The 72,089-nt window shown below is 36.4% G+C and overlaps 3 protein-coding genes across 3 annotated transcripts; 1 reads left to right on the plus strand and 2 right to left on the minus strand.

Moving 5' to 3' along the window:
* The first annotated feature begins 28,455 nt into the window (after positions 1-28,455).
* Positions 28,456-34,124, plus strand: LOC113347357. The gene is made up of 8 exons (XM_026590997.1): positions 28,456-28,907; positions 29,025-29,165; positions 29,261-29,488; positions 30,080-30,287; positions 31,746-31,882; positions 33,033-33,113; positions 33,398-33,464; positions 33,577-34,124. Exons 1-8 carry the CDS (start codon positions 28,609-28,611, stop codon positions 33,874-33,876), a joined length of 1,461 nt encoding a protein of 486 aa, XP_026446782.1. The 5' UTR covers positions 28,456-28,608; the 3' UTR covers positions 33,877-34,124.
* A 12,523-nt stretch (positions 34,125-46,647) lies between these two features.
* On the minus strand, positions 46,648-50,964 carry LOC113347358 (ubiquitin carboxyl-terminal hydrolase 4). The gene is made up of 6 exons (XM_026590998.1): positions 50,512-50,964; positions 49,989-50,105; positions 48,927-49,025; positions 48,060-48,254; positions 47,666-47,847; positions 46,648-47,509 (listed from the first exon to the last, which is right to left on the minus strand). The coding sequence occupies exons 1-6, from the start codon at positions 50,626-50,628 to the stop codon at positions 47,083-47,085; spliced, it is 1,137 nt and encodes a 378-aa protein (XP_026446783.1). The 5' UTR covers positions 50,629-50,964; the 3' UTR covers positions 46,648-47,082.
* A 17,082-nt stretch (positions 50,965-68,046) lies between these two features.
* Positions 68,047-68,946, minus strand: LOC113350844. The gene is made up of 2 exons (XM_026594952.1): positions 68,770-68,946; positions 68,047-68,712 (listed from the first exon to the last, which is right to left on the minus strand). Exons 1-2 carry the CDS (start codon positions 68,944-68,946, stop codon positions 68,047-68,049), a joined length of 843 nt encoding a protein of 280 aa, XP_026450737.1.
* Positions 68,947-72,089: the final 3,143 nt, after the last annotated feature.

The following is a 72,089-nucleotide window of genomic DNA, read 5'->3' on the forward strand; positions in this document are numbered from 1 at the left end:
AAACATGCAGTAACATGATTTTACGCTTTTGGCCCTTGTTGAAAATCCACCATCAAAAGCAGTGTGATGCAAGAAAGCAGTATTTGCTTGTGTTTTACATTGTATATATCCCAAGACCACCGTCCTTAATAGGTAAGGTATTAAGTGCCTACGGACCTGAAACCAACACCATCGCCGGTTATTAAGTTCCTACGGGCTTGCATCAAGTGGCTGTCGAAGATGGAAGTAGCCCGTTGCAATACAGACGGTTTGGTGGTGTGCATTATGTAGTATAATTTGGATATACCTGCGTAGTTACGAAGTAAGAGGAACTCGCTTTGTGGACCCTTATGTTTCTTTACAGATGACATTAAAATAATGATTTTATTAACCATTGAAAGAACCATATCACTGCAGAATTGTGAATCCAGGCTAACAGGACCACCGAGTAACTTTACTCTCTTTACATTCCATCCATATGTAGGGGAGGGGGTGGGGACACATCCACTCTAAAACTCCAAACATCTTCAGTCGGCCAAAAGATCTGTGTTTTGCTGAGTTAAGATGTAAGCCCCTACAAGAACCATCAGATTGAATAATCTTTAAAGCTTTGGATACTTCAAGAGTATCTCAAATTGATGGTGCCATCGTGCAGGTACCAAGCGTGTAAATCCAACACACACTAAGATGCAATCTTCTTAATAAGTGGATGAATGGTTAAGGCAAAAAGGAGGGGTCTCTCGATCTGTTAGCTCCCCAAACACTCGATAAAACCTCTCTGACTCCAATCAATCAATTTATACACAACAAGCTTAACGATAACTCCAAAATATCTTCGAAATAAATTTCAATATTTTCTCGGGAGTATTCTTCTTCTTTTCTCTTTCATCCTTCTGCTCGTGGTTCCACACTCACAGAATGTTGCTTACTCATCTCGGACAGAGTCAAACTCTTTGCAGGGAATAAATTTTCACGTAACTTTCCCAAAATAATCCCACAAAATCCCGAGAATGGTTCATTGCCCTGATTTTTTTATTTGGAAGGAAATCTTTCCTTTTTTCTCGGTTATAAATCAATTAGCATGCCTGTTTTACCTTAACATGATACTTCCAAACCAAATCCACGAGAATCTCTCAAGAAATCTCGACCAAATCAAGGTAGAAAATCTTGCATACAACCAAATATTTTCCCGCCAATTTTTGTTTCAAGCCGAAGAAGATGGGTGTCCCCCTAACAGAAATTGGTGTCACTTTAGCAACTGGGGTGCCTTTAGTAATTTAGGGGGCGCCGTTTGTAATTTTTTGGGGTGTCTTTATAACTTTTCCGAGGGTGTCTTTAACAACTTCTTGGGTGCCTTTATCACTTTGTCTCGGGATGGGGGTGTACAAACATCATTTTTCGAGATAATATCTGCGCAAAAGTTTATTTCTCCAAAAACACTTACACACATAAAACACCATAATAAGTACAAAAATGAGTACTAACAAAATAGAAAATTGAGATCAAATCAGACACAAAAATGTGTCTACCAACGTTCTCAAAATCAATATATTCGTATCCAAATAATCAACCGGAATTTTCGCAAGTAATTAAACTTGTTATCTATCATTCAAGATACGAATTCTACAAAAACAACTCTCGAAATAAATCACAATCAATCGGACGTATCTACTTAGATTTCTGTTAGAGCACTGATCGGTCGAACACGCAAGCGTTGCTATCTCAAGCTTGTTGTCAATTTTAGTTGCTAAAACTATAAGTCTTGATTTCTAGTCTACTTATAGCTAAGTCTCGGATTAGGATAGAAAGTGTAGTTGGCCATTAGACTTCACGGCATTCATCGATTGAAGACGAAGACCTACTAAGGGGAGTTTGTGGAACTTAATCAAAAAAAGGTATGTGGAGACTTGAACTCATCTATCACTCAAAAGTTTATCTACTCTATCTCCTATTTGAGACAAAAGTCGTATAGCTATATAGACTTCGATTATACACATTTGATATTTCGAGCTGAGTTTAACTCGCTTACATATTTCTCGAAATATGCGTTGGTAAGATTTCGCTTTAACCAAGTTCATCTTATACTCTTGACGAAAGTCAAAAGATAATTATATGAAAATCTCCTGGTAGCATCTTACATGATTTGTGTGATATGGTCATTTTATGTAGACTCGGAATGTTTCATATTGATTAGTTCAATAACTTGAAAATCACTTTGATGCTAATAGTTAGTGAAAACAACTACTGTCATCCTCTAAGAAAGTTTCAATGATTGAAATCGAGTTTAGAATAAATGGATTTAAGCATAGTATGCATACTTGCATATATGTAATCCATGTCCGGGAACCATGGTATGCATACCCGTATGCGTACTTGTTAGTTTAAAGAAAGTCTGGGAAACTGGTATGCAAACCGGTACGTGTACTGGCGTAAGGTTCAGGTCCGGGTATTTCTTCTGAGTTTGGATGGTATGTGTACCAGTTCGCGTACTGGCAAAACCAAAACTTGGTCCGGCTACTTAGGTACGCATACTTAAGTGGATGATGTTCTAAAATCGATTTGTTCATGAACTAATACATTTATATAATAAAGAATGCAATCTTTTGCAAACTGTGGCTATAATGTTCATGACTTGATTCGAGTGAATCAAAATCGACTTTGCTTCAATTGTGTCTTGTATATTTTTATGAGAACACAAACAATTGAACAAGTCTAGAACTAGTTTCATTTGAGTCATTTGAACTAGTTATGGTTAAGATGAATAAGGTTGATATGAAAGTGTTCATATGGCTAACTTCGGTTAACTATTATTGAGACAACAAGGTGTACACGTTTAGGTACGGTTACTCATATTTAAATGAAGGTACATTTCATTTGTGTTTAACAAGCTAAGTTCAATCTAACAGTTGAAAGATATTAGCTTGAGTCTAATTAGGTTTTCATCTAACGGTGAATATTGAATGCTTTGTTACCAAGGTAACATTGATTTCAAACCCTGATTTGAAGACTATATAAAGGAGAACTCTAGCAACTGGGAAACCTAATCCCCACACCTCATGTGTGATACTAGTTGCGACTAGAGTCGATTCTCCTTTAACCTCAGGTTTTTTACGAAACCCTGTAGGTTAACAACTTAAAGACTTCATTGGGATTGTGAAGCCAGACCCAACTATTTTCTCTGTAGTTGCGTTATCTGATATTGCATATTCTATCGTGATTGAGTACTATATTCTTTAAGATTGGCTCGAGTTTATTCTACGATAGGCAAGATAAAAAGTGATCACAAACATCTTCGTCTCATCGTTTGTGATTCCACAATATTTTTTTTCGCTACCATACGATTAAGATTATTGTGAGGTGATTGATATTTCTAGGATGTTCTTCGGGAATATAAGTCTGGTATATCAATTGGTTCCTGTTCACCTTGATTTATCAAAATACGGAACATAACCCATAGGTTTATCTGTGGGAGATAGATTTATCTATACAATAGACTTTTCTTTGTGATAGAGATTTGTTTATGAAGTCTCCGACTTTGGGTCGTAGCAACTCTTAGTTGTGGATGAGATAAGCTAAGGGAATCCAGTGTGTAGAGTCCTGCTGGGATTCATAGACGTAAGGAGCGCAACTGTACCTTGATCAGTGTGCGATTGATTAGCGCTCATCTACATTCCAGTCCGAAGTTAACTTGGAGTAGGCTAGTGTCTGTAGCGGCTGTTAGAGCATAGCTCGGTTGAACCCACCAAGCGTTGGTATGTCAAGTTTGGTTATCATATTTTAGTGAACCAAAACTCATCTAGTGAGTCGCTTGATTATTTACTAGAGTCAACTTCGTATAGGTTATCTAGAAAGTTATTAGGATATGAGACATACAAGTATTACTCGAAGACTTGAAGAATGTGAAGAAGTAAAGAGCTACAACAACGACATCATCCTTCTTGTTGGGGTTAGTAATATTTTGACTTGAACTGTTTTATTCCTGATGTATATTTCAAGTCGTGCTATATTGAAAACATAACTGCGAAGCTCTGAATGATGATACTCTAGTTAGACGTAGTATTAAAGAATTATAATACGGAGTATAACGCCTATCTTTTGAACGTCGTATATAAGACATCGACATAATCATATGAATGCTATTGTGATTATGTATGATATGGGTGAAGATTTCGTCATAGGAAACAATGTTTTACATTCGTTTAAAGGAAGTACATTCATAAACTTGTTTAATCGAAAGGGAAATCGCTAGGCTTATTGGTATTGTTATTCATTGCAAATCTTTGGATTACCAATATGTGTGTTTAGTGTAACCGCTCATAACTTGTTTATTTTCTTGGTAAAACTAATCACAAAGCCTGACTTATGTATCGGTATGACTTTTATTAGTGAAACCAATCTTAAGTAATCACCTAAGATGATATGATCGATATTTGTAATTGGTGTGATCAATTCTAGTCATTGGGAAACCGATCCTAGTACTTGGGGTGACCGACCACAAGAGAGTGTGTAATCGATCCTTGTAGTAGGTCAACAAGTATTAGTTAATTGGTGTAACCGTTCCTATAACTTGTGTAACCGATCACAAGTAATACCATGAGAATGTGGTAACCGATCCTGGTACTTAGTTAAAAAAGTTTTGGAAACGAATGTGACCAATCCTAGTAGCCACATTGAGGTAGAACCGAAACTTGTTTTGGTAGAACCGTTAAACCCATGATTGTTGATATGATATTTGATCAATCACATAGTTCTTGGAAATCAGATGAACCAACTCTAAACTTGTTTGGAAGTGTGGCAAATCGGTTCCAAGATTGTAAATATGAAAGACGATTTACAGAGTTAAGATGCCGACATACTTTGAACACGTCCAATAATTCTTATCTATTATTGTTCAAAGATATTCCTTAATAACTAAAGGAGAATCCCAAAGCGAAATAAATTGAGAATCTTTTAATTAAGGTTTTTAGTTTTATATGCTTTTAATTTCCAGCAATTAATTACATATCTTTAGAAAATAAAAATTGGTAATGTGCATTTACTAATTGGAGATTTTCTACTGAGATTTCGGTCAATATTTGGACAGAGCATTTCCAGGAATTATGAAAACCGATTTGGGCATTTATTGCATATCTTTGAGAATATTCGGTTTTGGAAATTCCTTGGTGTCCAGACTTCCTTGGTCTATAAATATTGAAGTTTGCATTTCAAGCAAACTAATCCTCAGAGCCAGCAAAACTACCTTGTTATGTTGTTACTAGTGGAGTCGTCTACTCAGAGAGGAAAATACCCTAATTAGGCGAAATCTCTTACGACCGCTCGTTTAAAAGACTTCTTTGGGATTGGGAAGCTCTACGAGTAACGTTGGTGGGAAACTAAATAATTTCTTTTTATTATTAGTTTTTGATTGATTTGATTGACTAACGGTTGTTGACTTTGATTGCACCTAGTTTGTTTATGCTTGAGAATCATCTCTTCTAATATAAGATTCACTCAAACTAGATCGAAGTGTCAACGGGGATCTTTAAAACTGTTTGTAGATCTAAAGATGTTTTGTGGTAATCCATCGTTAACAGACTCCATTCCGTGTGTGATTGATCACAAGAGATTCAAGTTGTTTGTGTGCAGGTGTTTATTGAATATCTAAGAAGATTTGAAGACAAAGAAGATTTCTTATTTGAGTTCATAAACTTTGGTGTGCAGAATACTTGATCGGCTGGGGATCCAACTATAATCGGTTTATCTTTTGATAGACTGGATTGATTAGTTCTGTAGATCGGCATCAATATATTTATTTGTGATTTATAATATTGATTGCATAGTCTAAACAATTACTTTAGTAGTTGTTGAAAGATTGATCTAAGAACCAGACAAAGGAGTTTATTGGGATAAACGGAAGAGCCTTTTGTCAAACTCATATCAATTGTTTGAAAAGAGTTGTTACCGAACAAATTTGTTGTTCCTTTACTGTTTGGAATACGAACCAAAAGAATTGTTCCAAGTGTGTAACTTATTGCAAGTTGTAGGCGCAGGAATACTAAGGGGACTAGGTGAACTATAGGTTTAGTTGATTGGTCTCCACTATACGAAGTTGGTTTAGATTTTGTATAACGGCTTAATTATGAGAGTATTCAATTATGGACAAGGTCCCGGGGTTTTTCTGCATTTGCGGTTTCCTCGTTAACAAAATCTTGATGTGTGTTTTACTTTTCTATTTCCGAAATTATAATTGTTTTATTATAATTAGAAGTAAAATACACAAACGTTAATTCCTAATTACTTGATAGCAATCCTATAGTGTTTGGTTAAGTCCTAACCTAATATCAAGTAATCATACTTCGTTGTTGTATTGTCTCGATCTTGAATCCATAGTCAATCACACAAGTTATCTTGTTGTCGTATTCTCTGGATTTCGTATCCATAGACGATCACACGAAGTGTGAATCGATTAGATGTATCGTCTCGACTCAGTCCATAGACAATCACTTTCGGAGAAAGGACTTATAGGTGGAAAATTTTTAGATTGAGGTATATTTGGGAACCCTCGTCTTTTCAGCGGCTTAATACAGTGTGGTGTTCAAATCTGGACTAGGTCCCAGGGTTTTTCTGCATTTGCGATTTCCTCGTTAACATGATTTCTGGTGTCTCTGTAATTTTTTTCCGCATTATATTTTGTTATATAATAAATATCACAGGTTGTGCGTTAAGTTCAATCGGTTCTTGAATCCGTCCTTTGGGTTGTTGATTGAATTTACTGACACTTGGATATTGGTTTGTGATACCATCCAAGTTATTTATCTTATTCAATCGGGCTCACAAATTCTTATTTGTTTGATTGCGGATTGAATTGAGAAATCGAGATACAACTCTTGGATATTTTTCCATTGATTGAGTCTGAATGTCTAGTTGATTCTCTTGGAATTATATTGGGGTTTTTCCATACAGATTGCTAAGCAAAATATTGGGTGTGGTTGTTAGACCCCCGTTATTTCAATTGGTATCAGAGTAGGCAAACACATTTAAGACCTCATAATTCTATGTTTATAGCGATCTGACTATATGGACAGTAGTGCTATCTCAATAAATGCACCACGAGATCCAGGGATTTCAGAATTCTCTTCCATGATTGTTTTAGTAAAATATGTAGAAAAATTCTATTTAAACCTCCACCAGGTTTAAAATCCCTAGAAGTGTTTTCAGGGATTGAGAAAAGGCTTGGGAGCTTGTCTCTTCTTGTTAAGTTATATCTCCAGAAAGAGCAAGAATCTCTTGATAAGCTAAATCAAGTTATGATGAATAATATTCATGTTGAGGTTGATATTGGGAAAAAGTGGGGGTACAAAAACCTCACCCAATATTTCGTTTAGCAATATGTATGGACTAACTCCAATATACTTTTAAGAGAATCAACTAGACTCAATCTTAAACAAGTGTATCAAAGAGTTATATCTCTCTTTCTCGATTCAATACTTACTCAAGCAAATAGAAATCTGCGAGTCTAATTGAATACAAGGGAAATCACTTGAACGGTACCAAAGACCAATGTTCAAGTATCAATCAATGTAAATCAACAACCAAAAGTTGGATATTCTAATTGATTGATTCAAACGCACAACCTGTGATATTTTAATTATATAACAAAATATAATGCGGAATAGAAATAACACAGACACCAGAATTTTGTTAATGAGGAAACCGCAAATGCAGAAAAACCCCGGGACCTAGTCCAGATTGAACACACTGTATTAAGCCGCTACAGACACTAGCCTACTACAAACTAACTTCGGTCTGAACTTTAGTTGAACCCCAATCAATATCACACTGATCCAAGGTACAGTTATGCTCCTTACGTCTCTGATCCCAACAGGATACTACGCACTTGATTCCCTTAACTGATCTCACCCACAACTAAGAGCTGCTAGGAACCAAAGTCAAAGACTTTAATAAACAGATTGGTATCACACAGAAAAGTATATGGTAATAGATAAATCTGTCTCCCACAGAAATACCTACGGGTTTTGTTACGTCTTTTGATAAATCAAGGTGAACAGGAACCAATTGATAAACTAGAATTATATTCCAAAAGAACGGCTCAGTATTATCAATCACCTCACAATAATCTTAATCGACGCGGCAAAAAAAAATATTGTGGAATCACAAACGATATGACGAAGATGTTTGTGATTACTTTTATATCTTGCCTGTCGGAGATATCAATCTCAATCCAATCGTTACAATTGTACTCAACACGAAAGAATCAGCAAGATCAGATCGCACAACTACAAGAAAGTAATATCGATCTGGCTTCACAATCCCAATGAAGTCTTCAAGTCGTTAACCTATGGGGCCTCGAAGAAACCTAAGGTTAAAGGAGAATCGACTCTAGCTAATACAACTAGTATCACACAGGAGGTGTGGGGATTAGGTTTCCCAGTTGCTAGAGTTCTCCGTTATATAGTCTTTCAAATCAGGGTTTGCAATCAATGTTAGCTTAGTAACAAAGCATTAAATATTCAGCGTTAGATGAAAACCTGATTAGATTCAAGTTAATATCTTTCAACAGTTAGATCGAAAACTTAGCTTGTTACACACAAATGAAATGCACGATTTTAGGTTTATGTAACCATACCCAAACATGTATATTTGTTGGTTCAACAGTAGTTAACCAAATGGTTAGCCATATGTACACTTTCATATCAACCATATTCTTCTTCACCATAACTAGTTCAAATGACTCAAATGAACTAGTTATAGAGTTGTTCAATTGCTTAGACCTTATAGAAGTATACAAGACACAATCGAAGCAAAAACGATTTGATTCACTCGAATCGATTCATGAACTTTATAGCCACGGTTTGCAAACTTGCATTCCTTAGTTTATATAAGTATAAGTTCACGAATAATCGTTTTTAGAAATTACCAACTTAAGTTTGCGGACTGAGTTCGCGGACTTAAGTACCCCGAATAAGTTTGTAAACAATTCACAAACTCCAACAGATTTTCTCTGGACGAGAACCTCCGACAGTTCGCGGACTGGGTTGGCAGACTTTGTTCCGGTTTTCCTGATCAACAAAGTACGCATACTTGGTTCAAGGAATAAGGATTTATACATATATGTGTTACCACACAATGCTTATATCCAACAATGGTTATATAATCTAAACTCTTATTTCAATCATTGAAACATTCTTAGAGGACGTTATATAGTTGTTATTCACAAGCCATTTTTCGTCAAAGCCATTTTCAAGTGATTGAAACTTAACATGACTTTCTTCACTAGGTAAAGATGAACTTGGCCAAAGCGAAATCTTACCAACACATATTTCAAGAAATCGATAGGCGAGATAAACTCGCCTCGAAATAGCAAATGTGTATAATCAAAGTCTATATAGCAAAACGACTTTTGTCTCAAGATAGGAGATAGAGTAGATAGAGACTTTTGAGTTATAGATAAGTTCAAGTCTCCACATACCTTTTAGTCGATGAAGTTCCACCAGTTCCTTGAGTAGTTCTTCGTCTTGTATGATGATCGCCATGGAGTTCTTGAGCTCAACTACACTTTTTATCCTAGTCCGAGACTTAGCTATAGTAGACTAGAAATCAAGACTTATAGTTTTGATCACTAACATTGACAAACATGCTTGAGATAGCAACGCATGCGAGTTCAACCGAGCAGTGCTCTAACAATCTCCCCCTTTGTCAATTTTAATGAAAAAACTATTAATACATATGGAGTACAAAAATATATAAATAAACTTTTGTAGCTCCTATTCCACATGCCTAATCTTCAACATTACTCGAAATCTTCGTCACTTCCAAGTACTCCAATGATTCCAAAGGTTGTAAGTTTAGTATCATCGTTGTTGAAAATCCGTAGCTATAAAAATGAGAAAACAAGAATTCTCAATCATTGTTATACAATGTCATATAATTATTATACAACATCAAAGTTCAATTGTATCACAACTTCAACAACAGTACTATGGTGATATGTATCACCCCCCCTTAGTCGATACTCCATCTCACACGGAAACCACTCCCCCTTACATAATGATCCGAAAACCATATGTATTTGTAGTGTGAACTACATATTAATTCTCCCCCTTTTTGTCAATAAAATTGGCAAAGGTACGAAAACGGGATCCTAATGAAATTTCCAAAGAGACATTTCATGACCAAAAGCAAGCACATATCAACTTATTTAGATGCAATCATAAAGCCGAGGCTAAATGCTTTCATCAAGGAGTTTATAAAGATACAAGATAACTCCTATAATATTCCACAGCCGCACTCCCGACAAAGATTTGGCAATTAAGCACAAGTTCAATTAAGAACTCTCCCCCATAATATGTTATTCCCGAAAGAACAACAAGAGCGACCTTCATTTCAAGAGAAACGAAGGATTTCTTTGGACATAACAAATCACATACGAAAATGAATTTGAATCCAAATAATACTCAATTAAATTAACCACAAGAAAACCCATGATTAATCTAATCGGAAGTGCTCAACCAAATTAATCACAAAAAAATGATCAATTTAATTGGTCATGCTCGACATAAGCGAACTTACGGAGCAACAACTAAGTTAGTCATAAGAAATAATAAACTCAGTCAATTGTGCTCAACATAAGAAACCTTATGGAACAATACGATATATGCATAAAGATTGTGGATCGGAGATCAATCAAATACTGCGGAATAGACAAGGATTCATTCTATTTTCCATCACCATTTGCACAATGACATACAATAGACATAATCCTCGCAAGCAAAAGTTCATCCAATATTCCATCAATAATGACATAATAGGCTTCAAACTTTTGTAATGTCAAAAGTTCATTCATTCTTTTATCAATACATGCATATCGACATACGAAAAAGTTAACTTTTGACAAGGTATGGGACAATCATAGTTCACGAACGCAAACACACATATCCCATAACAAATTGCAATATATAAAACCATAAAGATTAATACTGCAAAAATTATTTTCCAAACAATTTTAGAATTTAAACAAATAAACCTAAAAACATGAAGATGAAAACGTTGGACATAGCTATGTGTAATCACAATAATGGATATTCCAAACTCTAGTTATTCTTCTAAACAAAACAAGAAAATAAAATTCTCATCCGAAGATTTACTAGATGTTAAGACCTTTGAAGAATTCTTTATCGTCCCCGAACTCCTTGTCGTCCCCGAACTCCTTGTCGTCAACATCCATTGGGACATAAGGTTCATGAAGATAGGAGTTAATATCAATAAACCTTCTTGACTGATGTCGAACCAGAGCCTTCTGAATCTCATGAGACTTAAATACAAAAGCCTTTATTTGTTGAGTCTCCTTTTGCGTCTCCTTCAACACTTCAAGAGCATCAGAAAACTTCTGAGAATTTGAAGGAACAACTCTTGGCTTCCTCACATCCCTTCTTTTTATTTTAAATGTCGGAGATAACTGAGATTTCTATTTTTCCTTCATGATTGATGGCTTGACAATCATATTAACATCTTTTCCATCAGAAGACATGATGCTTGGAGTATCCATGAACGTATGGGTTTGTGAGAGGAAATCACAATCTCAACAAGTAGTCTTAAAATAAAAGAAGTTTCAGGGAAGGAAAAAGAAATGTAAGGTTACGCAACCTTTTTAACATGTTCGTGCACGCACAACTCTGAACCCTAGAGAGAATAGAATTGCCGAGAATAACCCTCCTTTTATTGATAGACACATAATTACTAAAACTAAGAAAAGAAGAGAAAAAACTTTTCCTAAAGCCTGAGAGGTGCACAACCTTGTCTCTTTTGATCAGGCACATGAGACAAGATTTTACAAATCAACACAATCAAGTTGTGTTGCGGTGAACAACAATTTATCCACCATGTTCCTCTTGAGAGGAATCCACGGACCTATGTCTATCAAAACGATTTGACCATACTTTCTTCTCTAATGGTCTTGTTTTGTCCCTGGAAACTAACTTCTTAGATGGAGATTAAATCTTATATACCTCAGAGGTCTTCTGAGCGAGTTTAAGCTTGCTTGCTAATCGATTTCTTCTTCGTTGAAGTTTGTTGACATGCCTCAATCTGTGTTTGTACTTGTAACACTTTGATAGTTCATGACCCTTGAGTGAACAATATGAGCACGTCAATCTTGGATATAATTCAGGCATCTGAGATGTTCAAGCTGATAGACACATAGTAGAACCTGAAACATTATACACAGAGTTCCCAATAGAAAAGTCAATTTCATCTTCCAGATTGGTTGAGATTTCTTCTTGAAGAATACCAAGATCGATATATGTATTTCTACAATTATCAAAATCAATATTTTCACAAAGAAGTGCAACGCTTGATTTCTCGCCTTCATTAGAATCATAGCTGTCAGACATTTCATCAAGAATTGCAGCGAGACCTTTGTTCCCAGTGTATTTATTTTGATTTGGACACTCATTTGCAAAATGACCAAAACCTTTACACTTTAAGCACGGAGGCATATCCTCGTCATCAGTTTCATCAATATCCCTATTTTTAGGAGGAACACGATTATGTGGTTTATCTGACGACTTGGATTTATCTCTGGAAAACTGTTTACTTCTCTTCAAAAGAAGATCCCTAAACTATCTTGTGATCAACGAGACTGACTTGTCAAGATCTTCATCTGATAAATCAGCCTCAGAAAGATCATCTTCAGAGATATAAACACTTTTATTTTTATCAAGTAATTTAGTGTTCTTCTGTGCTTTGAAAGCAACATCCTTGTTAGACTTGGACGTACGCTCATGATCAAAGATCTTTAGCTTCCCAACCAGAGTATTTCTGGAAAGCGTTGCGAGATTATTTTCTTCAACGATGGCATGCTTCTTAGATGGAAGTGATCTGAGAATTTTCATCACAATGTCCTTTTCAGGAATAGTCTTACCCAATGCAAAAGATGCATTTTCAATTTCATACACTTTGTGATTGAACTCATCAAACGTTTTTTCGTCTTCCATACGAAGGTTTTCCCAATCAGAACTAAGGTTTTGAAGCCTTGCTTCTTTCTCATTGGTATTTCCTTCAAATACGGTTTCTAAGATATTCCAGGCTTCTTTAGACTTAGTTGCACATATTCACATGATGTTGAAGATCTTGGGTAATGGCATGAATGATAGCATTTAAGCCGTCAGAATTATGTTTTGCAGCAAGAATTTCTTCTGGACTATATCTACCTATATCCTTCGATATAGATACATCGCCTTCTGTATTAACCGGAGGATCATATCCATTAACAACACATACCCATGTTTGAAAATCACGAGCTTGAAGAAAAGCACGCACAACAATTTTCCACCATAAGTAGTTTGAGCCATCGAAGACTGGTAGTACGTTTATGGAGATAGAATTCCTGCCCATATAGTCAGAACGCTACAAACCCAGACTTGTAAGGTCGTTAAACGTGTTTGCCTGCTCTGATACCAATTGACAAAATGGGGGTACAACAACCTCACCCAATATTTCGCTTAGCAATCTGTATGGACTAACTCCAATATACTTTCAAGAGAATCAACTAGACTCAATCTTAAACAAGTATATCAAAGAGTTATATCTTTCTTTCTCGATTCAATACTTACTCAAGCAAATAGAAATCTGCGAGTCTAATTGAATACAAGAGAAATCACTTGAACGGTACCAAAGACCAATTTTCAAGTATCAAACAATGTAAATCAACAACCAAAGGTTGGATATTCTAATTGATTGATTCAAACGCACAACCTGTGATATTTCAATTATATAACAAAATATAATACGGAAAATAAATAACACAGACACCAGAAGTTTTGTTAACGAGGAAACCACAAATGCATAAAAACCCCGGGACTTAGTCCAGATTGAACACATACTGTATTAGGCCGCTACAGACACTAGCTTACTACAAACTAACTTCGGTCTGGATTGTAGGTGAACCCTAATCAATATAATACTGATTCAAGGTACAGTTGCGCTCCTTACGTCTCTGATCCCAGCAGGATGCTACACACTTGATTCCCTTAGCTGATCTCACCCAAAACCAAGAGTTGCTACGACCCAAAGTCGAAGACTTGAATAAACAAATCAGTATCACACAGAAAAGTCTACGATGATAGATAAATCTGTCTCCCACAGATAAACCTACAAGTTTTGTTCTGTCTTTTGATAAAATCAAGGTGAACATGAACCAATCGATAACCCAGACTTATATTCCCTGAAGAATAGCTCAGTATTATCAATAACCTCACAATAATCCTAATCGACGCGGCGAAAGAAGATATTGTGGAATCACAAACGATGAGATGGAGATGTTTGTGATTACTTTTATATCTTGCCTATCGGAGATATCAATCTCAATCCAATCGTTACAATTGTACTCAACACGATAGAATCAGCAAGATCAGATCACACAACTACAAGAAAGTAGTATCGGTCTGGCTTCACAATCCAATGAAGGCTTCAAGTCGTTAACCTACAAGGTCTCGAAGAAACCTAAGGTTAAAGGAGAATCGACTCAAGCTAATACAACTAGTATCACACATGAGGTGTGGGGATTAGGTTTCCCAGTTGCTAGAGTTCTCCCTTATATAGTGTTTCAAATCAGGGTTTGCAATCAGTGTTAGCATAGTAACAAAGCATTCAATATTCACCGTTAGATGAAAACCTGATTAAATTCAAGCTAATATCTTTCAAATGTTAGATCGAAAACTTAGCTTGTTACACACAAATGAAATGCATGATTTTAGGTTTGTGTACCCGTACCCAAACATGTACATTTGTTGGTTCAACAGTAGTTAACCAAATGGTTAGCCATATGATCACTTTCATATCAACCATATTATTCTTCACCATAACTAGTTCAAATGACTCAAATGAACTAGTTAGAGAGTTGTTTAATTTCTTAGATTTTATAGAAGTATACAAGACACAACCGAAGCAAAAACGATTCAAGAACTTTATAGCCACAGTTTGCAAACTTGCATTCCTTAGTTTATATAAGTATAAGCTCACAAATAATCGTTTTTAGAAATAACCAACTTAAGTTCGCGGACTTAAGTACCAGGAATAAGTTTGTAAATTATTCACAAACTCCAACAGATTTTCTCGGGACGAGAACCTCCGACAGTTTGCGGACTGGGTTCGCGGACTCTATTCCGGTTTTCCTGATCAACAAAGTACGCATAATTTGGTTCAAGGAATAAGGACTTATACATATATGTATTACCACACAATGCTTATATCCAACAATGGTTATATAATCTAAACTCTCATTTCAATCATTGAAACATTCTTAGAGGATGTTATATAGTTGTTATTCACAAACCATTTTTCGTCAAAGACATTTTCAAGTGATTGAAACTTAACATGACTTTTTTCACTAGGTAAAGATGAAATTGGCCAAAGCAAAAGCTTACCAACACATATTTCGAGAAATAGATAGGCGAGATAAACTCGGCTCGAAATAGCAAATGTGTATAATCAAAGTATATATAGCAAAACGACTTTTGTCTCAAGATATGAGATAGAGTAGATAGACTTTTGAGTGATAGATAAGTTCAAGTCTCCAGATACCTTTTAGTCGATGAAGTTCCACCAGTTCCTTGAGTAGTTCTTCGTATTGTATGATGATCACCATGGAGTTCTTGAGCTCAACTACACTTTTTATCCTAGCCCGAGACTTAGCTATAGTAGACTAGAAATCAAGACTTATAGTTCTGATCACTAACATTGACAAACATGCTTGAGATAGCAACGCATGCGAGTTCGACCGAGCAGTGCTTTAACATATTGATATTCTTATCAGTAAGGGTATCCCTTATGTCTCCCGTGTCTCAGACAAGTTGGATATAATACAAAAAGTATCTAAATCTCATCTATCAGTCAGGTCCATCTCTGAACTTGACTTTGTTCATCAGTCAATCCCTGATACATCTTCTCAAGATAATGATACTGCACTCGATTGTGAAAAAGTCAGGATATCTCTTTTTATCAAAAGAGTTTCCCTGTGCAATACTGAACATTATCTGCAAAGACTGTGTGTTACAAGTTGGAAACAAAGAAATCAAGAACGCAAACTATTCTGTGATCTTTTTAAATTCTTTAAAAAACTTGTAAAGACGGTTCCTTGGGTTTATCTCAATACTGGAGGTTGTAAGAGTTGTTGGAAAGAAACTCTCTCTTGGTGCCATGGTGTGTAAAGTGTTGTTCTTGTGACTCGCTGGATATAATATTGTTGAGCTCTGCTCAAATCCTTCTTTTTACTTATTCAACAACAGTTCACAAAAAAAAAAAAAAAAAACGAGCCCTTAGTTCACACGTGCAGTTCACGTACCCTGAACTCATGTGAATGGATCTTGTTCCAGTTCGAACATATCCGGTTCGGGTTCCACCATTTTCCACTTAAAAAGAGAAAGTTCTCTCTTCGTTTACTTCACCTCTCTTCCTCAGTTCGAGTACGCTAGAGAAACCCAAAAGTTCATGTACTAATTCTTCTCCTCTCTCTCGTTTCGTAACCAATTCTTGATTGGTTTGCTCCATTAAAATCAGAAGAACATTTCGCACGTTGGGTCGAGAACCTTTTTTCGTTTTCACCATCAGTTTGGAATTCCACCATTAACGTCAGTTCGTGTACCAAGTAAGTTTTTCAACTCTTGCTTGTGTATTAGTTTCCCACTATGAGTTCTAAGAAGAGGCCTAGTCGTGGAGAAAGTTCGGGTTCTCAAAATCGTGAAGATACCTTTTATGACTCAAGCCTAAGAATTAGGTTCGTTGACACTAAGGCTCGTGACTATTATGTATAATATAGTAAAAAGAATCCTATTATGGAAAGGATTTATAGTCCCTCTGAACTTAGGGTAGATGGTCTTTCTAGGTTCTTTGAAAATCATGCATGTGGAATTATTCACCGTCCTATGGGAATAACCTATTTAGAAATGATAGCCCAGTTTTATGCAAACCTGCATGAGCCTGATACTGTAAACTGCACCTTCAAAACCATTGTTGAAGGAAGAGTTCTTATTGTGAATCGACAAGTCATTGCCGAACTGCTGGACTTGTCTCGCGATGGTGATTTTCTATTACCACCCCCTGAGCATTTGAGACCTTCTCCGAATGTGCTCTCAAAATTCCTTCTTGCAAAGAATTTCACCTGGTATGAAGGCAAGATTGATGTTCATGATGTTGCATTGTTCCTCAAAGTTGCTGAAAAGTTACTGGTGGCCAACTTGATGCCCATCATAATTGACAGAAAATTATTGACCAAACCTCTTGCAGAACTGGTTTATTACGTTGTTGAATGGAGGAAGATTGACTTCTGTGGCCTTATTATCCGTCAGATGATAAGTGTCAGACAGATTTCGAGGAAGACTCATGTCTTTCCTTGTCCCATCTCAAGGATTTTCGGTCAATTTGGTATTGTTGTTGTTGGAACCAATCCTGGAGGACCAAAGGTCTTGACCATGAAAAGCATTGGAAGAATGTCCAGAGCTCCTGCAACATCCAGCTCTGAACTCATCCGTCTCCAGCAAGAAGTTGAGGTTTTAAAAGAGCAGGTGATTATGTCGAGACAGCCTATCCTGAACTGGGTGAGAAGTTTTATGAAATTTCTAGGGATTATTATGAGATGAGTGATTAGTCGTTGAACTTGCAATACTGTTACTTGAATGGTCCGTTGAACTTCTTATGTTGATTTTGAAAACTATTATTGTAATGGTTGTAATAACTTTTATGGTATTTTAGCCTTAAATGATCTTATCTTTCAATTAAATTTCTAAATGTGCTAAATCCATAAGAAGTACAAATAAATATGTCAAAAGTTAAGTCTTTCATATGTCATAAACAACCTAAGAATTGCTTCAACTTAAATGAATACTTGCGATACCAATCTGCCTCTAACAGATAAGCCTATTTGATTTTCGTTTAGATCAAAGATTGAGGTGAGAAACTCTGTTTGAAATAGACAAAGCTAGCAAAACTCACAAATATGGAACTTATGAATCCCGAAGAGAAACCTAGATTCTTAACCACCTCTCAAGAACAATCTTCAAAAGATCAATTAAGATCATTTTTCAGATATCTATCTTGAGGTATCACAAAGTCTGAGACGAAGAGAACTTTGTGATTATTATCTATCTTGCCTGAAAGAGATTACAAAAACCTCGAAAACAGAAAAGCAAGATTAGGATACATGAACTATCGAGGTAAAGATAGTCGGACTTGGCTTCTTGAATACCCAAAGCGAAGTATTTCAGTCAAAGACCTAATTATGTTTCTCAGAGGAACCCTAAGTCTATAGAGGGCGACTCTAGAATCAACTAGGACACAAAGTGTCAGGGATTGAATTTCCCAGTTGAAAGAGAATCTCTATTCATAGATTTTCAAGGACCAGGGTTGCTTAGAATTTAAGCTAAGATAACTGGAGAATCAAGCAAAAACTTTTAGGTATTGAAAATACAATAGAAGAATATACACTAGGAACCAGTTATGGAACCGTGTTTAATGATTGTTCGGTTTGGAAAGTATGCCAAATAAATAAACCAGTTTAATGTTTATTTAAACACATACACACACATAAGTGTTTGAGTGATCAGTGAAGTCTTATAAGTGTTTGAGAGAGTTCTAGTGACGTTAAACATATTTAAAAAAATAAGTCTTTGAGTATATACTACAATCTTAAACTGGGACCGTTGGTAACTGTTCGTGAACCGTTAGGCTTGTTCACGAGTCAGGGTGCTAGGTTTTGTGAACCGGCTTCGTCAACCCTACAAGACTATCGAACTCAGTTGACCACGGTTCGTGAACCGGGTTCATCAACTTCTAGCCTATAGTACCAACTTTCAAAATTCAGTTCATAATGGTTCGTGAACTATCCCCAACTGAACTTGCGCTTTGCGAATTGGTTCGCCAACCCTCTAGTATTTCTGAAACTCAGATATCTATGGTTTGCGAACAGGCTCGCCAACCTACCCTGAACAGAAATATCAAATACTTCAATATTTCTCTCTTATGATGTTTAATACATTTCCGCATGATTAAATCACACAATAAAAAATTTAGAACTAATATTGCGAATTAGGATCGTTGAACATCTTTGCTTAAAATAATATTTTGAGACTTTTAACAAGACAAACTTGACTTGAAACTTCTTCTTTGTAGATCTACTAGAAGTCATACGACATCATCTCAAAAAAATAGAATGGTAAGATGGTGAATAAAATAGAATGATCCAGTCTTCACATACCTGCTACAGAAGCTCTCCAAATGTGTCAGTCGATCTTCAGTCTTCAAGGGTGATCTCTATACTCAACTACCAAATTCTAACATAGTCCGAGACTTGACTTAGTAGACTAGAAATTACGATATAGTTTTGGTCATCTAACAATTGACAACAAGCTTTAGATAGCAAAACTTGTGGGTTCAACCGAGCATTGCTCTAACAACATCAATTGTATAAAGCTTCATGTGCTCGTTTTCTTTATCACCATGAGTAAGTTAGCATTTTGTTTTTCCCTTTGAGAATTAATTGACTTATACTAAAAACCATCTGGTTACACGGACTAGCTCATTGTAGGTTGCCCTAGACATGGATATGTGCGCCCAAGCACCAATATCAAGAAAAAAAATACTATAAAGAGTAAATGTAAAAGACTTGAGAAAGGGTTGGACAAGCATATTTTTCCTTGTTAAAACCTTGCCAAGAAAACCCATAATGCTAAAACCTTGGTGGGCGAAAAAGATTACAATACTGGAAATTACACTAAAAGACGGGATGAAAACACAATCAGAAATTTCCGACTTCGAGTTCAAGGCACTAAATGATTCTTTTGGAAAACTATTTCGACCCTTCCAACATATGGTGATCTTGGTTATGTTATATTTTCTCGTGTTGGTTCAAGTGATCGGTTAGCTAGTGGCTTTACATCTGTTGGTTACCTTGAAATGTCTGCTGAAACTTAGTTTGGTTTTGAGCTAGTTGGGAGTAACTTTTCCAATAAAGAAAATATGGTGAAATGGGCATTTTATGCCATTTAAACCATCTAAATCATGTGGATCAGTTGACCCATAACTGGGACATATCCTTCTGGGAGCTCTGTTGGTAGGGTTTCGAATTGGCAACTACAAGAGGTACGTGAATAATGCCTTCAGGATACAATAGCAGCTCCAATAACAACGTAATTGGATTCAAGATATCCAATCGAAAACACACGATAAAAAAGTTTCTGATAATGCTTGGAAGAAAGAAAACAAATTTTTTGATGTAATTGAATGAAAGAACATTTTCACTACTTACACGAGGATCCATGTCTGTTAGAGATCCCATTTCATATCCAACAAACACCTCCAAGAAGCATCAATGATGACTTATGCATGGGAGGAGAACAATTGTTCAAAATTAAAGCTAAACTTGATTAGGTTTTTATGTAAAAACAGAAATATTTCTACCAAATGTTGTCCCACACTCTGCTAGGGGACACCGCTCCCTAAACCCCGTGACCTAAGCTATCATGTGGATTACAATTGGGGTGGGACGGTATCCCCGTTTTGTGGCGGAAAACATATTCGAAAATGTCCGACATACAACATGTAGGTCCCGAAAATTACCACCTTGACATAATTAACCATGTTAGATCTCAATTGCGTCGTGTGATGCATTTGAAAGCAAAAAAATAAAATAGAATAATTTATTCTTAACAATTTGGAGTGATTGTGGGAGGATGCACCTAGAGTTGCAAATGCATGGACATTACAATGATGTTATAAGACTGGGTCTTATGGTGCTTCCTAGACCCTTCCCAAGCCAAAAAACTGTGGCCTAATCCCCCACTTCCCACTCACGTTCTTTATATAATGGAAATTCCTACGGGAAGAAATTTTAAAGGGACAATAGTTATCCGTTTTGAAAAGGAAAAAAATGGTAATGATTGTCGGTTTTTAAATTAAAAACCTTGTAACTTAGGGGGGTCTATAGAAAAATAATTTGGGTTTAAAAATCATACAGATGTGTGGATGTGCAAGACGACATATGTTTGTTTTGCAAAAGGGAGGAAGAAACTAGTGACCATTTTTTATTGTGTTGTCGATATGCTTTCGAAGTATGGTCACATTTTATAAATGCTTTCAAAATTTGTTCTGTTGCTCCTGATACTGTGAAGAAACAATTTGATGCTTGGAAGCTTAACAATCTAAAAGGAAAATGTAGGGAGATATGGCGAAAGGTAATTTATGCTGTGCTCTGGCATCTTTGGAAAGAAAGAAAGAGAAAGGCTTTTGGTGGTAGGGCTATGGAGGTGGATGAAATTATATTGCTTATAAAGCAGACTATTTTTCTTTGGTTCTTGGATAGGGATGTGTTTAATTCCGTTTATGTAAATCAGGATTTGTTCCAATGGGATACAATCATCCTTATGTAGTTTTGTGATGCACTGTCCTTATATCTGTAACAATCTTTCTTTTTTAATATAATCATTCCTTCTTAGAAAAAAACTTATTTGAAAACGGAAAATCAAAAATTGTATAAGTGGAGCCATAAAATAGAAAATAACCATTGTCCCTTTGAACGACTGACCATTCTTCGTCCATGATGAAAATTGAGAATTACCATTGGGTCTAAGAATTCAGTTGCTCAGCCGTCTCAAATAGGTATGGTATCTTTGCTTGATTGGGGTATACCCAGATTAATTGGGGTATATCTAATGAGACAAAACCCAAGACATTTTGAAGTAAAAGAATCCACTCCTTAACCTTGTATTTTCTAAATGGCTAATATGCCCTTGTTTAATTAACACTAAAAATTCTGATTAGGTTAATTAATTAAGTTTAGATTAAAATTTTGAAAATGAGAATTCACTAGATTAAAACTTTAATCTTTCTTATGAGTTCGATTTCGATCAAAAAATTTGGTTTTGAAAATGTGAAAGGTCGGCAAGGTCCAGGTTTGGGTGCCGACCAAGATCCGCCGGCTTGGTCGACGTTTGAATAGGATGCCGACTAAGTATAGCCGACATGGTCCTCGGATGAATAACACGCCGACCATTTTTTGGCCGGAAGGGTCTTTGAATGACGAATATGCCGACTGTCTTGGGCCAACAATCTTGCGGTCGGCATGTAAATAGTTCCTACAATGCCGGCTATCATATATTCGGCATGCACATAATTTAAAACACTGTCGGCTGGCCTATAATCGGCATGCTAATGATTTCTAACATTGTCGGCCTGTACTTATACCAAAAAGAAAACAAAATATGGGAAGATATAATTCACTTTATTCATGCAATTTTGGTTACTATATTGATTGAAACATAAAACCTATCCACCTACAAAACCTACACCAAAACCATCAAGCTTCGTCGGAGGAATCCCATTCATCTCCGGCCTCCATGAAGTCCGGTGTATACTCTGGGATTTTGTCAATCATGAAGTGATAGCTTGCATCGAAGGCGAATGCTTCCCTCTTTTCTTCCAAGTAGCGCGCTTTCACGGCTTCATGCTACAAAAACAAAAAACAAACTTTCTTTGTTAGTGGTGTTTAGTAGGAAGATCAAACAACATGGATCACGTAACATAAACCATAAACATACTTACAAATTTTTTAATAGACAAGTTGAAGTGGGAAGCATTAAAAATCCGAGGTTGGAGAGATAAAAAAGCAAGTATCGCATTTTCGATGACTTGGTGCCTATCATGGACTTGTTGGACACTTCTTCTATTAGGATTCCCAAAGTCTTGCCTAAATTTGTTGTGTGCCCTAGCCCAAAAGGTAATGGCATCCACCCTTTCGGTGGACGCATGTCTTACTCTAGTTTCCGCGTACCAAGCTTTGGTGATTGCCAAATATTCATTTGAATCAAATGAAGCCATCGTTGTGTGTAGATAGCTATTGGGTGAGTTAGATGGAGTCTATGATGATATGAGCCTTGGAGAGTATATGCAAATAGTTGTGTGTTGTTTTGTAGAGATAAGTAGTGTATTTATAGGATGATGCCCAAATTTGGCCGTTATAGTGTCCAAGTACAAGTCAATCAATGCAATTGTACTTGCTAAAATTTGAATTTTGAATCGGACGGCGAGGTTTTTGTTTCCACAATAAGCCGACTAACATTGGCCGGCAAGGTCGAAATTTGTTACCATGCCGACCTTATGACTTTTAGGCATCAAGAGTTGGTTTTCTTCTGAATAACCACCGGACAGGTATTTGGTTATTAGGGTGCCGGCTATGGTATGGCCGGCAGGGTATGAAATTTATTACCATGCCGACCTTATGACTTTTAGGCATCAGGAGTTCATGCAATTTTCTATTTAACCGTCGGAATGTTAATTGGTTACTAGAGTGCCGGCTATGATGTTGTCGGCAGGGAACATAATTTTAACCATGCCGATTTTATGATGATTTTAGGCATCAGGAGAAGGTATTTTCTGCAACACATAGCTGGCAAGGTCGATAATATAATACCCTGCCGGCTTCGTAACAACCGACTAGGTTTTGGTCTGATTACCTACCGACCCTGGTATGCAAATAATTTCTGGTGTCAGGGCCGACAGTATGACAGTTCAAAACCTTGTCGGACCTGGTGTGGTCCGCACTGTAACTTAAAAAAAGCATGCCGGTATAAGTATTGGAACTTTACATATCTAAACAAACCATTCATTCAACAACTAGAAATTCAACACTTGTTGTCCAAAATACGTAAACATGTCCCATAAACCTTTAAAAAAAAACATTTATCCAACTGTTAACCTTAACATTTGTCCAACACAACATAAAGAGATAAACTAGAGACTGCATTCATTCCCTACCACGACTACGACCCCGTTTAGGAACACCACCACTACTACTACCTTCACCACCACGACCATGACGTGCCCTCTTTTGTCAGCATTCATCTTGTCTTGTGCTTCCCTCCTGGATTTTTCTTCCCTCTTTACTTCAGCATCAGCTTGCTTGAACAATTCATGGGCATCCTCATTGTCAATATTGCAAGCATAGTCAATGTGCTTGTTTTGCTCTTTAATCGACAAAGGCTCTCCTATGTCTTTCGCGCAACACAACACCTTCACAAAGGTCTTCAACTGCTCCTTCTATTTTCAATTAAACAACAAACAATTAATATAATGATTCGATAATGTAATCTTAAAATAGTAAGAGCAACTCTAAAATACTTACAAAGAACTTAAGACTTGTTGCTGGGTCTTTCGATGCCATCTTCTTGATACGAGCCAATTCTTCGTCAGTCGGTTTCCTAATCACAGTAGGACGAGCCCAACCCAAGTACCATATCATGTATTTCTCATTAGCTTCATTACCTTTGGTCACCTCATCCAAAAGACTCACATCGATGATACGGTCCCATATACCGTCCTTATGTTCTTGATTTGGCACTGGAGCGTAAGCGACGTGAATAGTTTTTTGGGACGTGGAGCAGTTATCCTTTAACACAGTAAATAACGTCTTATCTTCATCGAAATGATGTTCTTCTTGGACGTAACCCAATTGTCGCATTACCCGATGTGGATCGTACATTGAATATCCACCATTCGCAGTCATTAAGGGTCCATAGTATAATGCAACTTCATCTCTCCTTTAGATTAAACCTTGATTTCTAGCATCTCGATATGTATCAAATAACATATCATTCGCAGTCAATTTTTCGATGGCGATTCGGATTTTGATAAGATTTTGTGGCATTTCCTTATCCTGAGTACCCTTGAAATTGTACCTTTGTACTCTTGGCTTATCAACCGCAACATTCACATCCACTTTGATGTAGGAGTTGGCTTTCACCAAAGAAGGGAAGTGCTCATATATCCAAACCTATGCAAACACAAAGTTTAGTAAGAATCTTATCTTACGAGAATTTCGAAAATATAAATGATTTAGACAATAAAATTACCTGGAAGAGACATATATTTCCGTTAACTTGCTTAGTGAGTGACCTAGAACCCTTTGTCAACTCATTGTTCAAGAAGGGCGACCACCGAAGTACCCCAAGAATACTCACACATCTTATCTAAGGGATCCAATAGTTGCATATAACTGGCGTCGACCAAGCTTCCGGAACTATCGGGGAAGATACATTTTCCCAGGACATATAGCAAATAAGCTGACGGGGTAGCATTGATTTGCAGCGGGTTCACCGTTCCTTCCTTATCAAAGATTTTCTTGGTCCCAGATAATGTGTCCCTCAACTGCTTCAGATTAAATTTCTTGGTTAGACGACCTTCTTTCTTCTCAAGCATAGACTCCGTTTCAATCTGATTCCAACCGAACAATTTCTGGCTCAATTTGGAAATATCCTTGAAAGAAAAATCATCATCGAAGCCCTCACTGACTTCTTTTCCCTCAACCTCGAGGCCCCAGAATTTGATGAGCATCATCTGGAGTTATCGCCATCTCATTGAATGGGAATAACATTGTATCGGTATCTCCGTAGAACCTCTCACAGAATGCAGATATGGTAACTCTATCATGCTCAATATTTGAACTCTCCACCGCAGGTCACAACCCGGAGTTCTTGACAATCACTGTCACCTCCTCACATTCATCCTCAAGATCCCAAGTCTTAGTCACTGAACATGAAGCTTGGCGCCTCATGAGACGGACGACATGCTTGTGATCCTAAATTCCAAAAAAAATAAAATGAAATGATATACAAACACTTGATGCAAATTTAAGATAGATACAAACTTGAATAAAAAACAAAGACGGATTGAGATTACTTACGATAGTATTATGGATCGTACATGCCCATGAGTCTTTGTATCCAAAAAGAACATCTCCACCATCTTTTGGGGTCCCTCTTGGAGGCTCACCTTGTTTCAGTGTAACCATCAAGTGAGGGGGAGGCATGTGGGAATTAGCTGGTTTAGTGATAACCCTCTTCCGTCTTTCGGTTTCAGTTGAAGTTGAAGCTTGGGTTTGTTGAACAATAGCTAGAGTTTTTTCTCCATCTCCTTCTTCTTCTTCCTCTTCTTCTTGTTCCACTGCCTCTTCAACAATTTCTTCTTCGATATCCTTATCTTCATCATCATCACCATCATCATCATCACCATCATCATCATCATCATTACCTCCTCCAACATTAGGCATGTCCTGATCACCATCATAATCATCATTATTATCTCCTCCAGCAGCCGGAGTTCTTTCATCAACATCATCATCACCACCTCTTATACCAGATGGAATTGATTGGTCTTCATCTGGAGTCTCGTCTGAATCACTGGGTTCCGATGGTGGTTCAGAGTCATTCGGTACATGGATCTTGAGCGTTCCCGGCACAACGTATGCCCCTCGATGTGTTGAAGTCAATAGTTTGTCACCAACACGAGGAGGTCTTGAAGGAGGACTAAGAGCTTTCAGAGCTTTCTTCTTTGCCTTTTGCAACCTGAACAAGAATGATTAAGAAAAAAAATTATAGGTCAGCAGGGTCGACAAATCCAACCTTGCCGGGAACACAACAGTCGGAAGGGTCGACTAAAAAATGCATGCCGGCTAAACCTTAACCGGCAGGGTATTATTCAAATAACCTGCCGGCTTATAACAAATATGAACACAGTAAATACAAGGATTTTTCACCAAACCAGTCGGAAGGGTCGACTAAAAAATGCATGACGGCTAAACCTTAACCGGCAGGGTATTATTCAAATAACCTGCCGGCTTATAACAAATATGAACACAGTAGTTACAAGGATTTTTTACCTAACCAGTCGGCAAGCTCCTTTACCCATACGCTGCCGGCTAACAAAAGGCCGGCATAGTTTTATCCAAATACCATTCCGACTTTCATAATTCAAGGCATCAGGAGATACAAAAAAATTGATATACAGCCGACATGGTAAAAATTTATAACCAATTCGGCTAAATAAAAAATTACCGCCGGCAGGGTCCTGGGTTGAATAACTTGCCGACCATGCAAGTACCAGTTACAGGTATTCAACAGCCGGCAAGATCTTCAACCTAAGAGCCTTCCGACCAAACCCTAAATACGAAAAGTCGGTAAGGTCGATAACATAATACCTTGCCGGCGTCGCAACTGCCAATTCACAATTTCGAGTTTTCTGACCTAATTTGACATGCAAACATGAAATTGAAGTACTAGAGTGAGTACAAGTATGCCCTGACTTTCTTGATCGCACCATTTCTCGTGTTTCAGCGGCTACGAATTCTTCTTCTTCAACCGTTTTTTCTTCACTTTCTTTTGAACCAAACTTGCAATTCCAGGGTTATACTCATTAGGTTTTCGATTAGTTTCTTTCATACGACTTTCACTAGGTCGCGGAGGTTCCATTTTTGAAGATTAATTGGAACTTTTGACACGACGATCCACTCAATTTAATCGTCGAGTTTTGATGGTGGTGGTGGGGGAGGTCGGTATGGTTGCGGGAGGAGAAGAAGAAGAGAAGAAGGAAGATGAAATGAAAATAAAAAACTGATTAGGGAAATAGAATTATAAAGGACAAGAGTAGTATTGTAACTTCACCCATTAGGAATCCCCCTTAGCCCTTAAAAAGAGTCCACTTAAAATTGGTATACCCAATTAATCTGGGTGTACCCCAATCAAGTCAGGTATGATATATAGCTACCGTTAAAACTTGTCCCTTCAAACGTCTATTCTATACAGCACCACAGCCTGGTGGGTAATGTTCTTAGCCTAGTCTACACTCTGCAGCCCTATTCCATATTCAGATTCCCAGAGTCATGGATCCAACGAAGCTGCTTCTCCCTTTTCCCCACCTTTTTTACACCCATACCCGTCATCTATATCAACCACAAATTTCATCCTCACCCTACCCCACCAGAAAAAATAGAGGATCCGCTTTAAAATTAAGGCACAAAAAAAATTGACGCATAGTGGTGTATTTTTTACACCCGTAGATGAAAAACATTTTCGTGGGTCCAACGAATCCTCCACTTAACAGTGTTAGAAATCCATGGGCCTAACTAACCTCGAAAACCGGCTTACAAGGTTAGAGTTGCCCATGACTTACTAAGCATGGATTCTAGGTTGCCCTAGGCGATGTGGTACTATTTAACACCCCCCCTCAACGACTAGGGCTATACAGAAGGAGTGGCACGGAAGCCACGGACACACACTGACGGGGATACTGAGTGGTACGGAAACCACGGTCACACACTGGCGGGCATACAGAGTGGTACGGAAACCACAGACACACGGGTAGCGTTGAGAGGGGTCTGGCTCTGATACCATGTTAGAAATTCATGGGCCTAACTAACCTCGAAAACCGGCTTGCAAGGTTAGGGTTGCCCATGACTTATTAAGCATGGATCCTAGGTTGCCCTAGGCGATGTAGTACTATTTAACAAACATTACAACTAAAGACATTACCGGTCCCACCGGTACCGAAAAAACCACATCATCATTCAAAGGCATCTTACGTGGCATAGCTCCAATCGTTCATTCGATATTTTCAAAGACAAATCTCTTTCCAGTAAGAAAACTGAAACTGATGTCTATTCTAATCCGAAATTCCAACTGCTTCTTCCGGTTCAATTAATAATCAAAAAATAAAAGCTTTTCTCTTTCTCCCTCAACCGCATCACTGTACTCAGCATTCCATTCAGATTTCTGATTAATGGTTAAACCTCGAAAACCCTAGTCTAATTCAGCTATGTCTCCTCCGGCATGTGATGGAATTGAAACTCCGTCAACGACAACTAGCTGTTGCTGTAGATGCGAAGAAGAAGAAGAAGTTGTTAAACCGGATGGGCAGAACTGTCTACATTGTAAAATAATTGATCAACCTTCTTCTTCGTCGTGTTTTGTTAGATCTGAAGAGCTTGAAAAGTTACGGAGAATTTTAATAGCTTCGGCCAAGGGTTTTTCAATTGGAGCTGGTTTAAAGGGTGGACTTTCTATCTTCTCTATTCTTGCTCGTTTTAAGAAAACTAAATTATCTCCTACTCAAAGGTATATATATATATATATATATGAATTTGTAAACTAACTTAACTTAATTTGATTTCATATATCGGGTTCGAGTTTTCACTGATTGTGATTTGATGAATTTCAAAATTCTGATTTCAGGAAGGCGGGGATGGTTTCAAATGGTGAAGCAATTATTAAAGCAGTCAAGGAGACCCTAAGATATGGATTATTTCTTGGTGCATTTGCTGGCACATTTTCTTCAGTTGATGAATTCATAGCTGCTGTTGGAGGACATCGTAGGTATTTCCTTTTTCCTTTTTGATGTGAATGTTCTCTTGCATTGTTTTTGCTCTAAATTGTGGAAAGAGTTTATTGATTTTTGAAATTTGTTTCAGGACGGCAGGTTGGAGAGCATTGTTAGCTGGGGCAATTGCAGGTCCTACGATGCTTATGACTGGTCCTAATACAGATCATACAAGTTTGGCCATATATATTCTGATGAGAGCTGCTGTTTTAGCTTCTCGGTGTGGAATTAAAAGCAAAAGATTTGGACGAATTTGTAAACCACTTACTTGGGCTCATGGTGACATTTTTCTCATGTGTTTGTCTTCTTCACAAATCCTGTATGTTATCTCTCTCTCTCCCCGTAGTTCTAGAGAATCACTATTTTGATTATTAATAACTAAAGCAAAACCTAGAAATCTTCTTGCATAGCATTGTTTGTCAAATGAGTAATATTGCAAAGCATTTCTGCTTCTTTATGGTCTTTGTATATAGAGAGAATAGAACTATGGTACTATTGTTTGGTTGGGGTTCTCTTTATTTTGGACATGACTGAAAGGAGAATGCTAAGGATCACATGCATCTCGACGACTTATATACATTACCAATAGTAGAAAAATGAAAGGTTAGATAAAACATGATAGCTAAATACAGCATAACTAGATGACTTGTGACTAAATTCATCCGCTGAGGGGATAACTACTACATGGTCCAGAATCCAGATGTCCCATTTAACTGCTCTTTTTTCTTCCGCCAACACATTGTTCCCGGTGGTTGCTAATGATATGCAAATGCTCTTGAAACTATGAGCTTTGTGTTTTGTCTTAGTAGTCTCCTCTTCCGTTGATATGGTTACACTCTGAGTTTGTTATGTTATTCGGGATTTGAGATGTTTAATTCCAGAACGTCATTCATTGTGATTCTTTTGTCAGGTCTGCTTACATATTGAAGCAAGACAGTTTACCTCATTCATACAAGTCCTTTCTAAATACACACGGTGGAAAGCATGCTGCTATCCTCCAAGGCATTAAAGAGATTGCAAGTGGGATGCCTTTGACTAATTTGGACGGGATAGAGAAGCATTATAAGTCCATGGGTGTGAACATCAAACTAGATCCTCAAATGAAAGTTCCCTGTACGGTATGCCTTCTCAAATTCCCATCTTTTAGATAGCTGTTGCTGCATAAACTTTGTGTCTCGTGTCGTTTTTCTGGCCACAAGTGAAAATTTTATCTAAAATGTTTTAAAATCTGATAACAGGTCTGTCTGCCTCACCATAAGCAAAAGCCAAACATATATGCATTCCAAAACTACATTCCGTCGACTTTGACTCACTCCTTAATCATTTAGTTTGTTCTAGCTGATGAACTTCTTGTTACCCCTTTTCAGCCATTGTTGGTATTTCTTTCTTTCGTTGCATAGCTATCTGGGCTTATCGCCTTGTTGGAAGCAGCCCCATTCTTATAAAAGAGGTTATAGAAGAAAACTCCATGCACAGGATCAGAAATTTTACAGCTAGATAAACTATAAAGCATTAAGTAAGTAAACACAACTATTACCTTAGTTTTGTATAGAAGAATGATGAGTAACTAGAATGAAACAGCTAGATGTTGGTTAGGTTCTTCTGCTGAAATAGGCTTCCACTTCTATCTCTCCGTACTTTACATGATGGTAGAAATTACTTTTAAACAAGGCTGGGATGGAGTCCACATCATGGTAACAAGGACATGTAACTGATCTCATAAGTTTTAAGTACACACCCTTGACTTTAAGTTATTAGCTATATAAGATGCCACTTCAATACTGGAGGTTTGTTTAACTTTTTATCATACCCCTCAAACAGAACTACTTTGACTTGAGTATATGATCTGAACCTAAACACACCCTGATTAGGACATGTGTCCTTCAGCTGATCTATCATAAGTTTAAGTACACTCTCTTGTTTTTAAATTGTTAGCTAAGATGCCACTTCAATACTGGAGCTTTATTTAACTTTATCTATACTGGAGGTTTGATAGCCCTCAAAACAGAACTAGTTTGACTTCATTACATGATCTGAACCTAAGCACACCCTGATTAGGATTAGCATTAGTCTGGTTTTAGTTAAATTAAACAGGTTTGGTGCTGACGGCTGAAGCATAAATCTACTACTATGCACTTGAAAAGATATGACTTTCCTGAAATCTTATGATCTCGGGAAATGTTGAATTTCTTCGTATATTGATCCTTGTTTCCCAGGTTTCATCGATCATATGTAAGATTATATTTACATCACGATGCAGTTCAATGTGTAGTAACTTTAGGATGTTACTTGTTAGCGGCTTAAAGGATTCAAGAAATCATCATTTTAATATTAAGCCTTAGCTTTTCATTTTCTGCGCTATTCTTTAGACATTTAATATCTTAAATATCTTAATGCAGCATTTAGCCGTATTTTTTGTTTTTCTTCCCCGATGTCTGGATGCATGTAGTTATAAATAAAGCAGTCAACGAATGATGGTACATAACTTATTGCTAAGCATTTCATCAGGTTGCATTTCTCGAAAAGTTTGGAAAACAATAAAATAGAGTGGGTACTTATCTGAAATATTTTTGCAGATTGTACATGGAAACCAATCTTGTCAGTCACATATTTTATCCTTCCTCCGTCAAGCTTATGCAAGAGCCTTGCCTGTTTATCTTCCAGTATATTTATTCCCAGCACTAATAGTACATCGTCAAGACCTATTGAAAAGGTATGCTACTTTTTGTGTGATTCTTCCTAGCTCTTTCTTTTTCCCTGTTTATTTTATCCGGTGTCAATTTGGAAGGCGCGCTTTCAGTTTATTCGAATTGCGAGCTTTAGAGTATGGGACAGTTGCACAAGAGGGACTTCTAGGATTTGTTGACCAGGATAGCAACTTCCGCATGAATTTACGGTTCCTAGTAACCTGTGTTACAAGGACATGGACACGGTGTCGGTGTGTCCTGTCCAATACGTTACCTTGACACGACAACTTAAAAAACTAGAAAACGGGGACACGGATAGCGAGCATAGCAAAATACTTACATATATGTATATGACTAATAAAAAAGGCATTAGTAATACAGACTCCATTGATATTTCTACGTATCTCCATCATCTCATAGATATAGCTGTAGTTGTGGGAGGATATCTTCATTTTTGCTAAAAAAATCTAAAGGAGATCAGTGGAGAGTTTCGGGACAGTCTCTATTTTTATTACTAAAGACAAAACTCCTTATAGCTGAAGTATTTTTTAGTTTTAGTAAATATTTTATTCTTGTCTTGGTAATTGAGCTGTGTCCTGTGTGTCGGACACGAGTGTCTGTTCGTCGCGTGACATGGCGCAATTTTTTTTTTTGGAGTGTCCTTGTAACACCAGCTATATTTATGTCTAGGGAAAATCATGTACTTTCACATTCAATTATCTCTTAGTTGTTAAGCGATGGAATTAGATGATGTTTACCAGTAACGGTTTCGGTTTGAGTAGTTTTGCAACATTTATGACATAAACACTAGAAATAAGAGAGGCTGCAACCTAATTTAAATCTTAGGAGAGAGACGGTGATCCATCCCGGAAGATTTGCTGGGAATTGTGTACCTAAAAAGAAAAAAGTAGAGGTGAAATGCACAAACTTACTATCAGTAGTGGATTTGGATAAATTTGCCTCCTTCATGTTTCAAGTCCCCACCTGCCATTCTAATAACTAATAGGTAAAGCGAATGTTTAAAAGTTCACCTTTGATATTTGTGTTACAAAAGTTTCCCAGTATCACCTAATCCTTTGAGCAGAAGTTTTACGAAAGTTTTTGATATGCTTTTTCTTTCTTCCGAAGGAAATATTGTTTTAGTGCCTTACATTTTTGTTGCTTAATCTGATGCAGGCCTTTTACAATTTTAGGAAAGGGTCTATTCGGCACTGCGAGGTCTAGCTTGTTCCTATCAGTTTACTGTTCATCAGCTTGGTTAGTGTTCATTTTCTTATATTTTACCAGTATAGCTCTGAGCTGGTTACCTTCTTGGAAATTTGAAGCACTACTCTTGATAGTTGCGGCTGACGACTCATTTGAAGTATTTATATGGATAAGCACATTCAGATATAATAAGGCTTCTACATGAACAAACTTACTAAAATAAAGCCCACTAAGGCACTAACCGCAAAGAAAAATGTTAATGTTTCAGTTGGATAATTGATTTTTCATTTTGAATAAAACTCTGAGATGCTGATAGTCTTTCTCTTTGCTCTTAGGATGTGGACTTGCATTCTATTCAGAGCTTTTAAGACATGCAATATACCGATGGTGGCCATGGGAACAGTATGTGGATTTCTTTTTAACTGGTGTTCTCTCCAATTTATTTTATTTTTCTTCAAAAGGGTTTTCTTTTAACCTTTTCTGGTTTAGTTAAGTATACACGTATTTTTGACAGTTCCCTCCTGGCCTGGCATTGGCGATCGAGAAGAAGAGCAGACGAATTGAAATCTCTCTCTACTGCTTTGCACGAGCTATTGAGAGCTTCTTCACATGCATGATTGATGCAGGTATTCTTCCAAAATCAAAGAAATTAAATAGAGCCGATGTGCTGATATTCAGCTTGTCAACAGCCATTATCATGCACTGCTACGCACAAGAAAGGGAAGTTTTTCGATCCAAGTACTTGAACGTTCTTGATTGGGTTTTCGGAGTTCCTCCTCCAACAAGTGAAACACCTCGAGGCAAACAAAACTAAAGTCAAGTACACCGATGTTCACGAGTCTTTTTAGGGATAGATATAATGCATGACAGATTTTGTAAATTGGACTGCCAAGGGTCACCCTGCATTCAATGGGATCCCAAAATTCAAGTCATAAGTTAAGCTGTTGGCAAATATGTGTTATATTCTTTGAGATGTCTATGTGTGTTACATGAGCAACTCTGAACTAATAAAAGCAGTTGCTAAAAAGAAAATCAATAATTTTGAATCTATCAATTTTGTAATTTGCTCTGTTGTCTAAGGTGGTGGTTAAGGATTTTTACACATCTTAAGAAATTGTTCGGAGGAATTTTCCTTCATAAAAATAATTCAGCACATCTTAGTATTAAATCTGAATATAAGGAATAATTTGGAAATTCCACTAGTACTAGATTGAAATAAGATTTGGATATCTCATATCATCCCAGAGATTAAGTTCTTTACTTGGGAATGTATTAACAGAATGCTTACAGTCAAGGAGATAAAGAGCAAGTACAGTGCAGCTAGTTAAGGAAGAAGCCCTCTCTGTGTAATGCTGCGACTGAGACAATTATCCACTTATTTTATGAATGTCTTTGGAGTAGAGATATAGGTAAAGCCGAAAGATAGAAGAGAAGGAGAAGAAAATCTAACTAGCTGATTACGCCCTACACACGGGTCCAAAAGCCCTACAAAACTTCCTCTTATGCGGTCCAACAGCGGTGTCTTTATATGTATTACTTCACCTATACTTCTTCGAATGCAGATTTTCAGATGTAGTACTCTCCTCGATCATTGCGGCTAGGTCAACTACCTCATTAAAATCTTGTCAGGAAAATCTAAAGGGACAAAGCCTGAACCGAGGAAAAAGAATACAATATTAAGAAAACTTATAACGGAGTTAGACTTGAAGGGAAAAACATTCTTAATGTTACGTCGTTAAAACCTTGACTAGGGAAAAACCTAACGGGATAAAATATTGACGAAGGGAAACGAGCACAACGCGTTAAGTCCAGAGGTATGCCTTTGCCGAATACCCATACATAACATCCTTTCTATGTTTATAGATGATGGATGAAAACCCAACATTCATGCAAAACAATAATAGTATTACTACTAGTTGATTATGCTGAAAACTGTTGTCATACATTCCTTGCTTCGTTGTGCTGATTCTGGAAGTGGTTTCACCTGACAACAATCGTGTTTCATTTCTATGATTCAATATAATTCAACAATATTAATGCGATTGTTGGGTCTTCAATATTCAACATATGCCTAGTGTAGTATAGTTGTCGTCTCGCTTCAAACCTTGTCGAGTAACAAAACCTTGTGGGAAAAACTAATCTCGATTAAAGGGAAAAAGGTACAACGCATATTCACATTTCGAAGTAAAATATATCGACATCATATCCTTAAATCCCCCTGGATGTCGGCATCTCCCCCTAATTACGTTTATGGGAAATTACAGAAAGTTGTTTTAGTCATGTGCTTTCCTAAATCGAATATAGGTGATGACTTCGTAAATAAGTCTACCATGTCTCCCTCTTATTACTTTCGTGGGAGGATAGATTATTGTTCCTTCATAATCAACAACTTTTACATTCTACTTCCTTTAGCAGTTCTCTTTTCGTCTTTACAGGGATAAAACAGACTCATGTCAATAGTTCCTTTTAAGTATGTGATTACATTCCAGACTCCTTATACCATTCCAGAGACGTTGCGTCGGTGCTAAGCTATATCTAGATAACAAGTTCACTGGGGATGAAATATTTGGTCGGGTACATTATACTAAGTATAAAAATGCATTTATTGCACTTAAATATGGGAATTTCATCCCCCAATACATTTTCGTCATATTCCTTTAGACAAAATGGTCATTTACTTACATTTGAACCTCAACTAATCACGAGAGTGCTAGCAGGATGCATGTCGTAGTTAAATTGTTTAAAAACTTTGGCCATATGCAAACCGGTGGAATAATATACCACAAGCTCGGTGTTCGATCGAGCTTTTCCAAAACTTTCATCTCAAATTCGAAATTCAAGCAGCTTATAGAATCTCTTACGAGTACATACCATGTCCATACCATTGACATGGATAGATACAAGTCCAATCAATAACTTTCTTTGTGAGTACATAGGGCACAATACCTTACTTGTTTATACCTGCCCCGTCAAATAGTCACTTAGACTAGTGTATACCAAATCCTCCTGATTGTTTCAATCCATAAGTGAGTATTCCAATCAGTTGCAAACACAATCCGTGGTTTAAAATCATTTGATTTGGGAGACAAAATGGTATCGGACACTTCTGTAAATATCTTTATCCCTTAGATAAGTAATAATTAAACAAATGTTGCACTTCCAGTCCTTCTGAAACAACCAAGCTAACTAAGTAATAGAATGATCTAGTTCACTAAAACTAAAAGAGAGTAAACAGTTCCAAGGATTTGTAAGAAACCTCGCGCCACAAAGGAAGTCATTATGCTTTAAGACTTCATTTTTCTCACTGCGTTTTATGACAAATAATTATATATGTCTCACAGGATTTACACTTGGTTGGTTAGCAATACCATGCCAAATACTTATATATATATTTATCAAAGAACCTGGATTATGTAGGTCAAATATATTATTTGTTGACATTAAACAATAAAGAACATGGTTCGATCTCATCGTGCTCTATTTCCTTGAGAAACTATATATGAAAATAATAATCATTAATATGCTCGCATGATCTTTCCATTGACTCGTGTGCGTTCTCATAATCCATTGGGATTTCATTGTTCTCTGGAATTGTTAAACTTCGGAGCATCCTCTAGTATTTATTCATGAACATGATCAGAGACAATCTAATAAGATGCTTTCTTTAATTAATATAAATTAGGTTCCGCTTTTTTCACCTACTTACTTTCTAGGTGAGCATTGATCAAACTCGGTGGTCTCTCAATCTTTCTTTATGGAACAATGACGTTAACTACACTTCCAACAAGTGTGGTTGCAACACATTAATCTATGGTGTATATCCCTTATTAAGGATTTCTTACCTTGCAGGTAAATCTGCAGCTGGTATACGTGATCTTGTCACTTTAGCGATACTAGTGAACATTATAAAAATCGACAATTCTTTTTCGCTTCATAATTATACTTGTAAAGCACAAGAATCAATATGAAACAGAGTGGGAATATACCACGATAATTCATAATTCATGTCGTTCTCTTAGATTTTTTTCTTCTCTCTCCTTAGCGACGGGAAGACCGTCTCAAGAAATTGACTATCCGAAAATCTAACGGCTAAGAGATTGCCTGTGAATGGTTTCAAAATCCAGATAATTGTTGGAAATCCATATCCAACATAACTACTTAATTTTTTTATTAACCCATTATAATACGATGTGGGGTCAAAATTGCACATATATAGCACAACCATTAAAATGCGTAAGAATACAAATGCCATGTTTATATCCAGTTACCAACTGGTATGCATAAATGGTTAATTAATTATGGTTTCTAAAACGAATGAGTGAAGATGCACATAATACTTCATATCCCACAAGTAGTTATAAGAAGGTTCGGTCTGCATTACATATGCCTTAAACACCGTCTATATCCTTTGATGGTAGCATCTGTGAGACCATGTTGTATAAGATCCTATGAAACATGCAATAATCATCAAGTTCTTTTTATGTAAACTCTCTGGAATTAACAAGGGTGGTGAGCCCTTAAATTGTATAAATGTGCTAGGATTGTTTTAGAAGTTGTGAAACATAACTAATTCAACACTTCGAATCATCCAAGGGTGAATTTATGTTTGGGTTCAACTCTGATAAAACCCAATCGTAAAATGAGAAAATCTAACTGTAAAAGTATTTTTAATTTTTTTTGTGTAGTTCCTTTTTTTTTAACGGTTAGGTTTTTTTAAATTGAACCTAACCGTAAATCGAGAAAACTTAACTCAAAAAGTATTTGATCTTTTATTATCAAATATTTTACAATTATGTTTTTCAAAATCCAACCCAACCATAAAGTGAGCAAACCTAACCATAACTAGTCTGCGATTGATTCTTTCCCCAATTTATCCAGTTACGGTTAGGAGTTCATCATCAACTAACCGTAAATTAGTCTTACGGTTGGCTACGAAGAAAAAAACCCAACCGTAAACCGGTCTGTAAAGCTAAAAAAAATCCATCTTTGGTTGGGTGAATTACCATCTCCATCATGAGGTATGTAAACTTTGGTTCTTTATCATATACGGATTGACCCATCTAAAATATTTCACTGGAATCAATTATTTTTGTTGGTGAATCAAAATCTAGAGTTTTGAAAAAAATCTCTAAAGATTTCTTTATTTTTTGTTTTACTTTTTCTTCCCACCAAAACAACATACTTAATCTGATTGTTTATCACTAACTATAAAATAAATTCATCAATGTAATCTATTAGTTACCACTAATCAAATAGGGACATTTTTATCATTATGAAAATATTTTGGGTATGGATTTTTTATTTTACTAACTAGTGACCCAATTTTGTTTTGCATGAGCATCCCTCTAGAGTTTTTTCATATGCCCCTATATGAGGTTTCATATTAAAGGCCATATTAGTAATATCATGGTTACACCAAGTATTTATCTTTTTATGACCAACCAAAAATAAATTCTTTCTCTATATCAATCAGATTTTATTTAAGACCCATATTTGGGGGATACCCCACACATTGGGGGATACTTACTGTTACAGTCAACATGATTTTACAGCATCCACTGCAGCAGTAAAGTATCCCCCGATTTATAGGGGTATCACCCAAATTTGGAATCGTTATTTTTTAAGATTTTTTTTTTTTTTTTTTTGAAATATGATGGTGTATTGTTTTGATTTTGGTTTTATCACGGGAATAGTGCTTGGAACAAGATCAAATTTTGGAGTAGCTTCGGATCCTAATCTAATCTAATGATGCTCATGCATCAAATGAAGCGGTCTTTTCTTTCTTCTTAATTGCAATATCTTCAGCTTTTTAGGGTTATGCAAAAGTTGACTAAATTTTATGGATAAAACCTCATCTTCTACCAGTTGAGGTGCCCTTTTAAAGAAAAAAGGTAATTTTGATTAAAACGTTAGAGGAAAGATATTTAATGAAGATAAAAGAGAAGAGAGAGAGTCTCAAGTCTTTTCTTTTGTTTAGAGACTCTCTCTCTCATCTCTCTCACTCATATTTCTTCTTCAACAAAACCATCACTAATGACTCTTCTCTGCTCAGATCTAGTCCATTTTGGACCGGATCTAAGCAGATTTCTTCACTATTTCTTGCTTTTTTAGGTTATTAGTAGTTCTAGCTTAGTTGTTATTATGTTTTCTACTTATCTACATAATTATGGTGGTTTTATTTACTCTTTTGAGGTTTATTTTCGCTTTGATTAATGTTGGTTCTTGGTTATTGAGTTGGGTTAAGATCAATAGTGATGTTCTCCAACGACAAAATCTTCATCTTTGTTATCTCCGGCGATGAAATCTTCATCATCAACTTATGTGGCGACTTGAATCTTCATCGGTGATTTCTTTGATGATGGAAGTTTTATCACTAGTTACAAGAGATTTGAGAAAATTATTCATATTTTGGGAGCACATCTTTATAAATAAGAAAAACAACAAATGCTTGGATTTTAATTCTTAGAAAAAAATATTTTTCCTCCGATTTAATCGGATCTTATTCATACTTGTATTTGTCTTACTCCGGTAATCCTTCTCTTTCCCTTTATGTTCTTGTTACTTTGTATTCTCTTATTTTCAACCTCAAACTCATTGTAACCTTGAATTTATTTTAATGAAAATGCTCCTTGTTTTCCAAAAAATCAAATAAAAAAAAAATACAAGAGAAGATAGAGAAATTAGTTGTTACCAGTTATATATTAAGTGCTCAAAGAGGAGCCTTCAAAAGTTCGAGACCGTAAAGACCAATTCATTAAAGTACATTCAAAAGAGATAATAAGCTGATCTAATAAGTTTCTTTTAATGACTCTATAAAATATGTTGTGGCGCTCAATCTAGATATTCAACCAAATTCCAAAAGATAGAATCCCCCAGATCTTCTTTATTATATTATTATTGTTCTTATTAGTCTATTCTCACAAGTTTGACTTTATTTTTTATGAAAACCCCAGTTTATACCAAGTTATCCAACAAGTGGTGAAAATTGACAAAACTTTCAAGTTTCAGAACAATTCAACAAAAGATGGTCATGTGATTCTTGATCAGCACATAAAAGACAGACACTACAATTAACTTTACCTTCTCTTTACAAGAAATCCAAAGTTAGAGCAACCTTATAACAAAGTGTCCAGACCATGGAAGAAACCTTCAATGGTGTTTTTGGGTACAAATTTGCATATGAGAAAAACTCAAGAATCCATTCACTTCAGAGAGGAATAAAAACTCGCCACTGGAAAACCATATCCCAACTCCCATCTTCTATCATCTTCAAAAGCAAAATTATTCAAGTTGTTGAAGTAAATTAGCAACTGCATGCACTTCATGTTCATTCAAGATCATCTTAAAGTTAAAATTCCTGGCATCCTGACTAAAAATCATGTATTTAACAGAAACCTCTTTCGATATTAGGAAAACTATCTTTTAGAGCATAATTACCAATCCATATGTCAATCCATAATTAAATGCTTGTGCCACTGCGCAACAAGAGTTTACTGTTATCCTTAACCTAATTCCTAGATTTAAGAATTCTCGTCCATAAACTGTGACCCAATGGCTTAAAATTATATTAGGATAATACGGATTGGCGTTACCTTCAAATTTTCTATTGATAATTTATCACCAAAGATATTTTTTTTCTCCACGGGTATCCAAATCCATTGGTAATCTAGGGTGCCTGGCTGATGGCATTGTCTCCCTCTTTTTTCTTTTTTTACTTTAATGTGTATGAACTAAGTTGCTACTAGAAATTACCGACAAAGAAGGTAACAATACTAAACTAAAAAGTAACCTTTTAATCTATTAAATTTAATAACCTTTGTGCAATAATGGTAACTCATTGTATAAACTTCGTTTCGATTTATAAAGATTCCTATGCACTATGGTCATTTTTTGTGTTTGCTATGCTAGATGGCCTGGCAAATAAAACGCGCCACTATGGAAAACGTTTGTCAAATATACTTTTTGTAAAGCAATGATCTTCACACCTTCTCTTCACACTTTTTGTAAAGCAATAAACCGCGCCACTACGGCGATTTAGTCTATGTTGCTCGACGTAATTATTATTGCCAGCGGTGGATTCTATCCGGCCCATAAACAACCACACCTTCCACCATTCACCTTCACACATTCTCTTCTTTCTCCAAAATTTTTAAACAAAAATCTATGTTATCCCCAGTTGTTCTCTCCAATTTTTTTGTTGTACTAGTTTTTTCTTCAAAATGAAACCAAAAATAAAAAGATAAAGAAAAGTCAAAGAATCAACCAGCACCTCAGTGAGTGGATTGAACTATGACCAAACTACAGAATATGAGTTTTAAAATATTAAACAATTAGCCGGTGATGGTATACTTCTTGTGCAAGTATCTAACCATCCATAAAGAGTCATTCAGTTGCTCCAAAAGATAGATGGTCTGAGTTCAATATGATGTTTAAGTACCTCCCCATGTTTTTCAAGAAAGAGTATAAAAAAATCTTCGGCGGCATTTATATTTTTTATAACCTACAAACCATAAGATTCAAATTGTTAAAGTTATAGTAGAAATAGTGAAAGACTACAAATATGTTCCTTTTCAAGGATTTCAAATGTAGTAAGTTTGTTTCTTCTTGTAATTCAATTCATAGATTTAGTTTTTAGTTTTATTTACATTCAACAAAGTTAATTATGAATATGTTTTTTTAGGAGTTACACCGTTATATTTTTACGTGTTGATGGAAATTATACATATTAGAGAAACTTACTCCATTTCACAAATTAAAGTGGAAGTCGGAAGGAAGATGGAGAGACCGATTTCGATTATACTCAAATGATCTAAAAGGAAATCCAAATCATAGAAAACCAAAAGCCCGCGGATTAAGGGCGCGTTGAACCACCATAAACATTTGAAACACACTGTCCCATAAATTAAAATTGGTTAAATTGAACATCTCTTACAATTGATACCCAGGATCGAATAAGAAAATCATCTTCTTCTCTAGTGAATCGAGCATTAGCTATATCGATAAAACGATCACTAGAAATTTCAATGTACAGATGGTACAAGTTGAACTGTATAAAATCGCGTATTTATAGAGTTGGATTTATGATCGCTGGTCAAAAACCACTGAGTGGCGACCATAAGGTCGAGAAATAATCTTTTATCGCTGGCATTCTAATGACCATCTAGCGATGGAATGTCCATCGCTTGGCTAATCCTATATCCCACATGACTAAGTGGTAAATATACCGGTTAACCAGTTATGCTTGCCACTTTTTCATTCCCATAATAGCTCAAAAGTGGTAAACTATACCATAAGTTGGGTGCATAGGAACCCGCCTAAAAACCTTGGCGGTCTTATTATAAGCAATGTGGATTCACAACAAGTATCCTTCATCTCTCTCCTAATTTTCTTTGTAGTTCTCTCTTTTTTTTTTCTTTTTTTTTTCCTCTTTTGTCGTTTATCTTCATCAACCGTCTATCTCCCTCACAGGATTTTCTTTATTTCAAAGACTTTCAGGTCTTTCTTCTCAATCTAAATTAAGTTTTCTAGTCTGAATGTTGATTCTTTGTCAGGATCTGGGAACAATACTTTAGGATTTGTATGTATATATATCTTAAAAATAAAAGTGGATGACGTATTATTATTATTTAGATTACCAATACATTGTTCCAGTGGTTTCTAATAGTCTTACAAGCATATTTTGGTGGTGCTCCGTTATCATCAAACTCATTATCAGGGATGATCTATTTCAACAACGTGTTGATCCGTTCTTTTGGAGACAAGATCAACAAATATTAAAGTCAGATTGGAATAATTCGAGCATGTTACTTCATAGGTTTCATATTTTTCTCACAAAACTACCAACAATCCCAAACATTTTGTCTTGAAACCATAAGGTTATTTTTAAATACACTAATAGCAATTAATGTTTGAAGACTTTTCTCAAGGACATAGATAAAAAAAAATCATATCTCTCTAGTTTTTAATCTACGTGAAAACTCCTAAAATATCATTTAAAGTGGAACGAAGGGAGTAATATTTTCATTATTCTGTTCTTTAAGTTTCGGATTATGTAAACATTTACTTTTTATCTTAATTTGTTCGCTATGTTATGGATGCTATTGTAAGTATCAATGAAAATTTGAGGCTTTAGCCTCTTTCGTAAAAAAAAATAAAAAAAGGAATTTGGATTTTGCACATACGATTGAGAAACAAAAATACGGAGTATATTAATCATTTATTTAAGGGGCACCTATAGTGTTTCAAGCTTCTAAAATTCAAACTCATATGGGTATCCTTCAAGCCATTGATGCCATGATTTCTACTTAGCTTCATAAGCTTCTGTCTCAAGCGGCTAAAACTACTCTAATTAAACATATTGGTCAAGCTATACCCCTTTTTCAAATGGGAGCTTTCCTTATTCCTAAACACCCCTGTAAACAAATGGATTCTCATCTCTGTAATTTTTGGTGGGGAGAAACCCTTGACCCTAAAGATAGAAAACTACATCTTTTGGGTTGGGATATCTTGTGCTCCCCTAAATCTGAAGGTGGTCTGGGTTGTAGGAAAGCTGAGCTAAACAACTTGGATATGCTTGCAAGAAATACTTCGAGAATTATTGAAAATCATAATTGTATGTTAGCCACTGTTCTTAAAGATAAGTACTTCCCTAGAACTGATTTCTTGAATGCCAAATGCACTAGTAAGTGTTCTTGGACCTGGAAATGTATGCATGCCATAAAGGAGTTCATCAAACCTTTTATCTCCTGGATTATGGAAGATGGTCAATTTATTGATCCTTGGTGTGACAAATGGATCCCAGATCTGAGTTCTGCTACACCAAACCCCTTAGCCCCTCCTGATCCCAATGTTAAAGTCTCTTACTTCATCAATAATCAGACTAGAACTTGGGATGTTAATAGACTAAATACTCATTCTGATGATGCTTCTGTCAAGAAGATTATCACTATTCCCTTAAGCCAGTTATGCACTCCTGATAAGAGGGCTTGGGAAATTTCAAAGAATGGTAGATTTTCTCTAAATCTGCCTATATGGGACTAGAGGTCTTAGAACCTCCCATGCATCAATCTTTGGAAGCGCATTTGAAAAATTAGGGTTCCTTACAGAATCCAAGTCTTTCTCTGGAAAGCTGCTAGAAATGCTCTACCTGTCAGAATTATTTTACATACTAGAATTCCCATGCATAGTGTTGATTATGCCAGATGCACTGATCCTCATGAGTTTGTCATGCATGCTTTAGTCCTCTGTCCCTTTGCTAGTCGGGTTTGGTTTCTCAGCTCTCTTTGTGTTAACACTCAGGTTTTCAAAATAAGTCTTTCATTGATTGGTTGGTTTTTTGTCTTACTGATCCCATGTCTAAACTTCCTGATGAAGATCAATGCCTCTTTGTTACTGTTCTTTGGTCTACCTGGAGTAGTAGAAATAACCTTTTTTTCCAAAACCTCAAAGAAACTCACACAACTGTCTTAGCTAGAGCTAGAGCAATGCTCTTGACTAGGAAGCCTTGATCTTTTATCTCTCCTACTACCTCTATTATTCTGTGTGACAAATGGATGCCCCCCTCTTTTGGCTGGATTAAATGTAATACTGATGGAGCCTATGATGACATCTCTGGAGCTAATGGTGCAGGATATGTGATGCGGGACTTTGCAAGCAAAGCTTCTTTTTGTGCTTCGTTGGTTTTTGAAGTAAAGTCTGTTGAAGAAGCTGAAGCCAGATCTATTTGAGAAGTCTTGAAGAAAGCGAATGAGGAGGATTTCACTCACGTTATCACTGAAAGTGACGCAAAAAGTCTCATTGATCAATTTTCCTCTGGCATGTTCGATGGAGACTCAAGAACGGATGCTATCTTTAAGGATATTTTATTTTTCTCTTCTAGTTTAGTAGCTTGCATTTTTTCTTATCAACCCCGTTCTTGTAATTCTGTTGCACATAAGCTTGCTCAATGGGCAAAACTGAACAATTTCTCTATGTACTGATCTGTTCCTCCAATTTGATTTCTACCAACTGTTGAGGGGGATCATTAGCCTGAAGACCGCTATATATAAAAAAGAAAATAAAAAAATCGATGTTATTGTTAGCCAACACATATCGATGAAAGTTTGAAGCTTCTTTTTCATTTTTTTTAAATAAATTTGAAGCTTTAGCCTCTTCAAGAAAAAGAAAAAGGAATAAGGATTTTCCACGTAGGATAGAGAATTAGAAACACGGAGTATATTAATCATTTTTTTAAGGGGCACCTCAATTATTAATAGAAACTCGTGTAAGGATATCAAAACTTCTATCCATCTAGGGTTTTAATTTCTGACCGTGTCTTCTGCTTATCTTCCTTGGTTCATCCTCCTCTCTCTCGCTCGTTTGATTCCAATGGCTTCAATTCTGAGTACCTCGGCATTTCTTCAGACTCCAGCAAGCGTAAGCACAACACCATTGGAAACCCCGAAAGGTGGTGTCTTCTCTCTTTCTTTCAGAAACAGAAGAACACAAATTGGGTCTCAATCAAATTTTTCCAATCTCTTCCTTAACAAGTCTAATACTTCAACCCTTGAGGTTTCAAGATTCATCCCCTCTGCTGTCTATCAACAAACTAGTGAAGTGGAAGAGGCAAAAGAAGAAAAAACTGGGTCTGTTGAATTTCAGGTATTATGTTTCACCAATAAAATCCGGAGTCTCACTTCCCATTTACAAACGCACAGAAAAGACTATTCGTCTCAGAGAGGTCTACGTTTAACTCTGGGAAAACGGCAACGATTGCTGGCTTATTTAGCTAAAAAGGATTCAAGACGTTACATGGATTTAATTGGTCGGTTGGATATTCGGGACCCAAAAAAGACTCGTGCAACACTCAATTGATAGTGTTTTGGTGGATGATGAAATTTGGCTTCAGTCATAGTTCAAGCTCGGGGACAGACTTTTACATCCTTCTAAATGATGCAGTTTAATTAGAAGTTAAGTTGCTACGTTTAGTATTTTGTTTGGCTGATTCCTTTGATGTTGTTTTGCTAAATTGTTTAGGAGTTTATTGTTATGGATTTTGTTGCAGTGGGAATGCCCACGAGTTGTTTGTTTTAATGCTGTAAAGTAATCATGACTCTTTAAGTGCATCAGTTGAAGTTGTACGAGTGCAAGTCCATTTTCATCTTACTCAAATTTAATTTCGTATCTCAATTAGTGTTTTCTCTCTATCTCTCTGCTGAGATTGGCGATGCAGCAATGCCCATAGTGTTCTTGACTTGATATATTTCCAACCTCTTGATTGATTGTAGTTTTGTAAACACACGATTGGTAGTGCCCACAATTTTTTTTGAGAAAATACCGATTCCTAGAGTAGAAAACATAGAGACCTGTTACTTCTGTGATACTTAACTACAGCCAAACTTGGTTCCCAAAACCTCCGAAAAAGCTAACTGCCTCCCAACATTTGCCAGTCAGCCATTTGGGTTATACATGACTTTTGTATCGACCAACCATTCCTGGATCTGGTGACAATTATTCGAGGAAAAGTTTGGGGCAGGATTTCAAAGATTGAAAGGATGCAAACTGTTTAGCCAAAGACTCATTTGGGCCAGTTTTTTATATGTAAAAACTAAAAAAGAAGGAACTTCAAACTAAAAAAGAGTTTAATCTCAAGAGTGAAAGACAAAAGAGAATAAAAATTGCATGGTCCAACTCTCTCAAGACCAAACTTTTACACCCTTTTGTTTCTGGTTTCTTATTGTAGGGGTACACACAAAGGACAGTGAGCTTCTCCACTACCATCCACAACTGTACATAGATCAACAACCAGCAATAGCCTCAATGAATCTCTTCTTCTCTATTTTGATCTTCACATCTCTTCTGATCATCTAGACTTTCAGAGTTAATCCCGCATGTTATATAAGAAAATGGGAGGGTAAACAAGGGAAGCAGTATAAGAGACTGGAAGATTTTATATATGGAGATAAGAAACACACCACCTCTGCTCAAAATAAAGAACCAAGAGAATACAAACATCGCCGAATTGACCAATTCTTCACACCTCTCATGTCTGGCTAGAACTAGTTGTAGACATTGTAGTAGTACCAACCCTTTCATAGAATAATATATACCCATGATCTGTGTTGCTTGTGTATTCCTGCGCTGACCCAAAGAATGTCTGAACCGCTGACTCATCAATCATTTCTACATTCTCGTCATCAAAGAATAACCAATGGTTGTGGCTCTTCACAAGACTTACGTAATGTCCATGGTTTGGCCCACTTCCTACATGAACAACCACAGCAAATAGAGAGTACTCCGAATCTGCATCCTCTACCGTATTACTCAACTTCAGCTCCAACGGGAAAACAACACGATAAGACAGTTTCTTGTATCGACTGAGTTGCTCAATGTACTTGAAGCGCTTTAGATGGATAACAAGGATTTGAGGTGGCTTTTTAATTTTCATTCTCTTTTGAGCCTCCTGCAGACTTCATTATAGAAAGAAGCAAAAAAGAAGAATAAGATACGAAGGCGTGAAGGTTGAGCAGTATGAAATTATGTAACCTACTCAGAGCAGTCATAAACTTTACAGTAAGGAACACCCCTGCCCTAAAATGTGAAGGAAGATGGGCTGAAAGAAAAACCTGCAGCACTTGTCACAGAAGAATTTATCCTCAGCATTCAATGTCTCCGTGGAACTGAAATTTTTTAGACAACTCGTGATGGAACTGTTTTGCTCGATGTCAAGACTCAAGTCTAAAAATGTTTCATCTCTTGCGGTTACTGTCTCACACCGTAGGCACCTTGTCTCATTGGTCAATATCCCCTGCATATTATAGGCATCATGAATAATAAATCATTTTATCAAAGGGCAAATGATATTATCAACAGAATGCTGTTTGAACCTAAAACTATACTTTTCCTTTACAGAAAGCTGCACATTTGTCTAATTAAGAGGATAGCAGGATAGTGAACTTCAGTGACACTCAGAATTCAGAAATTCTCAAGAAATTTAGCCAAGTGCAAATGTAACTCTACCTGAAAATTTTTGTGAACCCAGGTGACCAAAGGTTCTCTGTGAACACCATTGACCTGCGAGCTCTTTGGACCATTTGCAGTCTTTTCAGGTGGTGAAGAAGTTTCTGGAGAATTCTTGGCAGCAGCAGCGCGTGACTCTTTCTCGAGTATGTCAACAAGCTCGTTCAGCAGGAAGTTCAAAAATTCATGTGCGTCCTAGATAGAAGACAAGAGTAATACATTTATTGATCAAATGGTTAGAGATGAGCTGTAAGCAAATTAGACTGTGATTACGATGTTCTAACACCCGCCAAAAGATAGCCTGAGCTTCTCTTATAAAATGAGAAAATAACTGATATTTCTGGTGATGCTAACTGTTATGATGGTAACCATCTGTATAGTTCAATTCAAATGCTAAAGTATAACACAACCCTATATGTGGTAACTCAAGTGAAATTTCCAAGCCAATATCCAAAACAATCTCAAAAGAGATGTGGGAAATTTAATCACCAATTGTGGTGGCAAATATATGTGAAGTGCACAATAGTCGAACAGACAGAAGGAAACCCCTTAGTCTGGACCTTAAAGACGAACTTACAACTTCAACCTTATTTGTTAACTATGAATGTTTCTCAGTCATTCCAGTGACCCGACATATTTCAAAAGCATGAAAGCAGCAGAAATACATCAGTAATCAAGGACCTTGAAATACCAAGTCTGAAAGTACTTCATGACACTAAGATACTTTACCTGATGATATACACTTGGGCTTAAAAGTGAAAACAATAATTACTATCCCAGATGCCGATATCACAATTATTTCTTAAAGTTCCATAGTATCACTAAAGTAAAAAACTAAAATATACAAAGAAAAATGTCAGAGCATACTTGGTGCATGTAGCTGCGGAATAGCTCATTTTCCTTCTTCACTCTCTGAACAAAGCGTTTTGGAGCAATGACCCCAGTTTTCTTCTTCTGTGAACTTATCTAAAACAAAAGGGAAAATTTAGTCTTAAAAAGCATACACCTTTATCAAAATCACATCATACGCATTATGGAGATGAAAGGGCTGCAATTTCAATGATCTACAAAAATTAGCCCCATCCCACAACCCGTAAAAGAGGTCAAGGCAGGCATTATGGTTTTACTTTTTTAGTTTTAATTAATATAGCAGCAGTGTGAGGGGACAAAACGATTTATTATCACAATATCATACTGGTAACTCATAAAATGACATAAAGGAATGCAGTGTGGTAGACTCCAACGTACTGACAAAAGAGTACTCAACCTTCATTGCAAAGCGACCAATTCCTTTCAAAAACTTCAGAATTCTGATCATGTCACAATTTAAGTGCAATGATTAAAAAGAATGGATCATTGCATCCACGGGCATATGGTGTACTCAATATCAGCCTGATTGAGGCACCTTATGCTAAATCAAAAATTATGAATATTATTTAAAGCAGACTACAATTAGACCAGCACCAAAGTGTAACATTATCTCAGTTCACAGGACATTCTAAAAGAACCAACACAGATAAGAGGCAAGAGATACTTGGACCAGCACCAAAGTGTAACATTATCTCAGTACAGGACATCAGAACATTTTAAAGGAGCCAACACAGACAAGTGGCGAGAGATAAAAGTTAGATTCCATATTACTGTCAAAATCATAAGTCACTAAGTCGCAAATAAACCAGTAACGAGCAAGAAGCAACATATGACAGATATTTGGAAGGTTTGGACTAACTTTGATAAGTTTGTAATATAGAGCCTACAAATAAAGTTGTATATCTATGATTGAAAGCCGAATTTACCATCAATATCATGGTTCAAGATGTACATAAGCTTAAGCATACAGGATACAGGAATGCATAATCTTCAGTTCTTCACTAGAAGTGGCAAACAATAGTCAAACTCTTACATTCAAACATATAAAAGACGCCTTACCTGAGTGAACAAATCTGCCAAACATGTCAAAAGGTTCTCTTCTGGATCACCAGGATTTTTGTTATTTGCATAATATTCAAGCAACTGTTCACGAAAAGGAACACAAAAATAGAGCGCCTGCACACAAGAAGCAATTCAAGTATTACTTGCAAATGCAATCAAAACATTCTAATTCAGTATCTTCTTTTTTCATGGGAAAACTTCTAACTTTTCAAAACCAAGGTTAGGGGAACTGCGATTTTCTTTATTTTTTTGATAAATGAGAGCAATTGAGCATAGTATCAAGCTTTAATCAAATGTAGAGTAACCCAAAAACCTACCTCCTACCTAACAAATCAAAACCAAGACCCCAGTAATCGAATCCAATTTGACATACATCAAGTAGAATCAACTGAGCAAGTACATCTTAATAGAGGTAGGAAAATAGTAACGAATATCTTAGTAATAATCAAATATACAATTGAGGAATAGATCATGGCGATTTAACCCTAGAAACCCACTCAAAACTGGAAGGGAGACAAACCTGTAAAACGGAGTTACAGTAGCAAGTATTCCCAAAATTCTCAAGACCAAAATATCTTTCACCTTCAGGAAACTGATCACCTAAAGCTTTCTCAAGCTTAGAACCAGCAGCCCCCATGACTACTGTTCTAACCAAACCCCAAAATCCTCCTCCTTCAATCTCTTTTTTCTTCTTCACTTTTGTTAATTTAGGATTCTATTTACAACAATAATAATCTGATGAAAATCTAATTCAGATTACTAAATTTAGGGTTTTCTTAAATCATATCAAAGAATTTACGAGGAAAGACAGTAATTTATTATCAATGATTGAATTAAACGAAGATGTGAAAAAAAAAATGAAAATTTTTAGGGTTTTTGTAAAAAGAAAATCGGATTTGTTTCTCCTCTCATCCCTCAAATATCCATCTCTCCCGTTCTTCTCTTTACAAAATCAGTTTGACTAGACAACGGATGTAGTGCAAGTCACGTGCCTATCTATATCTATCTATCTATCCACCCATGTATTTATGTCGTTCTCTGAATCCCTCCTATTGTGCTTTGAACTTGGGCTTGCTTTGGAAAGGATTCTATCTCGGCCGAAGGAAGGGATATCGTATTTTAAGGTTTTGACAATTAATTCTACCGAAGTTGCTGAGAGCTAGCAGTAGGGTGGAGGGTATCCTTTCTCTATCCCTCAAATGTAGGGATGGATGGCATATGGAAGACAAATTTGCTATGGTGACGTCTCATCCCTTCCCTATACTATACGGCTACTGGTCGAGTTGACTTATACGGCTATCGTAGGTTACAGTCCTCAGAAGCGAGGTCGGGCTCCCAGTTCATCTTCTTCCTTCTTCTTCTTCTTCTTCTTCTTCTTCTTCTTCTTCTTCTTCTCTATTTTTCTCCTCTCCACACCCCGTTTCAATTTAAAGACCCTCTGGTGCGATTCAAGAGCTAAGATTCAATGGGTTTGTTCCTTGGTATACGGTGAAGCATTTTCCGATTTCAATTTCATGTTTCATCAACTAAATCTTACAAGGTGAGTGTTTTAAATTTTATGGTTTAAGTTTAATTTCAGTTTGATTATGATAAAATTGGAGATGTTAGGTTCATTAAAAAGCTTTCTTGTATGTTGTTTGATCGTTTGACACATTGTTGATTGAATTTATGGTATATTGTTGATTGAATTATTATTTTGTTCTTGTTTGATACATTATTTTGTACAATATATATGCATATGCATTGTAGAATTTTAGAATAAAATGGATTGTTTTGTGATGATTTTGTGTCCATGTGTGTTGTAGATGTACTCCGCTGATTTTCAACGAATTATGAATGAAACAATTCCGGTTTCTTCTAAAGAACATAGTGATCATAAACTGGAAATCCCAATCTTGACAGATGAGAAGCAATTAGCTCTTAAACATCGAAGTAGTGTAAGCCAATTTCATGAAATGTATAGCGACGTTTGTATATTTCCACATGCTAGACAACTTGTAGAAGACTGTGGGTTTAGTTCAATTTTCAAGATACCTTATCCGAAGTTACAAGACAACTGCCTAACTACTGGTATATTTGAAAGGTGGTGGCATAGCACCAACACATTTCACTTCCCTAGTTTTGAAATTGGGTTTACCCCATTAGACTTCACTCAAATTACCGGAATTCCAATTGGGCGAGGTAATCGCATAACATTGGAAGAAATTACTATGGACTGACTGCATGAGATTGCTCCCCAAACCGTAGATTGTTTGCTCCCATATATTAACGCTTCGTCTACAACAAGAAGAAAGAAAGGAGATGATGGAATGGTGTTTCATGGAATAGAAGAAGTTAGACAAGAAAACATTGTCGAGTTGAGAGGTAAAATTCTGGAAAGAGGCAAGGCGATCAAGAAGAGTTTGATTAAAACGTTTCTTGACCATAGACTCGACTTAGATAACACTGTGAACAGGAGCAAATTGCAAGATGGTTTCCGATTTGGTGTTTTGGGAGTGCTCTTTTCCCAAACAAGAACAATATTGTTGAGATTAAATGGCTTAGTATAATGATGGATTTAGATGTGTTGAGGCATTATGATTGGCGTTCGGCTTTGTACGGTAGTATGCTATGGGGCTTGAGTACTGGAGTAACGTGCAACAAGCCTGACTTGATGTTCTTTTCGTATCCATTGATGGTAAAAATTCATACTCACTTGTAATCTTACTTTCCTTACTTATTTTCAATATGTGACTGTATAATGCAAATAATTAGTTGTTAATAATAATTAATATTGTTGCAGCCTTGGTTTTGGGCATATTTTCGATGTCTATTTTCCTATACAAAGGCGGAGAATGAAAATATGAATCCGTGGCCGACGGGTAGGTTATATGATGGATACCAAAGAGAAAGTAAAAGAGGCGGACATAATGATACAAGTACCCATTTAGTGATTCAGGTGCGTTACCATATTGATAACTTTCCATTTGATTCTGTAGTATGGTCGCCATGGGAGGATAGTGAATGGAAGACTAACCCCGAGGTGGAAGAGGCTAAACAAATGTCTGTAAAACGGAAGGTATTTTACGATCCATTTGGTCACAATGTCTTGTACCTGGGAGAACGGTGTCTCAAACAAGTTCTTGGTATGATAGTAATACCGCGCAATCCTCCTGATTTAATAGTACAAATCAGCAATGACTATTTGTACACCAACAATCAACTTAATTCCTTGGATTATGTTGACGTACCTGATCACGAGTATAAGTTGTGGTGGAAGGATAAGTCTGTTGGTAAGTACTCAGGTGCAATTGTACATGAAGGAAACAGAGATTTGTATGTACACATGATAACGATGCTTATGTTCGCACACCAGCATCGCAACGAAAAAGCAGATACACTCAAGATTTGGTATTCGTCGATCGTCATCTCTTCCCATATCCAAAAAAAAATCTTACAGTTCGAGTATGCGGCCCTAATTTTGAAGCGGTTCATATTCCTATTGGAATGGAATATTTGGGGGAGTATCCACAACCCAATTAAAATGTCAATATGGGTTCAGCTGTGAGTATCATATGTCCATTATTTCTTATATATTATACTTGTTGATTTGTAGGATTTTAACTCATGTCGGTGTTTGTTGTATACAGGAGATGTGGAAACAGGCATATATGAAGTCGCAACAACAACTCAAAGCTCAACAACACATCTTTTACGACATCACAAAGGAAATGCAATACAAAATCAAATACGGTCGAGATTACCATCAGAGATGTGTGAGAGATTATGTAGAACCATATACAGGTGAGTCTTCTACACCAGGCCGATCTCGTGATTCGTGTCAGTCGATGGGTTCTTTTGTTCCAAACAGTCAAGAAGACTACCATCCTCATCATTCGTCGGAGCCACTCAATTAAAGTACAACCACGTACCAACATCAGGGTTCTGAAAATTATCCATGGTTTGAGTCCTGAAAATGATTCATGGGTTGAAATGTTAATGGCTAGTTTTTTTACTTTTTAACAGATATGTTTATATCTAAATGCACTTCTCATTTTCACTATATAACAACTACTTTTTTTCTTTTATTTGTACTGGTAATATTTACTGAATAACGACATTTTTTTTAATTGTATATCCTCTCATCGTATCTCTATATATAGCAAACCAGTTTCCCAAGTGAAGCTATCCAAACATTCTATCATATCTGTGTTTTAGAAAGATGAGATTCAACAAGGAGAAGATGTTGCTCTTATGCAAGCATGGATAGAAGCAAAAAACAATTTTCACAACAGAGTTCAGAACACTAGCACCCAATTATGGAGTAATGTTTTTGATAATATATCCAGAAATCCAAATGCAAGAGTTAGAGCAGGTGTTAGAGCAAGGTGGAGCAAGATTAACAAGGACATCATCACTTTTGTCACGATTCAGGCCGAAGTTAACATACGTAATCCTGGGATGTCATATGAACAAAGGGTAAGAAATTATTAACAAATTTCTCTTATTTCCTAAAATTATAACTATTTTAAGCTAACTTTATTTTTTTAAATTTCAAAAAAGTGCTGCTCGTTTGGACTATCTTAACCAGACATGCGACAACTTTCCGCATGATGAATGTTATCAGCTATTGAAAGCAACTTTTGATACCTACAATCCCGACGAAATGTAGCATTATCACCGAGATGTTCCTGCATCATATATTGATCAAGTCTTCGGAATAACAATCCTGAAGAATGATTAAATATGAATGTTTTATCTTATATTTATGTAATTTTCTGTCTTTGTGTGTGTGTTCCTGCATCATATGTTGATCAAGTCTTCGGAATAACAATCCTGAAGAATGATTGAATGTGAATGTTCTATCTTATATTTATGTAATCTTTTATCTTTAAGTGTTCTTGCAATTTATATATGATATGATGTTTTATGTTTTATTTAATTAAAGCTTAACATAAATAAAACTGAGATTCCACCAAATAGACAACAAGTTCAACACTATTGAATAAAAAACCAAATCACTTGTCGTAGTAATCACGATTGCACTTAGCACGTGCAACAAGCCTTTAAACCCCTAGGTGACCCTATTGGACGAGTTATAGTCTCGTGAGGGTTTACGCAGAGATTTACCCACAAAATCTACACAAACATTTATTATACTTTCATTCTTCACTAGATGAAGCAGATGAATTATCCGGCGATTGATACTCTGGAATTTTGGATACCATGAAATTATAGCTTTCATCAAATGTGAATGCTTCACCCTTTTCCTCAAAATAACGCGCTTTAACGACTTCGTGCCACAATAACACAAGGCAATATACTTATTGTTGTAAAACCAAAAATAATGAGACACAAATGATACTAATGCCAATTATTTTAGATTGTTTGTGTTGATGAACTTTCTGTCAATTTATAATATGCATTCAAAGTGGCCGTTAGAGAACTAGCCGTTACTAAAGATTCGTCGGTATAAAAAAATAGAATTCAAATTCTCGTAATTAGAAATATATAAATTAATGTTACTGCAAAGGAAATTACATTACCGGAACTGAAACACGGTTGGACTTAAAAGAAAAAAAAACATTTAAACTAAGCTATTAAAAAAAGAAGTTGGTGTTCCCTTGCCTCTCCATCTGCCTGGCCAATATGGCATTCTGTTTTAATTCAAAGTACTTTCTTTCATTTGAAGTCATCTTTTCGAGATCCAATAACATTATTTCACTTTATTCTTTCTCTCGAGCAGCTTCAATTTGTTGTTGTGTTGTCTCTAGCAACTTTTCCATAATTTGATTTTGTTGTTCCTGACGAGGTGCGACTATCATTCGTAATTCTTTTAGAAAATCAATAAGTTTACTGCCCGCGTCGCTCATTTGGGAGTCTTGGGAGGAAGGTGTGGCAGGTTTGCTTGACCCAACGACTTTTTTATTAGTAAGGGCTCTTTTCGCTGCTCTAGAAGTGCGTTTATCTCCTGTAAATCCACCCGGCGACGTTCCCGGTATTGTACTTGGGTTCGTACCAGGGGTATATCCTAAAGGAATAGGTATACCGCTAGGGACATTATAAGGGGTTTGAAATTGATTTGCAAATGGAGTCTCGATGAATTGGCTTGTACTTGGATTTTGGGAAAATGGGTTTGGAGAACTAAACGTATTAGAGAAATTTCCATGAACTTGAGATGACGGAGGATTAAAATCTTGGTCCATATCTTCAGCTACACCCACTTGTACATCTTGAACATCTTTAAGCAGTTCATACTCGACATCTCGCTCAAACTTTTTTTTGTATAATTCAAAATGTAAGCTTTTCGCAATTAAAATCTACAACAATGTAAACAGACCATAAATAAGATATGCATAAATTAAACTATTTAGAAACCACATATACAACGACTATAATGAAACATAGTTAAATAACATACCCGGTTGATAGAGTCCAAACCCGGATTACTTATATTAGCTCTTGCAACACAATCGGAAAACTTATCCACTTCAGTCTTGATTTTGCTAAACCGATTACGAACGCTTTTCACAGTACGTTCTTGTCTAGTCCCACCACAATTTTCCAAATTTTTTTTAAAAAGGATTTCCCAAAACTCTTCCTTATCTTCATAATTGTTATAACCGAGACCAATGTACTCAGTAAGAATGTGATGATATTCCAAAGTACTAAATCTCTTTCTAATTTTCCTTTTTTTGCGTCTGAGTCTCCGACGTTATTGAGCAAAACAAAATTTAAATCTATTACGTAAACAAAAAATAAATTGGAGAGATTGATGTAAGAAGAAGAAATTTGTAGTGAAGAAATCAATTGATGTAAAAGAAAGAGAAATTGATTTGGTGTGGTTTGAGTAGAGAATTAGAGTGGTATTTATGGAGGATTTTGAAAAAATGACCCTTGGGATCCGACGGTGGAGAAGATAGAGCCGTTATTAATGATGGATGGTTAGGATCGGGTGTGAGAGAGGTGTAAAAGAAAAAGGTCAAGCAAATATTATTTACGAAACGGCTACTCAGTAGCCGTGTAAAAATCTACGGTAATACAGCTACTCAGTAGCCGTAAAGCAGAATTTCACACGGCAACTGAGTAGCCGTGTGATTTCCTTTTCCTACAAGCGGGATCTGATGTGATCCTCCATGTAGAGAAGGGGAGGGATATCCCTACTCATGTAGGAATTTGGAAGACCATAATGGTTGCCAATTTGGTTTTTTTGAGGGAAATTGAGGGATAGGAAGGGGATGAACCCCTCCATAGTGCCAGCTCTCACTGGATATCGTGTTGGCTTGAACTATTTGCCTAAGTTGATTCTGTAAAGAGACGAGTCTGACTTGCTGTTGAGTAGTATTGTCGTGGACATAGATAAATTATATTTTGACTTTGGGTCACCAAAAAAATCCTAGCGTTTTTAGGGGCCACTCAAAAGGAATTAGGGGCCACTTTTTTATTCCCATCCATTGAAGGAGGTTAAGGGATGTCTTAAAAATAAAGATTGTCTATATTGTCCTTCACCTTTATACTAAATCTAAACCTATATCGTTTATTTTCATAATCATATCATTCCACTTCTTCTTCTCTTTTACACCCATTGAAATTTTTTTCCATCATTTTAATTTTGATTGAAAACAAAGATCATCGATCAAACAAATGTTATGATTGATTGTTTAAAATTAAAACCCAAAATTCATTAACCTTAAAGTTGAAACTTAGAACATCAAAAAAAAAGGAGTTCAATAAACAAAACGAATAGATGATAGTAGTTGTGATTCAAAATTAGAATTTGATTACTTGAAATCAAAAATTTGATCCGAAAATTTTCTTGGATTTACAGTAGCAGAAACATAATCGGTAGATAACTATCTATTTTACCTACCGATTATGGTTGATGTTCTTGGATTTACACTAGCAGAAACATAATTGGTAGATAATAATCTACTTTACCTACCGATGATGGTTGATGTTCTTCGTTTCATAAGAACATCAACCATAATCGGTAGGTAAATTGATCGATATCTACCGATTATTCTTGATCCTAAAAATTAAATTTCTCTGTACAAAAAGTTACGCACAATCGATAGATAATGAACACCATTAACTACCGATTGTGAAAGTATAAAATTTTGAAACTTTTGTTAAGTTTTGAAAATTTGAATTTGAGGCCATGAACACAATCGGCAGATAATAAGCATCACTTATTAACACAATTCACTTCCGATTATGGTAGTACTAAAATTCGAAAATTTAGTATATTCAGAGGTTAAAGTAACACACTTTACTACCGATTATGGTAGTACCAAAGTTCGAAAATTTTAGGATTTTGGCAAAATCATATTTTGGAGCCAATATACGTTCGGAAGTCAAATTTACTACCGATTATGGTAGTACTAATATTCGAAAATTGAATATATTCGGAGGTTAAAGTAACACACTTTACTACCGATTATGGTAGTACCAAAATTCGCAAATTTTAAGATTTTGCAAAATCACATTTTGGGGCCAATATACATTCGGAAATCAAATTTACTACCGATTATGGTAGTACTAATATTCGAAAATTGAATATATTCGGAGGTTAAAGTAACACACTTTACTACCGATTATGGTAGTACCAAAGTTCGAAAATTTTAGGATTTTGACAAAATCTCATTTTGGGGCCAATATACGTTCGGAAGTTAAATTTACTACCGATTATATTAGTGCTAAAATTCGAAAATTTAGTATATTTGGAGGTTAAAGTAACACGCTTTACTACCGATTATGGTAGTACCAAAGTTCGAAAATTTTAGGATTTTGGCAAAATCTCATTTTGGGGACAATATACATTCGGAAGTCAAATTTACTACCGATTATGGTAGTACTAAGATTCAAAAAATGAATATATTCGGAGGCTAAAGTAACACAATTTACTACCGATTATGGTTGTACCAAAGTTCGAAAATTTAAGGAATTTGGCAAAATATCATTTTGGGGCAAATATACATTCGGAAGTTAAAGTAACACACTTTACTACCGATTATGGTTGTACCAAAGTCGAAAATTAAAGGATTTTGGAAAAATCTCATTTTGGGACCAATATACATTCGGAAGTTAATGTAACACACTTTACTACCGATTATGATTGTACCAAAGTTCGAAAAAGCAAAAAAAAAAAAAAAAAAAAATCCCTCAAATTTTTTTATCACCCAAATCCTGCTCAAACTACCGAATATCAAAGGGTAATTTTGTCATTACGAAATATGGGAGATAAGGGGTGAACACAATTTAGGATTGGGTGACCTTTTTTATTTTATTGTTGGCCCCTAGTTCCTTTTGAGTGGCCCCTAAAAACACTAGGAAAAAAATGACCAGAATGATATTTGGGTTACGATTTTTTTTTAATTAGAATTTGGGTTATAAGACCTTGATTGGTCATCTTAATCGTCACATAAATGATTCTATATGTTGATTAATTAATATAATTATTAACATCATCGGTTTTTGTTAGCACGTGACTCGCGAATGTCTTCAAATCATTCTCACAAACTAAGCCCTCTTTGATCAACTACCATTTATCCCAAAACACCAACGGCGATGCATAGAATTTTCCAACTAGTTTTTATTTGTAGGTTTAAAATCAACTCTACCCGAAACCATAACAGACTTGTACCCAAACTCATTTTCATTCACTGATATTTCGCATGAACGCAATCTTTTTAACCTTTCGATACACTCAATTATAAATCAATTTCCTCTATTGATCCAAAAAACCAACAAAAAAGAACTTTTTCTTCTCTCTGTACAAACTTTGTTCCTTTCATGATGGAGATTTATGGATTGGTTTGTGATTTGAGAGAACTTATAGTGATTAATTGAGGAATCTAGTGACCATCAAGGGGTTTCAATTAGATCGATTTGGTTAAAAAATAAGAAAAAACTATGAATTCGATGAAAATGATGAGAGAATCTTCAAATATGCATGTACAACCCATCAACAAGGTGTTGTTTGTCTTCAACTTCCTTTTTGAACGCAGATTAATTTTGAAGAAACCTAGTTTCACAGTGAGGAGAAAAACTAACTTAAAGGAAAATGAACTAATAAAAACTCTAGATATGCGTCTTTTATGATGTGTTTGTCCCATCACATGTGTTCTCTCTAACTTTTAATCATGCAGCTCTAAATCATCACCGTTGAAACGTAGATGTAAATCAATTTTTGTTCAAGAGTACTCTATCGATGGTGAATTGTTGATTTTGATTATATCAACAACTAATATATAAACTCCTTTATGTAACGGTCAAGACAGTCAATCAAGGTCTTGTGACCCAAACTCTAATTTAAAGAAATCGTAACCCAAATGCAATTTTGGTCAGTTTTTTGTGACCCAAAGTCAAAACATCCCCTTTTCTAAAAGCTAGCACGCGGACATGTTATGGAATTAGTGATATTTTTATTAAAATATATAACACGCACATATAAGTAGTTGGGGTGCAAAGAACCAGGGAAACTGTACGGTGAAGTGAAAACCAAGTCAAGTGACCTGTAATTGTTGGAAAATCTGGGTTATAAACCACCCAATGGATAATACCAGTGCCCAAACACAATACCATGTATTGGTTGTACAGGTTCGCACAATTTCTGTTTGCGACAAAATCACAAACCACCTTGTCTGCAATCCAATGTGATCATTCTTTGAAAGCAAAAACAGTGTAGAATTCTCTAAGAACATAAGACATGTTGGTACAATATGCACACAGTAAAACAATGAATGCAAGTGCTGTATAGAGGCGAGGTAATCCTCTTTCCTGAAAACTTTAACTTCCCGTCCATTATGGTGCAAATGACGAATCCAGAAGTAAGTTTAGCCAAGATACAACTATACCTATTGATGTTAACTTTGCACATGAGTAACACCAATCAATCGAACGTATGAAGCAGCACCAAACTCTCTCTATGAAGACTTTCAAAAGCAAATTTTATTTTTGTACAAGCGACTGAGAATTTTCCGTGTCTTTCCATTGTTGCAAAACAAGGTTTTTATAACATTACAAAAGACACGACGGTTGAGAAAACGGTTGCAATTCAAAACGTTAAGACACAACTGTTGGGATATATCTTTTGGGAACAAACTCAATTTCTATTCAACTTCCGGAAATGGATTTGGAGCACCATCCAAACCCGTATTTCCTACAATCCCTCACATGAATAAAATTGTCTTCTAAGAAAATTTTAAGATGCTTAAATTTAATCCTATACTCTAATGCAGACACTAGAGAGTTGGTGCGCGGAACATCACTACATCGGGAAAGATAACTTTTGGCTTTGAATCTTCCGTAGTGAATATCTACCGGACTTACTAGTTGCTCAGCGAACGCGATGTCTTGAACTGCTCAACTTTATAATGTAAGTCGATTCAATAGATATCACATAGCTTATTTCCTTACTTCAATGGTTTTCGGTTGTGCTCATTTCGGCCCTGAACAAACTTGGAATTCATGAGTGCTTTTAGATTAACATAGCCTTATAGTTATCACGGAAGCGGCCCCACTTCACACTCATATAGGTGATCTCCTATTTGAAAGTATCTTGCCATACTCTTCTTAGTTAGACTAAGCTATATGAACCATTAAGAGAAATTTTTAACCTTTCACTTGACAGGTGACACTGTTTCATCATAGAAATGGGAAAGAGAATAATCTCTTTCAGTGTCTCGAGCGAGTATGTTACAACTTAGTTTGCCCTTTTGAACCTAATCTATGTAATCTTCAATCGCTAAGTTGGATTATCGATGTAACTTGCTCTTTATTTGTAGGCATAATACTTCCATTTCCCTCGATGATGCAATGTATCTCTCTGGATAATCCTTTTATAATGGATCCACTCGGTTATCCTTAGAATTTCTACAACATACTATTATCATTCTTTTAGAGAGTAATTGCTTGACGGTGTTATGTATCAGGACGTGTTTTAGACAGATACGTGGATGCTCTAACTAACCCCCACATTTCAGCCAATATATACCTTGATTCGCTAGCAGTGCAATCTTTCCATGTTAGCAAAATGCAAGTTTAAGAGTATCGTCCGTCATGATACATTTGTTAGTCAAGTATATATATATATATATGCAGTCAAGATTATTGATTCTTAATTACTTAACTAATCACTGAATAGTACTTGGTCTCGGACCAAATTAATTAATTAAATATCCAATCTTGGTACACCCAATATATACTTCCTCAAGTTAAGTTTGCACTACTAGACTGTAAGCGCTAATAGCAACTATGCACAGTAATAGTACATGAACGATTACTGATTGTGTCGCAAATACACCGTATCCTATTTTCCTTTAAACGAAAATGAAATGACACCTAGATAGTTAATCCCAACACTGCACATACCCCACAGTTGTAGGGTTGTCATTTCTTGTTACGAAAACCAGTCAGTACCCACCAATGATTACGGTACCAGTACCAGTAATTACATCTCTTCATTAGTTTGTTCCACACTGATTCTAACTTATTATGAAACCAGTCAGTATCCACTAACAACAAAGCAATCACTATGCCATAAAAGTGTTTATGGAGATTTGAAATGTCAAAAAGAAAAACTTCTGTTGACAGCGTTGTGCGTCTTGAAAACGAACACATAAATGAAATCATTCTTCTTTGATTCCCTATCTTTCTATTCGACTGTCATCGTTATAAAAGGACACTAAGTCTGTATGAAAGGGTGTATTAACCTCTGTAAAATTCCATTGTTGATAGATCAAATTTGCTTCCAAACTTGAAATATACCTGCAATGGATACAATCAAAGTTCCCTCGTTTTCATTTGGTTGACAACTTGCAATTTATAAATTAACATTTTTAATTGAGCCAATTTACAAACACAAGTTTTGTTTTATCACCAAGGCAAAACCCAAATTCAAATAGTATACAGTAAGCTACAGTAACTCACTTGAATTCAGAAACCAAATGAACTTTTATTACGAAACAAGTTCTAGGAACCAATTATAGATACATATATCAGTTCCTTAACAAATAAACTTCAATATACTAATGACTTATGTAATACATAGTAGATACTAATCATAAAACCACTGTCCAATCTATCCAGTGGGATGCTAAAAGACAACATCTTTATTCTTTACGACTTGACAGTCGCTACATTCGCCTTAAACAAACCTCCATTGAGGTAACCATTCCCCAGGTATACATCGTTCTTGGAGATAACAAAATTATTTGACACAAATGTTAACCTAAAGCCATTCTTTACGAGAAGACTGCCGGAGATCAGATTTTTCTTAATGTCTGGCACATGTAGGACATTGATAAGGGTGAGTTTCTTTCCAGAAGTAAATTTCAGAATTACGGTACCCTTCCCTTTAACCTCCGCAGTTGCAGCATTTCCCATGAACACAGGCTCTGCGTTTTTCGTCTCCTCATAAAATGCAAACAGACTTCGATCGGAACAAACATGCTTCGTTGCCCCAGTATCCACCCACCACTCGTTGGTATTATTAATCAAGTTTACTTATAAAACAACTGAGACCTTAAATGGGGGCGGACTGAGACATACCTTTGAGTCTGGAGATCCATGAGTGAGCATTGCCACCATGTTTATTTCAGATTCATCTTCACTCCCAGACGCTTTGGTTTTCCTCTCCTTGTTGTTCTTTGATTTACAATCTTTCGCATAATGACCTTTCTTACCACAGTTGTAACATTCGCCATTAATTTTTTTTTTCTTTCCTTTACCGTTGTCATTGTTTCCTCCATGGTTCTTTCTTTTCCTTTTCTTGCTACTGGTCCTGTCTTCCACCATATTAATTTTGTTATAGTCAATAACTTTCTCATTCTTCCTTTCAGCAGTACGGTTTTCTTCCTCAACTTGCAGTCTGCATATCAAGTTCTCCAAGGTCATTTCCTTGGTTTTGCGTTTGAGATATTTTTGAACTCCTTCCATGAAGGAGGCAACTTCTCAATTAAGGCGCCGACTTGAAAGGATTCACTTGAAGTCATCTTCTCAGCCTTCAGTTCGTGAAGAATCATCTGGAATTCTTGAACTTGCGTCATAAAAGACTTGTTGTCCATCATCTTAAAGTCCAGGAATCGAGAAACTATAAATTTCTTCACTCCCGCCGATTCAGTCTTATATTTCTTCTCCAGCAACTCCCATACTTCTTTCGCAGTATTCATAGGATAATAAACACTGTATAGGGAATCTGCCAGACAATTCAAAATTTAATTCTTACAGAGAAAATCGGAGTGCATCCAAGATTGTGTTGCCGAGACTTGAAGAGAATCACCATCCTTCGCAGTTGGAGGACTTTCCGTGAGATATGCAGCCAAGCCTAATGTTGTCAGGTAGAAGAGAGCATCTTTGAATGCCACCTTTTAAAATCAAAACCATTAAATTTCTCGGGCTTTTCAGTATGGGAATGAGAGTAAGTAACTGCCTTGGAGGAACCAGCATCATTAGTAGAATAATTATTAGTACCGGAAGAGTTGGTGATTTTCTCACCGTTGGTGTCGCTTCCGTTCGTCATCGTTTTCTACAATAAACAACGGAAACGATAAATACCAACATACAACCATATCTCTGTATAACTATAAAGATCAATGGATGTATAATACTAATAATCCTAAGTTGTGTATCACAACTTAAAAATTGGAAATGGTTCACAGTAGTACCATTCATAGTTCCAGAGAAACCAATATGCAATCAATGAATAGTCCAATGACGGGAAACTCAAATACAACCCAGATACTAAAATACAAAATTAAAGTTTTCAGATTGTTGGAAAATCTAGGTCATAAACCACCCAATGGATAATACCAGTGCCCAAACACAATACCCATGTATTGGTTGTACAGGTTCGCACAAGTTCTGTTTGCGACAAAATCACAAACCACCTTGTCTGCAATCCAATGTGATCATTCTTTGAAAGCAAAAACAGTGTAGAATTCTCTAAGAACATAAGACATGTTGATACAAGATGCACACAGTAAAACAATGAATGCAAGTGTTGTATAGAGGCGAGGTAATCTTCTTTCCTGAAAACTTTAACTTCCCGTCCATTATGGTGTAAATGACGAATCCAGAAGTAAGATTAGCCAAGATACAACTATACCTATTGATGTTAACTTTGCACAGGAATAACACCAATCAATCGAACGTATGAAGCAACACCAAACTCTCTCTACGAAGACTTTCAAAAAGCAAATTTTATTTTTATACAAGCGACTGAGAATTTTCCGTGTCTTTCCATTATTGCAAAACAAGGTTTTTATAACATTCCTAAAGACACGACGATTGAGAAAACGGTTTCAATTCAAAACGTTAAGACACAACTGTTGGGATATATCTTTTGGGAACAGACTCAATTTCTATTCACCTTCCGGAAATGGAATTGGGGCACCATCCAAACCCGTATTTCCTACAGTAATCAAGTCAGGGCACGTGAAGTGAAGACTTAGTCAAGCGACCGTGCAATACTTGCATGTGAACTGAAGACCGAACCAAAAGTTAATTCTAGAATATTATGTAATTAATTTCCAGACATATTACCTAATCAAAGATATCTAAGATATGATATTATCTTTCTAGGTTTAACTCACTCTATAAATTGGAGTGGCATATGTAGATGTAATCATTTCAGAATGTTCTGATGATCAATAATATTATTCACCTTACAGGATTGCTTGTGGACGTAGGTCGAGTTGACCGAACCATGTTAAACGTCGTCTTCGTCACGATTTTGGGTATGTAGATTTTTTTCTTCTTAATTGTTTAATATTATCATAAATTTTAATAATCATAATAATAAAAATAATAAAATAAAAATATAGAAAAAACCTACAAGAATCTAGTTGGAATCCTATCAACAATCTGGGCTCCAAAATTTAATATTAATTTTGATATCAATGATATCATCTTAGTTTTGACCTACTGTTGATGGGTGAAAACGATTCGCTGGTTTTTGAGGAAAAGTGGAGAGTCAAACGATTCCTCGAACGAGCAAATTTCCTAAACTATTAGCAAGCAAATGCAGTGTATGGGAGTGCTTTGAGTTCGAGAGATCAATCTGTAAGACTCCGACCTAAACCAAGACTCATCAAGGCTAAGAATCGTGATCAAATGTTCCGTTCCAAAGTCAATTCAGTCACAAAGAGGGATGATGGTCGATTTATATCAGGAAAGCTGAGAAGTGTGCGAGATCAATGATGATCAAGGATTGTGGATGTGTTGGAGATAATTGCAAGTTTTCTGTGAACTGTTGAGTTTAGATAAGATAAGTTCTGATCGATTGAGTTCAATTATGTTGAGAATCCTTGTTGTTCAATCGTGGATTGGGGAACTTATTTATATTGCAAGAGTAGTAGACACATTGATCCCAGTAAATGTGACGGTTGCATAAGAGTAGAAGATTGTGAAAGTGGGAATTCGTGGATAAACCAGTTCCACGTGTGTGGGAGAATTGGTTGATTGTCCATCCACTACTTTGCTAACTCTTTCAACTGCTTGCACGACTTACTCACATTTCTCATATTCGGTCTACACACGTGCCGTAAGCCGCTAGACCAAAACCCTAGTGAATATCACCCCATGTGACATGATTGATGTCTCATGAATGTGGAGTCTGCAAGGCAGACGTGTATTTAATTGGTCAATTATTAACTTGGCTAGATCATGAGTCTTAGCCTTGATGAGTCGAGCATAATGTGGTATGCTATAAGACTCATGGATTGAGCATAAGGTTTCTGCTGAGAAATAATAATGTACAAACGTTGAGTCTTGATGAATTGTGATATATCATTTTACTAGTTGAGGTAATAATGATGTTCTGATAATTTGGATCACGTCCGATGAGATTGCTCGATCATGGACTTATTCTGAGACGTCGAGCATTCGACATGAAATCAATTGCTGAGTTATCAGTTATCTAGAGTGCTCATTCCTGATCTACCATGTCATGAATTGTCGAACAAAGTACGATTAAAATATTAGTGCATATTAGACGATCGAACGTCCAAATGGATGGTCGTCCAATGAGATATTTATTGACCAACCAAGTGTATGGACATCCAGTGATGGTGCTCGGTCGAGCAATTAAAAATGTTGGCAGCAGGATTAAACATTAAAATATTGATTGTTGGATCAAGATAAAAGTTTTCATTGTTTATCGAATTATCGTAAATTCGAAACCCAAAATTTTGGAGAACCTTGGGTCCTAAAGATTGAGAGTTGTCCAATGTGGGTCAAGAAATATTGACCAACTAATGGGCATGAGAGACGGTGGTGAACGAACGTCAGAGTGTGCGGAGGAATGTCCATGAACAATGATTAATTATTGGAGAATCCTAAAAGATATGGATTATCATTCAAATCATAATAATAAAGTACATGGGACCGGCCGGCCTTGATGACTAAGGGAACGGTCGGTCTGGTCATGGTGACGCACGGGTCACCATGTCCCTCGCGCGTTCATTCTTGAAAATTTTAGGTAATCTTGTTGGACGTTTGAGCAATATTTTGGATTTTCATAAGAATTTGATCTTGACTGAAACTCTAAATTTTGCATGAATGAGCAAGTAGGAATTTGCTCGCATATTCAAAATTTTAAGAATATTAAAATACTGATATTTTAATCTTTGTCGTGAGAAGCCCGAACGGTTGTGGGATCATTTAACTTTTTTTGGAGATTTGAGCAATATTGGAGAAATATGGAAACCAAGAGTTTGCTCGAACGTTAGAGTTTTCAAGAAATGTGGGAGAAATAATAAAAAATAATTAAATAAAAAGAAAAGTGAGATGCGTGGGACCAGATACGACCCGGTCCCGTGCACCTCTTATTTATTTTTTAATTTTTTAAAAAATAAGATTATATTAAAAAGAAAAAAGTAGTGTACCAAGCTTGGAAAACAGATTAACACTCACTAATTGTGTAAAACTGTTTCCCAATTAAACAAAATATGATTTTTAGAGAACCCTCTAAAGATATACTCTCAAAAAACCAATGAATAATAGTCTGCTTGATATTCAAATACAGCTCCTCAACCACTTTCCCTCTCCCAAGAAAAGACCTTGAACTTCTCTTCTTTCATTGATGCCATAGAACAACATAAATTATCTTATCCCACACTCTCTTACATCTTCCTTGTAAAACTATTCCATTCCAATATATAAATAAATCCAGAACAGTTGCATGAGCAGTAGCTGAAACATGACAAGCTTGAATGAAGTGAGCCCATGCCTCTTTCGCATCGCAATGAAGAAACATATGATCAGTTGTATCCTCCTCCCTATTACAATTATTGCAAAGAGTATTATCAATGTCGACACCCCTATGACTAAGCATGCTCAAAGATGGCAACGAATTATGAAAATTGGTCCAGAGCATGAAACTTACCTTAGGTGGTATATCCTTTCTCCACAAATTCTTCTCAAACTTAAAAACTGTATTGTCATGCAACTGGATTTCATATCCCTTCTCCACATTATACTCATCCATCACATAAACCGTATCTTCTTCTTCCACAAAATCAGGTATAGGACCCAACTCATTACATAACAAGTTCCACTTTAGTTGTTCTTGCTGAGACAAATTTCTTTTAATTTTGATATATAATCTTCCATTCTGAATCATATCTGCAATTGAAGCTATTTTAACACTACAATCTTTAAATATTACAGGATATGTGTTCTTTAATGGACCATTGGTAGTCCATTTGTCCAACCAAAACTTTATACCCTTTCCATTCTTCAACTGAAAAACTAAATGCTTATTAAGAAAAATAATCGGTTTCATGATTGTCTTCTATACTTCTCTTCCATGTGGTTTACCATCATCAATAGGAAGTAGCAACTTAATATCATTCTTAAAATTTAGTTGCACCACTTTTCTCCATAAAGCTTTATTCTCCTTTGTATATCTCCAAATCCACTTCCCTTTTAATTCCTTGCTTGTCAATCTCAAACTCTTCACCCCTAGACCACCCATTTTCTTAGCTGTGCCTCTTATTTTTTTTTCTTTTATTATTATTTGCGTTCCTTTCCTATTTTGCATAGGTCTCCATATATCCTCGCGCGTGCGTCCAATATTTTATTCTAAAATATTAATTTTGTTATTTTAATATTACTGAAATCGTATTTATATTTTTAGGGTAAACAATCTATGTACTTATAGTAATTAATATTAATTTGCATAATAATTATGATGAAAACTCATGGAAAGCTTTTGGTTGGTAGCCTAACAACAAGCTGGGCTCCAACTACTCTTTGAATAGCAATGCCTAATCTTTGAAAAATAAAACTACCAAAACCACTACTAGCATCGTGGGTCTAGGTTCTTGGAGAGTTGAGCAATATTTGGAAAAATATGGAAAACCAAGAGTTTGCTCGAACGAGGGAGTTTCAAGAGATGAGGGAAATAATAATAATAATAATAACGGGCCCTAGCTCAGCTGGTCAACCCCGTTCTTCAAAAAGGTGATGCGTTCCAGGAGGTCCCAGGTTCGAGTCTTCGATGGCGTAACATTGCAGGAATTAACATGGAAGGTGTTGTTAGCTTGCCCCCCTTGTGCCACAATCTCTCCCCCCAGTCCGCCGTTTCGGCTCCCCTTGGCAAGGTTACCCATGAGGCCCGCTGGTAGGCTAGCACGACAACCTGTTCAATTAATGTAGTAGTATGTTGTTGGAGCCTAGCTTGTTAGGCTTCCAACTAGTTTCATATAATCATCGTTCTCCCATTAATGGAATTTTTTTTTATAATAATAATAATAATAAAATAAAATAAATAAATAATAATAATAATAATAATAAACGGGCACCTAGCTCAGCTGGTCATCCCCGTTTCCCAAAGTTTCATGCGTTCCAGGAGGTCCCAGGTTCGAGTCCCCAATGGCGTAATATTGCAGGAATTAACATGGAAGGTAGTGTTAGCTTGCCCCCCTTGTGACACAATCTCAACCCCCTCCCGCTTCGGCTCCCTTGGCTAGGTTACCCATGAGACTCGCTGGTAGGTTAGCACGGAAACCTGTTCAATTAATGTAGTAGTATGTCGTTGGAGCTTAGCTTGTTAGGCTTCCAACTAGTTTCATGTAATAATCCTTATCCAATAAATATGTTGAATTGATAAAAAATAATAATAATATAACAATAATAATAATAAAGCAGGAGAGAGAGACTTCGGTGAAAACCCAGGCGATTGAAAACCTGAGTTGCAATTTCTATTATTATAGCAAAATCTTCAACAGCCTAAAACATTCATATTTTTTCATGTTGAGCTTCACTGATTCCCCCACTTTTTTCCTGATCGTTTGAGATAGTTTGCTGCTGATTTCATCGGGTTTGCCCTAACTCTGGAAAAACAGTTATTGCAGTTCCATTGGCTCTGCAATGCCAAGAACCAGGCGATCATCGTCTTCACAGGATCTTCCATCAGATGAGGATGAACCTGACAGCGATAGGAGTCATAGTCAGGTGGATGATTCAATGGCTCACTGCCCTTACAAGCATTTTGATGATTGTCAGGATGGATATAATGGACGGGGTTATGCCAAAACTTCCATTATACGACACATTAAGGATCATCATTGTCCTTCTCAAACTAGCTTAACGGTATGCAAAGAAAGGATTGGTACTCACTTAAGTGTTTATCAGACCTGGGAACGCCTTCTAACACCGATGAAGATGTGGCTTTGCGAGGATTGCATGAAAGTGAAGTCATGGAAGCGCCCATGTCGTCCTCATGGGGGTAATATACTATTAGGTCCATTTAATGGCAGGTCTGCAGATTTCCTAATACACGGCATCAATAAACCACAGGCTGAAGCAGAATCCGTATCGGTGTCCAACAACACAGACATTCCTGATGAATCGTTCGGTCTTTCATTAGAACTTATCGACTTGGTTTATCAGAAGCAAATTACGAAAACATCCAGCATTCTTCCCCCGTGTAGGTTGAATTTTTCCAGAGCATTGAAATCGACATTGGACAAGGTGATAGCAAAACCCACTGAATTACTCTCATGGCTTCAACTACTGTTGCTTCCTGTGTGTACCCTTAATATGTACGTCCCTAACAACGCCAGTGAAGCCAGATCCAGTACATGGAAAAAGATGCAGATTGATGCCATCAACAAATCCCTGGTAGAATGGAGACAACCTAATGGATGTACCAATATAAACCAACGTCTGCTGGCTTTGGCTCGTCAGAATTAACAAGCAAAACATTAAGAGAACTCAGCGCACCAAGAAAGCCAAGACCAACGTAGAAGCTTGGCAGAAGAAATTTGGGGAAGGACACTACACAGCTGCCATACGTATCTTGTCGTCTGGGGGTATTGCACCTGCAACCCCAGAAACCCTTTATGAATTGCAACTGAAATACCCTTATTCACGGCCCCCTGTCATCCCTGCTGGTAACCCAAATGCTGCAACGCTAATTGTTGATGTCCAGGCTGTGGTTAAAGCACTGAAAAGCTTCCCGAAAGGAACATCATGTGGGAGGGACGGTCTCCGTGCTCAGCACCTTCTAGATACAACGAGTGGCGCTGCCGCGGCTGTGGAAGATGAGCTATTGTCGTCCATCACCGGAGTAGCAAACCTGTGGCTTGTTGGCCAAAGCCCACTAGCTCTCGGAAAGTACATTGCCAGCGCACCATTAACACCTCTCCTTAAACCTGGTGGAGGTATTCTCCCGATCGCAGTAGGTACGATATGGAGGCGTTTATGCTCTAAACTGGCAGCATATGCAGTGCTTAAAGATATGAGTAGTTACCTCGGGAACCATCAGTTTGGAGTTGGCACACCATGTGGAGAAGAAGGTATTTTACACTCGGTGAATCGTCTTTTAGAATTAAAAGGTACCCATACTGACATGACTATGTTGCTTATTGATTTTACTAACGCCTTCGACATAGTTAGTCGGACTGTTTTGATTAACGAAGTACGTGAAAGATGTCCGAGCATTGATAAATGGGTTGAATTCTGTTACGCACGGTCTGTAAAGTTGTATTACAATGAACATACCTTAGCATCAGCACAGGGAGTCCAATAGGGAGACCCACTCGGGCCTATACTGTTTTCCTTAGCTCTTCACTCATTGATATGCAAAATTACTGCACAATGTAAACTGGACCT

Source organism: Papaver somniferum, chromosome 2 (genome assembly GCF_003573695.1).
Source record: "Papaver somniferum cultivar HN1 chromosome 2, ASM357369v1, whole genome shotgun sequence".
In the NCBI taxonomy this organism is placed as follows: Eukaryota; Viridiplantae; Streptophyta; class Magnoliopsida; order Ranunculales; family Papaveraceae; genus Papaver; species Papaver somniferum.

Coding starts and splice junctions, on each gene's coding strand:
- LOC113347357 (XM_026590997.1), top strand. CDS start 28,609: ATGTCTCCTCCGGCATGTGATGGAATTGAAACTCCGTCAACGACAACT. Junction 30,288..31,745: donor AAATGAAAGTTCCCTGTACG/GTATGCCTTCTC, acceptor ATATTTTTGCAG/ATTGTACATGGAAACCAATC. Junction 33,114..33,397: donor GTTTACTGTTCATCAGCTTG/GTTAGTGTTCAT, acceptor CTTTGCTCTTAG/GATGTGGACTTGCATTCTAT.
- LOC113347358 (XM_026590998.1), bottom strand. CDS start 50,628: ATGGGGGCTGCTGGTTCTAAGCTTGAGAAAGCTTTAGGTGATCAGTTT. Junction 49,026..49,988: donor TGGCAGATTTGTTCACTCAG/GTAAGGCGTCTT, acceptor CTTTTGTTTTAG/ATAAGTTCACAGAAGAAGAA. Junction 48,255..48,926: donor TCCGCAGCTACATGCACCAA/GTATGCTCTGAC, acceptor TCTTCTATCTAG/GACGCACATGAATTTTTGAA.
- LOC113350844 (XM_026594952.1), bottom strand. CDS start 68,946: ATGGGTGGTCTAGGGGTGAAGAGTTTGAGATTGACAAGCAAGGAATTA. Junction 68,713..68,769: donor GTAAACCACATGGAAGAGAA/GTATAGAAGACA, acceptor TTAGTTTTTCAG/TTGAAGAATGGAAAGGGTAT.